This window comes from Thalia democratica, chromosome 4 (genome assembly GCF_965202585.1).
Source record: "Thalia democratica chromosome 4, ktThaDemo2.hap1.1, whole genome shotgun sequence".
Classification (NCBI taxonomy): domain Eukaryota; kingdom Metazoa; phylum Chordata; class Thaliacea; order Salpida; family Salpidae; genus Thalia; species Thalia democratica.
This window is the reverse complement of record NC_139168.1, coordinates 62,105,255-62,177,343: the sequence shown is the minus strand read 5'-3', so window position 1 is coordinate 62,177,343 and position 72,089 is coordinate 62,105,255. Positions and strand designations below refer to the sequence as shown.

Sequence of the window (72,089 nt, the reverse complement as noted above, 5' to 3'; positions counted from 1 at the left end):
AATATGGAAATTGTTTAAGGTTACAGGTATTTAAATAAACGTAAATTGTAAGTAGTTAGTCAAAGTTAAGTTTTCATTTTGAAAACTAGACTTTATGATTCTAGACTAACATAGTGACACTTCTTTAGTTTTTACAAATAACTACTTTTAAAATTTTATAAAATCAAAATTCTGAGTAAAAATAACTGTTCCCCTTCCTTATTCGTAGAGTTTGTTTAATATTAGTAGAGTTGAATTATTAACTAATAAAGACCTCCATAAAATTATTGCATTTTAACGCTTAATAAGGCGTATTAATTATTACTTCAATGTCTTTGCAGAACACATTGTCGTGACAACTTTTATACAAGCGGTAACCACGATAAACTTAATCTGTCTTAGATTTGTTGGTGTAACCAACAAAATCCGTAAAAAAATACTCATCTTTTTTAATCTTATAGCAGAGTATTGTGGTTTTTTTTTTCGGTTATAAGCTAGTTTAATCACTTAATTTTCTTAGATCACAGGTTTTAAAGAACAAACCGTTTATTAATCATAATTTAAATGTTGTAAATAATTAATACCGTAATAAACTTCAACTAAATCGAAGTAATAACTGTAAGTAAAACATAACGTTTTAGATATTTTATTCAGTTAAGTTTTAAAATAAGATTATAAACTTAATAACGAATATTTACTATCTTTATTTAGTTTTGATAACGAAAAGCTAAAAAAAACATTTTATTTTTAGAGTACTAAACAGTTTTTTTTATGGTTTTCAATTCAAATACTGTGAATCTAAAATAAAATCAGCACCTTAAAAAATATTCTAATAGTGATTATTTTCAGTTAATTAAATATCAATAAAATTTGTAAAACTTTTTTTAATTAACATTAATTTTCAAAAACTTATATGACTCTTAAAAACTTTTTAAATTTTAAAGTTATTTGTTTATGTATTCTAAAAGTATTGTTCTATACTTATTTAAATTTAGAAAAATTACAATGTTCTGTTTAAACGTTAAGTTTTAATAATGTTGTTAATGATAAGATTTTATTATTTACTAAATAAAATTTTTGTTACTATCGTTCTTATTTGATTTTATAAACTATAGTTTTTACCTTAAATTGACTTTTTAATTAAACTTGTTTTATTTATATGCCTAACGATACCACTTAAGTTGATAAATTTTTAATAATAATATGTTATACAAGAAATATTATTATAACTTTTTTTTTAACATTTATTGTAAAATATTAAAAACATTCTAAGTTTAATTTAAATTACCATACAAAAACAAAACTAGAACTATTTTTAGTTTTTTAATACTTTTGAAGCTTCCTTTGTATGAGATTTTGTGTTACTTATATGTATTGTATATAGTTTATGATGTTGTAATAATATACATGGACCTACTAGAAACTGTCAATTGTAACTAAATCAACTTTAAATACTACTATAGTTTTATTACATTTGTTATATTTTTCAATGAATGAAAATCTAATTGAATAAACTGCTCAACACTTGTAAAGATAAGAGAGAAAAATATCAAAGTATTCACTTCAGACCAGATTTTCAGTCTTTCATCTGTATTCTGAAGAGCTCTTTTCATAGTGAACATTGCAGATTGTTGTTATGTATTTTATTGAATGACATAAGAAAAGCGTTCAAAAAGTTCGGTCTAAGGATCTGGAGTACGAAAGTGGATTCGCAACCCTTCTGCTTTTACTATATATAACGAGCTAATAAAAATAAAAATCCAAAAAATTAAAGATTTAAACTTCAACAAATAAAGTAACGAAAAAAAGGAAAATAAAACAAAAGTAAACGATAATTGATGACAAATTTTTTTTAAAAAAATTATATATAATTTGATTTAAATTCTTTTGATTTTAAGTTTAAATTTAAAAATGATTTTTTTTTTCATTTAACAAAAGCGTGTTTTGATATAACACAAAATATATCTAAATAGTTTAGTAACAAAGACTCTAGAGTTTAGACACAAAAACGAATGATTTTTATAATTGAGGATTAATTTAAATGTTTTGGATATACTTTAATTACAAGTAATACTTAATGTCTTTTATAAAAAAACTGAATTTTATTAAAGTTTTAAAGCAAAAACAACCTCGTTTAATTTGATACGGTTGCAAAATAAAATTTAGTAATCAATAAAGCGTAAAGAAAGAAGGCTGCGTGTCACTATTAGAATTAAAAGTGGTCATGCAAAAGTACTAAACTTTCAAAACAACAAGTACAAATAAGTTCATTTTTAGATGCAGTTTTGTTTCACTTTGACTTTTTATTAATATCGTATTTACTTGATTTTTTAACAAAGCTTTTAAAAGCACTTTTTTATAACAGGGCTTTTATAAATTTTTAGTTAGTTTGTAACTGCCCTATTCTTATTAATTTATGTTTGATACTTGTTTGTTCTAAACAACAAAACACAGTTTTTTAATTGCTAATTATTTACTCTTTAAAAATATTCATTGTTTGTTGAAGGTACTAAAAGTGTTACAAAATTTTCAAAGCATAATCACTGTATATAACATATTTTAACTTTATGCTTTTTTTAATTACATTTTTACTTTTTGACTTTTAATTTGAGTATTTCCGTATAAATAATAGTTGAAAATACTTCGTTACCTTTTTTCAACTACTTTGAAGTAAAAACTAAAATTTCTAACTCATAAACTTTAAAAGTTTATAGTTCTTAACGAAAAAAAGTTTTCGTGACACTGAATATCAAACTAGATATTTAATGAATTTTTCAAACAGTAGTTTAGTTCTTAGGAGTAATTTGGAAAGAAAGGTTGTGTTCCAAACAAGCATCATTATCTTGCTACCATGTAAAAATGTAGATCTTTTTCGCATTTTAACAACATTAGATAAAAAAACGCTGTTTAACCCTTTTTGTTTGAAAAAATATAATTTTAAACTTTTACACGAGAAAAAACTTACAAAATCTATTAGGCAAACAAGTTTACTTTTTTCTCCATAAAATGATAAAGAATGTTTAATTTGAAGCTGAAAAATTACATACTTCTTGTTTAATATGCAAAAATTGTTTAATATCGAAATCAAAAACACAGCTGCACTGTGCTTTTTATGTAAAACTTTTATTTTTAGAAAGTAATTAGTTATGAACTTTAGTGATCAATTTTAAGAACTAGCTATACATATCAAATTATTAAAAGTCGCATAAAATGTTTTATAACAGTTGGAATAAAAAAGAAACGAGTTATAGTATTCAGTAAAAGAAACTATAATTTAAACCATTAAAATTATTCAATTAATTTAAATATACTTTTAGTTTATACTAGGGTTTCACAACCTCATTTTCATAATCGCCCTATTGGAAGAAAATTAATAAATAATTGCTTTATGTATTAGATATCGCTTCTCTACTAGTTAATTACCCATTTACTAGTTCGTTTCTTACTATTTTTTGCCTATTTATATAAAGGTGTGATATTGGTCATTTTTGTATTCCTGGTTTATACTAAACTAAAGACTATTAGCAGTGTAAAACATATCAACATTCAGTATGTCTTCATCAACCTTTACTATTTATTTATTTAAGATTATTATAATTAGGTAATTAGGATATGTTGCAAAAATAAAAAACCTTACATAATTATGTCAAAATGCAAAAAAGAAAAAATACTAAAGCAAATCATTACCTTGGAAAGTAATATTTTTAAAATTCTTATTTTTTAGTTTTGTTGTTTTGTTATAAAAATATTTTTTTTACTCACAGCTTAATCAAAATCTGTAAGTGTAGCTAAAACAGATACTTTGTAAAATCTAAAACTAGCTGAAATGGGTAGCTGTCAAATTTGCACGAGCGTACAAAATTGCACGAGGGGACAAAATTTCTCGAAGATACTTTTGCACGAGCATACAATTTTTCACGGATATTTGTTTTTCTTTTTTTTAGTTTTTTTTTACTATCACTGTTACCCCTAACCCTTACCCACGGTCAGTAACTTATTTATTTTTATTTATTTTTATTTTTTAATGTGTTTTTTACTCTCGTGCAAAAATATAACTCGTGAAAATTGACCCTTGGTGCAAAATCGTCTTCGTGCAATTTTGTGCCCTCGTGCAATTTGGCTTCATACAATTTTGTGCACTTGTGCAATTGAGTACCCTCGTGCAATTTAGTACCTTGTGCAATTTTGTCTTCGTGCAATTTAGACCTGTTCCCAGCTGAAATAGCTAGGTATTTTCCACATTTACATTATTTAGTTCGGCTAAAATCTTTTAAAACTTGATATGCGACTAAGTATTTTTACTTAATTATCTATATATTAGCTGATATTTAAGCATCTACTTGAGCTTATTGCCTCTAGCAGTTAGTTCAAGCACCAGTTGTTGTAAAAACAAAATAATTCGAAACCGGCTGCCAGTATTAAATACGAGGAAAAAACATTTTATCAGAATTTACATGTTTGCTTCTAAAGTTAGGCCGTTAATAAAACATACGACGCAAAGATAGATATGAAAAAACTAAAAATTAAATTAAATAAAATAATACGTTTCATTATTGAAAGTTTAGATTTAAACTATTTTAGTATAAAAAATATAGTTTATTCCAAACTGTTTATTTTTTCAAACTTAAAATAAAGTTTTTTAATTAAACGTTTTGTTTTCAGTAAAACAAATAAAAATTCTAAACTCTATTTTGAAATTTAGCTGATATCGCTAGTATATATGTGTAATATATTTTATTTTTTCAACAAAAATGAGTTTGGTATTTAAATTGAATATACTATGTTGTGGTTTACTACCATTTACATATGAAATATAGTCTACAAAATAGTTTAAATATCTATTCTGAAAAAATTAAAAAAAAATAATATTGTCTAACATTTCTTTGTTAAAAGTATAAAATTAAGCTTATAACAAATTAAGTTCATAAACAGTCATACACAAAATTTTGGGAATCTATAAAAAGGGGATATTTCTTTGTAAATGAATTAGTTGCTATCAATATAGTAAAAGTTTTGTTTAAATAAGAAATGTTATGTAAACAAAAGTCTATTTTTGTTTTAATTTAAAAAATAAAACAATCTATTAAGTTTTGACAGCTATAATGCAGTGTAAATCTGTCAATAACAGTAAAAAAAGTTTATGTAACAGCTTGTTTTATATAAAAAATAATATTTTTTAATATAAATTATAACATATTCCCAACTAACACAGTTATTTTAGAATTATTAACATTGTTGAAGTTGTAACTCATTTTTTAATAATTTTAGACTATTTATATAATTAAAGATTTTCAAAACTGTTCTTGAGCTTGTTAAAAACAACTCAATCTTAATGTTTATATGTTAAGTAAGGTTGTTTCCTTTACACTAGCTTTTTTTTTTGAAGTTTAGTCGTTCGAAGTATTTTTACCAAATTGTAACTTAACCTATAATATAAAACGTGTTAAATTAAGGTTTTTAATAGTTATTTAAATGCTGACGTTTTGTTTGCAAAATAGATCTCAAATTATTGGCACTTTTTTATAACGTCGTCAAAGCATGCAACAGTTTTAAAGTAATTTAAAGTACTACAGCTTAACAGTTTAAGTTTTTAAAATCTATTGAGGAGTTTCGTCATAAAACTTATTTTCAAAAATCTGTCTGCATTGCAATTGCAGCAAACAAAGTAAGAGTACTCTGCACAAGATAACTTTCATATTTTCAGGTCTAAAGGGAAAAACAAGAAAATAGTCTTTAGTAGAAATTAATCTGTTTAAGATACCACAGACTACGTTTTATGGTCACAAAATTTTAGAACGTGCAGATTTAATCGTGTCGTTTTGACTTAATTATATTTTACGTGACAAAATTTTGACCAAAATTTTCACGTAAAAACTTATGATAAATTTATTTAAAAATTTTTTTTTTAATTAAAAAGTCTCTTTTTTCTATAATAAAATAAGCTACTATAATATATTAACTGAAATTAAAATCTAATGTGACTATATGTATCTTTAAAGTTAGTTGAGTTAACTTTGTTCTGGATAACTCGTTAAAAGGTATTCGTAGTGTTCAAATCGATAAACGAAAGGCTTTTTCGTACCCCCGGTTCCAGGGCCAAATATTTTTAGTTCTTTTTTTGTCGTTCAACAGACTATACTTGTTTGAACGTATTAACATTTTCAAATTCTCAAGTTAGTTAAGGTCTAAATGTTGTTTTTGAAATAAAATTAAATACCTCTTTTTATTTCATTTCTTCTGCAGGAAAGCTCTTTATATCGTAAAGACTATTTTGAATGAAGTAGTTAGTAATTATAATAATACAAATTGATCATTATCATTGTGTAAATATACTAATATTACACTACTAATTTAAAGGTTAAAAACTTAAGTACTGATAAATATGTTTGCTTGATTAAATAATACTTAATTGTTTTGTCACCGTTAAAAATATAAAAAGCCAAGAATGCATTTAAATTAAAAGTTTCATTAAAAAGATTATGATTAGAATTTATAGTTATGATGATTATGTTTTAAAGTGTAAGTACTATCTGCATTTTATCAGAATGACTTGTTTGAGTTGAAGTAGAAATTTAAAAACTAACTTAGCCTTAAATATTTCAGTTTATCTATGATTTAAAATTTGGTTATTAAAAAAATCAGTTTTTTACTTTTAAACTAATTTTAAGTAAACTAGGGTTATAGATTACAAAATAAAAAGTATTAAAACTTAAGTTTGTTAAGCTTTATACAATTTATAAAAAAACTATAAAATTTAATTTAGGTTATAAAAGTTTAAGTTAGCATTACAAAAAGAGTATTTGAGTATAAAGTTGTGTTGTTGTATTGCTACTCGTAGCAAATTACTATAATTTGTAAAATTTGTACTTGAGTTCATAGAGTTTTTCAAATTTTTGATTAGAGCCGTTTATTGAAGAACCTTTAAAAACTGTGATTTATTTCAAACTATTTTTATTTTTTATGCATAGTCTGTCTTTGAGTCAAAAGTAAGTTTAAACAGGTGTTAGTTAGAAACTTTTGCCTAAATAGGGATTGCAGTGTTTATATTTTCTTGACTTTGTTTGTTTAATTATATCTTTTTAAGATTAAATACTTATTTATGCGTTCAGCTAAATCGGATTTTGTTGAATATTTTCAGGTTTTCTAAAAAGTTCAGAACGTGATTAATAAATAAATTTTTACTCGTTTTTTCATTTGACATGAATTTTAATATTAAACCAAATATACTTTGTCAATATAAAATATTTTGACATTAAGTATGAAATAAGTATTGTAAAACATATTGGTACACAAACAACGTTTTAAATTTTTCAAATATCCGTAAATTTTATTTATTTGATTTGTTAACCGTATTTAAACAATCTATTTAACTTTTTGTTATAAACTTCGGAAACTAACAAAATAATTTTATCAAAACCTTATAAACTGCTAATCTTCTCACATTAAGGAGGTTTTAAGTGATGAGGGTAAACTTGTTATTACGTTTATTTAATGTTTTTTTTTTTTTGTGTGTATAAAATTCTAAAATAGTAACTTTAAATTTATAAAACGATTTATTTAAAGTTAAAATAAAAGATTAAAATTAAAGTTTTTCATCATAATTTTTTTTTTTGTATAATTTCAATGTATTTTAGTTAATGGTTAATTTATTTTTACTTGGTTTTTTTATATCGAATTTTAAAAAAAAAAGCGATATTGTTATACGAGTAAAGCTAATGATTTTATTCGGCTTTTATACGTTTTTAATATAAAATCAAGTAATCAAGTAATTAATGCTTGATTTTTCTTTGACTATAGGTATAGATTACATTGTCTGATTTAGTTTTCACTAGTGGTTTAATTTATAAACTTTTTAACTGATGTTTAACTCCATTAAAATATTTTTTAATTAAATACTATTGTTTATAAACTTAGTTAACTTAACATTGTATTACAAGTAATAAATTTTTAAATATTATCTTAAAGTATATTAGAAAACTACATTCCAAGAATAAACTTATTAAAAGTTATACAGATTAAAACGACTTAAAATTTCAGAACGTGAATAACAAACCAAATTTAAGTCATATTTTCATTTGACAAGAATAATATTATAAAACTAAAAATACTTTGTCTATTTCAAATATTTTGAAATTAAATATAAAAAAATTAATAAACGTGTTTTTATTAAAATAACATTATTTGCAATTCTTCAAAACTTAAAACGACCCATAAATTTTATTTGTTGGAGTCATTAATCGTATTCAAACAAGCTATCAACATACTTTTGTAATCCTTACTTACCAGCTTTAAAATAACGTATGTATAAAACTATAAAATATTTTGACAAATGTTTATTATAAATGTTTGATACAAACATAAATAGTTTAATTTTTCCTAAAAATAGCTAACTGTCTCATAAGCTAATATACTTATATTAGAAAGTTTTAACTAAACAACAGAAAAAATTATAATCGTATTAAACTTATTAAGATTGTTATGTTTTTGTTTTTTGTCTGCGTAATTTTAGAAATGTAGCTTAAACTTTATTTTACAATTTATTCAAAACTTAAGTTTAAGGTTATCAAAATTTTTCAATACATAATAACTTTTCTCTTTATAACTTCCATTTGATTTAATTAACAGCTAAATGAATTAGACAAGTTTTTTGTACCTAGTTAAATAAAACAACTACGTTATACAAGTAATTATAATGATTTAAAAAAATAAAGCTTTTAAACAATTGCATTTTAACAGTAGTATATAAGTTTTAAAGTTTTAGGTATGAATTAACTATTTTTTATTTACATTAAATACTAAACACCTTGACTAAATGACCGATAATAGAAATAGTAACTTATTTTCTTAACTTCAAGTTAAAGTGTAATTGTATGAAACGAAATAAACCAGAATGCTAAAATGATTTAATAGCATAAATAAGATTTTTAATGCCTTAAAATTACCATAAATTAAAGAACTACACATTTATATTAAACTACTGTGGTAAAATTTCTAGTTTTAATAGATAGCAAAAGTATTTACCTTTGCTTTTCAATATGTTTTTAATGTATTTTATTATCATTATTTTAAAAACATCTGTATTTTCACGGTTCATTAGCGACAAGTTTTCCATAGCAATCAAGTCAGGTGTCGCTAATGACGTTTTCTTGACACAAAGAAAACCATTGGTTATGACTGATGCCTAAATTGACCGTAAAAGGTTTGGCCAATTTCATCAGTATGGAAAGGTCATTAGTCATCTTAAGTTACACTGCTTGTTGTACTATTTTTTTAATGCTTATATTTACAAAAGTATATTGAAGCACGAAACTACATACTGTTTAAAGGTTGTTTTTAGTCTTAAAAAAGAAGTTAAACTATCCTTTTAGTATATTTTTAAAATATTATTATATTGTTGTTGAAGCAATTATAAAGGTGTTTTAGGATTTATAGATGCTACGCTTTAAAAAGGCTGCATTGAATTATTACTTTTTGTCATAGATTATTGTATAAATACTTACTTCGTGCATTTATATTTATATTGCTCAATAAATGAGAATATCGATGTAACTTAATCAGCATTCTTTTTCAATTCACAGTTGTTAAATTTAAAGTGTGTCTTAAACAAAACTAGTTTAATGTGAATAAACTACAGTTTTTGAAAATAGTTTGTTAATTTAATCAAAACTAGTGTTGATAAAAAGCTGAGATTTTTAAAAAATCCGCTTTCGATGTACACGGTCATGAGCAATCAAGCGTAAACTTTAAGTTTTCTTCTTTTTACTATTCTTTTGCGCGAATAAATAATAGTTTCTGATTTTTATGACTATCTTGAGCAACTTTATAGAAATTTTGTGAAAACTTAGTTTTTTAAAATACTTTGATCTCAAACGAAATAACCCGTGAAAAATTCCGGTTAAATAAAATACTTGAACAACTTACTTTACAATTTTCAATACTTTTTACTGCTAAATATAACCTTTTTAAAATATTTACATATACTAACTTTCAAATTTACTATAGAAAATAAAAATTATTAAAAATAATACAATGTTTCACTGTTTTAGTAATTCTTAAGAGATCTTCAGTTGTTTAACATAATAACCGAAGATCTTCTATAGTTACTACAGGAGTGAAAGATAATGTTTTTGTTTAATAGCCAAAATTAAACCTAGTTCGTCTCCTTATATGCACATAACTTAAAATCTTTTTATTGTTCAATTTAAAGTAAATTAAAATATCATAGAACATTTCAGCTTGAAATATGCTAGTTTTGATTAGTTATTTCTTTAATTCCGTTTTAAGGCTACTAAACAATACACCAAGCTGCATCGAGCTTTAATTGCTTTTATCTGATCATTATAAGTTTTAAAACATTGCTATTTTAAATATTAACAATTACTAAAAGTTTATTGTATTTACTTTTTTATACAAGTTAGTTTGTTTTTTCATAAAGTTAGAAAGTGTTAGTAAAGTTCTTCATTTGTGTATGTTAACTGACTAAGATTCTTATCATTGGATCATTAGGTCATGTTGCAAGAGTAAACAACCTTACGTAATTATGTAAGTGTTCTAAATTAGAAAAAAAAGATTTTAACTAAATCAAAACACTATCTTGGAAAATAACATTTTAAAATGTTTGTTTAACTTAGTCGTTGTTATTTTACTTAAATGAAGTTTTTTTTTTTCTGAAACAGATATTTGCTATACATGTTTGCTTCTAAATTTGATAGTTAATGAAATATAAGATGCAAAGATAGACAATAAGTCACTGAAAAAATTTAACTAGTCTAAAATCACGTGCAACTTTTGATTTTAGAAAGATTAATATCAAAAATTAGTGCTTAAACTTTAGTACAAATACAACTTTAGGACAGATAAAATTTATTCAATTTTTTTTTTTAAGCAAAGTTTTTTTTTCTATGATTTTGTCTTCGGTGAAACAAATAAAAAATCCTTACCTCACTTTTAAGTAAATCCTAAATTGATTAAACATGGCTGGTATATATGTGAAATAGTTTTCCTGACTTTTTTTCAACAAAATTGTGTTCAGTATTTTAATTAAACATACTATGTTGTGGTTTACTACCATCTTGATGAGTAAGCTAGCCTTTAGAAATAGTTTAAATATAAAGCCTGAAAGTAAGTAAAAACTAAACTTTAATTTATTTTAATTCATCTTTATGCTTCGAACAAGGTTTAGCTTATAAAAACAAAGTTTATAAACAGTCGTATATCAAATTGTCGCATCTATAAAAGTGTATGTAAATTTGTTTGTTATAATCAATAAAGTGAAAATTGTAAAATTAAGAAATGCAATTTAAATTACAGTTTATTTTAGTTATAATTTGATAAGAAAAACAATTTAATATAAGTATATCAATCTATTAATTTATGACAGCTATAATAAAGTGTATAATTATCGATAACAGCTAAAAAACTTTATATAGCAACCTACTCAAAATAAATATTAAACAAGTATTTGTTATAAAGTCTAACGTACTCCAAACTAACATGATTATTTTATGGATATTAAAATAATTTCGTTTATAATTTTTGTCTTTTATCAATCTTAGAGTCTAATAATATTTAAAATGATTGGTTTTAATACTTAATATTTATAGACCATAGAGGATTTTAAAAAATGTTTATGAGCTTGTTTAATTTAAATCAATCTAACTTTTTGTATGGTTGCGAGGGTGTTTCTTTCACAAGCTTATTACTTTATTATAGTTTATTGAACGACAAAAAAAAGACGCTCAAAATATTTGTTCCTGGGACCTGGTGCACAAAGAACCTTTCGGTAATCGAGTCGCACATCAATGGATACATTTAAACATCTTGTCCAGGACTTTATTTGTATTTTGTAATTTAAAAAGCAGCCGTTCGAGTTGCTATTAACGAAGATGATAACTTAACTTTTTGTATAAGTTTACTAAAAGTGATTTTTTTCATATTCATTTAAATGCTGTCAGTTTGCTTGCGAATGATACATAAAATAACTGAACTATTTTACATCATCGTCAAAATATGCAATGATTGCAAAAAAAATTGCATTACAGCTAAACAGTTTAAATTTTCATCATCTATTGAGGAAATTCGTCATAAAATTTATTTGCAAAATCTTGTCTGCAACGACATCGCAGCAAACGAAGTAAGAATAGCTTACACAAGATAATTATTAAAATCTAATTTGAACTAAATAAAAGAGTAGGAAAATTGTCTTAAATATAAATTAATCTGTTTAAGATACCACAGACTACGTTTTCTGGTTACAAACTTGTAGAACGTGCGGACTTAATCGTGTTGTTTTTACATATTTATATTTTACGTGACGAAGTTTTAACCAAAAGTTTACCGTCAAAACTTTTTTATTAGTTTTTTTTACTTTATAATAAAGATTACGAAAATTAAAATATTTATGAACTAAAGTAACTAATAGTTGAAGCCAATATATAAATCTTATTGTCACTAACTTATAAATTAATCAAATTAACAAGGTTTGAATCACAGAACAATGTATAAACAAAATATTTTTTTAAATAGTTACACTTCAACAGTTTTTTATGAATATTAAAGTTTGTAAATCTACTTTTTGGTAATTTTTTATTTTCACTTTAAATACCATACTACCGTTAAAAAATTACTAATTTTTTTTAAATATCTAATATCTAGTATAATTTTATAAAACTAAGCTAGCCAGAATACGAAAACGATTTTTAAGCATTGAAATTTAGTAAAACAGAATGCCTACTATTGATGATTATAGAAAACGATTTAAATTAAGTAGTATTTTAAAAACTTCTTAGTTTTAATGAAAAGCAAAATCATGTTCACCCTTGCTTTTTGTTATTTCATTAACAAAACTTTTCGTCATCATTTTACAAATGTTTGTATTTTCACGGTTCATTAGCGACAAGTTTTCCATAGCAATCAAGTCAGGTGTCGCTAATGACGTTTTTTTGACACAAAGAAAACTATTGGTTATGACTGATGCCTAAATTGACCGTTAAAGGTTTGGTTAATTTCATTTGTATGGAAAGGTCATTAGTCATCTTAAATTTTACTACTTGTATTTTTTCATTTTCCATACTTGTATTTACAAAAAGGAGTTTTACTGTATGAAACTAAATATTGTTCAATAGTTGTTTTTTGATAAAAGACGTTGACCTTTGGTTTTAATATTATATGTTACATAATGTTTTATTGTTGTCAATGCAAAAATAAAAGTGTTTGCGGATTTTTTAGGTTGTAATTTTTATTTAAAAATATCTTCAAAACAATGTTTACCATACATACGCTGAATTTAATTAATAAGTTTGATCTTACCTTTTGTAAAAAACTGTTTTATAAATGTTTATTTTGTGAAGCTTTTATTTGTGTCTTTTATTAAATTAAATTATCGATTTTCAGCAGTTTTTTTTTTAATATATAGTTAATTATTTCAACATGTGTCTTTAATAAAACTGCTTCAATATGAATGAACAACCTTTTTTAGCAGTAAGTTTATTAATCCAATCAAAAACAGTATTGATGAAAAATAATACCTCAATATTCTTAACGTTGTGATTTTTGCAGTATGATACTACATATAAACTAGTTATGTTCTCTTTTCATACTGCTGATAAAAATATTTGTTTTTGATTGCAACAAACTTGCTTTAAAAAAAATTTTTTGAGCCTCAAATGTTTTTATTTGGTGCATTAAAAATTTATCATCATTAAAGATTTTTTTTGTAAAAACAGCCTTCTTTAAAGTATTGTTTTCCAAATTTAAAGTAAAAACTTAAAAAAATACTTGAAGACACAATACACTCAATTTTTATGTTCAAAGTATAAAATCGTATAATTTTAGTAATCAAAAATACAACTTGAGTTCTCAACTTGATCTTTAACCAAGGAAAAAAATAAAAAGTTTGTCTTTATTAGGTTCGTCAATTATAATACTTCTTATTCAAAAAGAAGATCTATTTGTTTGATTTCGTTTTGTTTGAGACGTATAATAACTGAAAATCTCAGTACGGAGAAACATTGCATTGTAATACACTATATCAAAATAAAGTCTGGAAAATTTGTAAATTAGTGCTAGAAAATGTTACATCAACAAATAAGAAACCTGGACTTAATTTTTTAGAAAATGTTAATGAAGGAATACCGAAGCAAAAACTAAAGTCATAAAGAATTAGATAACAGCAGTTATTTTAAAACTATGTAAACAAAAGTTTTTACTAATTTTTAAAAAATAATTACCGAGCTGTTAAGACATTGAAGTTGTACAGTAATTAATATGATAAAACTTGTATTGATAAACCTGCTGAATAAGTTTCGATAGAATATTAAACAGAATAAGGTCAAAATGATTTAAATCAAATATCAAGTTCACAATTAACAAAGTTCAATTTAGTTAGTTTTTCTTTTAGTACTTAGCATAAATTAAGAAAATAAATATTTTCTGAAACCCTTACCTAAATCACAAAAAAATTAAGAAAATTAATTATTAAATGCAACAAAATAATTGCTGTTTTATTGTAGTGAATCATAGTCGAAAAGTTAACTAACAAGTGTGATGTACCTATTGGAATTTTTAATATGTAAAAAACTTGTTAAATAGTCAAGGTTATACATTTCAAATAAGTAAAAGCAATAGATTAGTTTTGAAAGTGTTTTTTTTAGTAAATGCCAAAATGATAAAGGGTAATAATTAGTAATAATTAGCTACAGAAGACTAAAGGTAAATTTAAAAATATGAAAGTTCTTAATAACAATGACATTAGTTTCTTTACGTAAATATTAAGGCTAATATGACAAATACAGAATTTCTAGATCTAGATGCTAGTTTTCATCTAAATTACAAAGCTGTATAAGTCGTACAAAAAATCAAATTTTTGCAGCATATTACTTGAAAGCCTCGATTTAGAATGACATTTTCCCAACCTTTCTTGATTCGCGCCCAGTTGAGCTTATAACCAGATAAATGTAGCCTCGAAGTTTAGTTGTAACGGTGTTGCTTACCATTAATAGATTTTTTTTTAATTATTTAGTTAGGTAGGGCTACTAGAAAATACTATTAGGATTTGAGTTGTCTGAGCTTGAATTGTGATGTACCTGCTACAGTCATATTATTTAAGTTTGAAAATTTTCTAGCACTTGTACTGACATATCATAAACAAATCAAAAGCCTATTTAGAAAAAAAAATTAATTTAAATAGATATTCGAAACTAAATTATAATCAATTCCTTCAAGAAATTTAGAAACGTTTCAAGCAATTGTCGGACAAATTGTGACATTTTGCCTTAGTTTTAGATAAATTAATAGTACAAAAACAAAGTGCTTATTTCACAGAATGACACATTAACACGGAGTACCACCTTAGCACGTAGCTTCACTCTAACACCGTCAATTTTTTAATTGATATGTTTAATACTAATAACGATTAAACAGCTAAAAAAAATTAAACAAACATTCGCTTTGAAGATGGTGCATCTGCTGTATTTAAAACTTCAACTTAGGTATAAGTGAGCAACTAAAAAATTTTATGTCTTCAGTCGTCTCAAATATTTCTTCTGTCTACTCTCCCGTTTCGACGTCATAACACAAACCTTTTGAATATTTATTTCCCAGAATAACAAGTTTACTTCCGTCAAAAAACTAAAGGCGAGACAGTTCAACTTAAGCGTCACAGAGGATGATTTGAGGAGTACAATTTTTTCAAAAGCAGAGTCAAACACTTCGCACGACTCTCTTTCAATCGACACGTAATTTCCCAAAACAAACAGCTTGTTTCTGATGGCAACAGAGCTGTGTTCGAATCTTCTTACGACCATGCTTGGCATTGACGACCACGCATCAGCCACATGGTCGTAAGCCTCAACGGTTCTCAGTTGAACGTTGTCGTCATTGCAGCCACCGGAAACAACTGTTCTCCCTTCAAAAGGCGCGCAAGCCGCAATCTCGGCCTCTTTCGTTCCGGCGACTTCTTTCCAAGTGTTGTCAACAGTGTCAAATTTTCTGCAAGAGCGTAAAGAACTGCTCAAAGTTTGACCGGTTATTGCTGTTTGGCGTCCTCCAATGTAATAAACTGCACCCGCGAACGCGCACAAGCAAAAGTTCCTGCGGTAATCAGTCACGTCAGCTACGTTCTGCCAAGTTTTAGTTATTAGAGAATATCTCTCGACAGATTTTACAAATTGATGGCTCGAGTCCCTGTCTCCAACACGAAGACCGCTCCCCTGCAAAACTTAGACCATCTTCGAGCGAATTTCATTGCGATGAGATCCTTTACCTTGTTGAAGTTACTACCGTCGACTAGTTTGTTGCTGTTAAGCACTTTCTTTTTGAGGTAGGAACCACCAGTAACTATACGTCAAACTTATTACTGCAGTATCTTCTTTTGTATAAGTCACTTTCTTTTGTTCTTTTGCTTTGTAAAACATCTCTAAAAATTTTCGCAGAATCGTTGTTTTTACTAAAGTATAAATTTCCATTTAAAATACTGTTTAAAGCATGATCAGAGAAAAGATTGTAACGAATTTTCATTAGAAGCCCTTTCAAAAATTTGCTTCTGTTTTCATAATCGTAACTTACCTAACTGTCAACTGCAGTTAGTATTTTTATTTAAGAATCAGTGTCGACAATTAGACATCATCTTTTCTATTAAGATGATGTCTAATTCTAAAATTTTAATACTTTCACTTATTAATGGAAAGCAATGTTGGATATAGCGAAAAGCGAAATGCGAAAGTTTTTTAAAATTGAAAGCAATTGCAATTTGGTAAAATGTACCTGCATTTCTTACATTTATTTGCTGTGTGATGTAGTGAAAATTCTTAAATGTCCTTTGATCTTCATATAACAATAGACTGTTGAGTTTTAAAAACGCTAAAATATTTTTTCTACTAAGCTGCTTCCTACCTAAAATTTAGTTTAGATTAAGTTTTGCTGTCTTATTAACAAATAAAAAAAAAATTAAAAGATAATCATCAAGTCAGTTAATAAAAATTTCAATAAATTACGTTTAAAACATATCCTTTTAAATTGCCAACAATAAAAAAAATACATAAACGTAATACTTTATTCTTTTTTATTCTTCTGAGTCGTATAAATTTAAAATTAAATTGTAAACTCTATATAGTTAACTTATTAAGTTCTGTTTGCCTAGTATTTTTATGTTACTTTAAATTTTGCAATATAAATATAAACTAATTTAATTTAAATTGTTTTTCTTTTAACATGTAACAAAGTAAACTAAGTTTTTTGAAATATAATAAGTGATTACTCAATTAACAAGTAGTAACTGAGTTATAATTAATAAATACTTAATTTAATCTCTCTAAAACAATAAAGTAACAATTTTTTTTTCTTTTTTAGCGTCTTGAAACATTTTAAAATTCAAACCTTTTAAAGTGACATCAGTATATAATTGCAAATCTTTTTCATCGTTTATAGCTGCCTTTTTGTTCAAAAAGACAAAAGCTTCATCTTCATTGCTCTGACAACAGCTGAGTAGGTTTTGATTGATGCTTTCGAGCTTCATCATCTTTGAAAAACTGCTACTATGGTCATTTTTGAAGTGAAATACTGTATTGCTTTTGAAAGGTGGTTTGCTCATAGTTTTTTTTTTGTATTGCTGTAAAATTTTGAGTAGTATTAAATGGTGTTTTGAATAAAGTAAAGAGGGCCCATAGCTGCCAACTCTTTGCTTATAACAAAGAAATCAAAATTAAGATTTGGATGTCTATAAAAAACAGTAAATTTTATTGATTTTTTTTTATTAAAAATAAACATTGATAATTTTTTTTTTTTTAATTTCAAAACTTACGCAAGCAAATATGGTTTTAATTTTTTTCCTACAAAGTAAAGTTTATTTATTTACAGATAAAAAAGGGCTGAAGACCGTCAAAATAATTCAGTAGTAATAATTATAGTAAACAAATCTTTATTAAGTACTAAAAGTTACACAAAATTCCAATCAAAGTACTTAATGACTATAGCTAATTCAGTACAAACATAAAAACACCAAAAAATGAATTAAGTAAATAAATCAACACTATAACAAACTTATTTTGCCTACAAAGGGTACGTTTTTCATTTAAATAGAATCTGTACTTTTGATAAAAAGCTACGCTTAGTAGGTAAAATAAATTTGTTTTAGTATTTACTTTATTTTTGGAGTTTATAGCTTGTATCAGGGGCGTCACTTGCACCACCTTTAAATTTTGTAAGAAAAAACAAAGTATCTATAATTTTTTTTGTTTTTTAAAGTAAAATCTCTTATAAAACTCCAACGACCATTTTTCTTGTTACTTTGCCGCAAATGAAATCAAAAAAGCAAAATTTCCTGAAGAATTACGATAAAATCAATATCTTGCGGTAAGTAAGCTAAGTTGAATTTTTTTTAATCAGTACAGTTTTAAGTTGTTTCATTCCACAAGCTATTGTAAACAAAAATAAAAACTAAGCTGAGCAGAGCAGAGGCAACACAAGCAGGGACAATTCGAGCAGAGGCGACTCGGATGATTTTTTTTTTAATTTTCTGCACCACCTAAGAAAAATACCACGCAACGCCACTGGTTTGTACTACAATAATTTAAGTCTTGTTTAATAACTACTATAACTGTTTAGTAAACTTAAATCAGGGTTAAAAATTTTGTAAATTTAGCCTGACTTTTACCTATCTCTTAAGTACACGCTTAAGTACGCACTTTAAGTCAAATAAGCACTCTGAGTTATTTTATTAAGCACTTCTTATTCAGTACACATTTTTTAACCGAGATTAAAAATATTCTGTGAGTTTCTTTTTTATTCAGACTTGTAATTCTTAGCTACAAACTTTCTATTAGGTAGCTGCTGTGTTCAGAATGTTTACTTCAGCAAAAAATAACTGTAATAATAAGTTATTGGAATGTAAAAACAAGTTATATAAACTTGTTTTAAAAACTTGCAATGAACTAGGTATACGTTTTTCTAACTGCTTACCTCTTTGCTAATAATCTCTAACTGCCACAAATGTGAAGTAAACTACTGGCAAAGAATTTTCAGTGAAATTATTCAAATTAAATATCATTAATACTGCAAAACAAAAAATTGTAATAAAATTTAAAAAAAATTGTATCAGGATTCATACTAAAAAAATACTAATGATTTTACATAAAATAACTAAATAAACTTTACAGAAAATAAATAAGAAAACACATGTAATGAAATAGTTACTATGATTAATAAACAAGCGTAACGCTCTTTCTAAAAACTTTTTAAAAGTGTAAGGTTTAAACTAATGTTCTATTTATGAAATCAACATGCATAAAAATTAAAACTCTAACTAAGAAACAGTTTAGTGTATAAATATCCCTACAACAATTTAAGTAGTATAAACTATAAACTAAATAAGTAAACTATAAGTAAAATTTCTAGAAAAAGTTTGCAATTTTAGTCTGACTTTAAAGGATTTTTTGTTAATTTTTACCATTTTAAGGCTTTATAAATTGAGGAATTTTGTAAATAAAAAATGTGAAATTCTGACATTTTGACCTTAAAAAATGACAAATGACTTTTTGCCATTTTGACCCCAAAAAACTGACTTAGCCTGACTTTTTCCTGTTTTTTAAAACAATAACTTAGCCTGATTTAGTCTGAATAAGCCAGGCCCGTGACAACTCTGTTAAACTTTTCAATGTTTACTTTTTAGACTTAACAGATTATTTTGTATTAATAAAACCTGTTTTATATTTTCAAAAGTTATGAAATTAGTACCATTGAGAAGATAAAATCACTTTAAATGAAAACATAAATTACAGTCTTAGCTGCTTTATAACCATCCAGCTTTACACTTTGTATTTAATTTTAACAAGCTTTAAATATCTTCTGTTGAATTAAGACATTTTATTTTAAAATAGCAAAACTTGTATTTTAGCTTGCAACTGAATTTTTATGTGCATAAAACAAGTTTGCTTTCTATAATTTTGAAAAAATTAATATAGTTTAGGTAAACTTTGAAATTTTACAGCTTTCTAAACGAAATCAAAAGAGTTGTTGCCTTTTTTTTACAGTAAGCACAAAATTTTAATTGTCTTGCAACATACTACCTTTTAACAACAGTATTTACATTATTTCTTAAGTATACTCTAAAAATACTTTCTTAAAGTGTGTTTTAAATTAAAAAGTTGTTTTTACAAAGTGTTAAGTCAAGTTTACTTAAACATAAGTTTTAAGTTACATTATAGTATGATTATGTCATTTAGTTACTATTATGAAAACCCAGGTATCATTAACAAAATTATACACTTTTAATAATTAAAATTAAATATATTAGCTTTAAAAAAATTAACTTCCGTTTAAACGACAATCTAGTACTCATAATTATTTGATTGTGCACTCAAAATTTGTAGTTGTAAGAACTATTCAAAATATAAATTTAAGCGTTTGTTAACAAAAGATCTCAGCGAAACAAGTTCACTGGAATATATAATAATAATAAGTTATCGGTATCCTTCTTTTATATATGTTACTGTGTGTTAAACGAGTCAACACACTTCAACTGAGCTATGAAAATGTACTACATATGTCAGTGTAATAAAAACAGGATACTGTATAATTTGTTATTAATAGTTGTAAGAACAGTATTTATTAAAAAAAGTTCATATAAGTTAATGTTAAAATTCAAAGCTACATATTAAAAAAAATCAAAAACACTTTATACTACATAAACTTAAAAGAAAGTTATAGCTTTACAAACGTATTTTTTGTAAATAAATTGAAAATAAATAATAGAAAAACTACAAAAATAAGAAATCGATTTGTTTGTTTTATGTTTTCAAACTCTATATTTTCTGTTAGTGAATTGTCTCAAGCAATAATTAAATGAATTAATAGTTCCTGTGTAAACTCGCTTTTCAAATTTACTGTTTAGAAATTACCTATACTTAGAGCCTAAACTGTTTTTCTTATTTGAAATACATTTTAATAGATAGATAAAAGGCTATATAAATATTTTATTAACAATTTTGCTTAATTTTGTAACAAGTCTAAATAGTATTTGACAATTTTGTTAGTAGAAAATTTTAAGAAACTTTTTCTTAGCAGAAAAATTTGCAAGTCATAAGTTTGTAAAACACAAACTGGTTGTAAGAGTTTGACTAAATTCTAACAGTCTAACACAGGGTTTCCCAAACTTTTTTTTCAAATTGCACCTCCTTTGAAAAAATTTAAAAAGCTTTTGCCCCCTCTAACAAGACTACCATTTAAAACACCTAAGACATTTTTTCTTTTTTCTCCTCATCTGCAACTCAAGAATATATATCTAGTGTAAGTTTAAAAATTTTAAAATGCCCCTTTTGCCCCTTTACTAGTTATTGCCCCCCAACTTACTAAATCCCCCCCAGGGGGACGGTACCGCCCACTTTTGGAAACCCTGATCTAACACAAGAAAGTTTAGTTTAACCATTTGCTCCCATGTTTTTTTTTGGTTCTATTTTCACATAAATTTAAGTTTTTTTTTAATTTATTTAAGGTTAACGCAGGGCTGTTATAACTCTAAACTTTTTAGCAGTTTTAAAATGGCTTTTACAACTAGAACCTCTGTCCTGACATGCTTAAACGCATGTTTTCCGATAAGGCGATAGCGAATAATTAAAAGCTCTCGAGCATGATGTTATAAGTTAAAACAAACAAACACATGCGCAACGTACAGATTTATTTATTTAAGATAACCTGCCTAGTAGCCAAAATTCCATTCGGCTTCTTAGCCAAACGTAAACATATTTCCCCAGCTGAACCGTAACAAATAAAACTTCCCTAAGTCTAGCGGTATTAAGACTTAAACTTTATGACTATGCTTTTTATCGATAAAAAGTGAATTGAGTACGCATAGCATTTAAAACAGCTAGTTTTACGAAAAAAAAATATAGCAACTATGCTAAAGGCAGTACAATGTAGTGCGAATGCGAAAATATGTAAGCTTTAGAACCGGTAGATTTAAAAAGCTTTATTTTTGTTAAAGGTTGGCAACATTTCTAGTCGACAAACAATACTTGAAAGAAAATTTGCGCTGAAAGTGTTAAAAAATAAGTTATTGCTGGCTGATGAATTTAAAAATATATAAACTATATAAGTATAAAATCAAAGTTTTAAAAAAGTGGTAGTTTTATTGATAAGTATTGAAATAAAATTAGGAAAATATTAGAAATTGAAAACAATTAACACTATGTGTATTTTAATTTAAGGATTCAGTTAGTAAGAAACATTCTAGGACGAATTCTTTTTAGTGTTCGTTGTTTGTAACTAAATTTTGAGCTAGAATAGTTTTAGCAATACGAACTAAGATATTAAAGATTTTCATGTCGCAATTAAATATAGTTTAATACAAAATTTATACAAAAACTGTATAAATTAGAGTGCTCAATACATAAGAGCTTAACTATCAAAATTTTATTCAAAGATTGTTACTTTAGCTGACACTGTTTCTCCTAAAAGGATCTTAAGAGCTTTCAGAGTAACAATGATAACAATTATACAAAACTTATACAGAGCTTAGAACAGAACTAATGTAAACTTACTTTACATCAATGTTTTCTAAGTTTTTTATTAAAAAACAGACATAAAATTTTAAAAGTAATCGTCCCTTTTCATTAAAGTAAATAACTTTGGCTTTTAAAAATAAATATACGCTAATGTCATACAATTATTAAGATGGTTTGCTAAATGCTTTTTGAAAGTTTTTGCAACGTTTTCGAAATTTCTTCTTTGTTTTTGAAAAAACATGCTTTTTGGTCTACTTTTAGCATAAAATAAGTTTTTGGTAAAAAACTGTATTGATTGGTATAGCCACATTGAAAAGGTACTTAAAACTACTTTATAAATACAATTTCCTTTCAACCAACAACTTGTCTTTAACTACACAGAAAAACAAAAACCTTTCTTTCTAATATAAAAAAGGTGTTGAGAGAAGAACTAAAACTCTATAAGTAGTGTAAATCAGGTAAGCCGGAGATAAAAAAACACAAAAGTTTATCGAATAAATATCATAAAGCATTGAAAATGTTCACTATAGAACATGAAAAAAGTTTTTACTAGAACAAAAATACAATTATTTTACTGCTTTGTAAAATCAAAGCTTAATTTAGCACCTTCTTTCCCTGTATTATATTACGAAACGATTTTCAATAGTATTTGAACTTTAAAAAATTTCTAGTTTTAGCAAGTCCTTTCAAAAGGAGTTTAATAAAGATAATGAAGACAAAAACTTTAAGAATAGTAATAAAAGAAAATAAAGACTTTCTAGAAGTGCAAAAGTTCTTTATAAGCAATGATCAAATAATAAAAAATTTTAAACATTTGAAAGATAAAATATTAAGAAGATCGAAAAATATTCCTTCATGTTTTATAAAAGGTACTACTTATTCTTTAATTATTCAAATTTTACAAATTATTAATTGTTTTCTAGCTATATCTTTTGTGGCAAACGAACGGAAATTCTCATATGTTATACCAGTATACAAAAAGGTAGCAAATACAACCCTTCAACTAACAGACCAATTTCTTTGACAAGTAGCTTTTTCAGAACTTTAAACAAAATTTCTTTAAAGATACATGAGAATCTTTTTTTAATTGCCTTATTTCACCTAAAAAATTTGGTTTTTTCCCTAACCAAATATCCTGTTTTACACTCATGGTTGGTGTCTTTTTTATGCGAATAGTCTTCTAAAGTAATTTTTACAGATACCCAAACACCTTTAGTCACTGTATCTTATTTTAGTTAATTCTCAAGTTTTAAGTTCTTCTATGTTTTTTTACACTAAAGTTGTCAAGTTTTAGGTTTTTTAGGAACCCTGTATTAAGCCTAATATAGTAGAAAAATACAAAAGCTATCTTACATTTTATCTGTGATTTAAGTAACTGTCACAGTTCTACGGTTATTTTATGCAAGATACAACATTATATTGTTAACATTTATTACTTTACAATGTAACAAACATATATAACTATTATTGCCAAAACAAAGTTAGGAAAAGTATTATATTTTCTGTACCTACATGGAATAAGAAACAAATTAACCTTTTAAACATAATATAATAATTATTAATTTAATCTTGTTAAAACGTTCAAAATCCACCCGCGATCATAATCCACCCAGTCAAATTCGAGAACCGTTTACCGATCGAGGGTAAGGGGTATCAGTGATAGTGGAAAATAAATAAACAAATTGCAAAAATGTATATAACAAATTAATGAGAAAAGTGTATAAAAAAATCGATTGGATTTTGAACGCGGGTGGATTTTGATAGTATACCTGTTAAACTGACTGGTCCTTTTAATTAGATAAATAAATTAAAAAGATATTTGCTTGAACTATCTAAAAGATTACCTAGTAAAACACGTCTAAAATTAGTGTTATTCTACTTTTAGAAAAATTTAAATCTTTTAGAGACGTTAAACAGTGAAGAAAAAATAGTTTACCGACACTTGATTAATATATAAAAAAAATCTTTAGGTTTTATTGTTCTATAAATATTAATATAAAAACGTTTGTATATTTAAGCTCAATTAATAATCACTAGAAATGTATTGTATAACATACTTGAAATGATTTTTTGAAAAGGTTATTAATTAAACAGAGGTTTACTATAATGCAGGGGTCGGCAAACTGCGGCTCGCAGGCCAAATGCGGCCCTCAAAGTTAAAATCCGTGGCCCGCGAGCTCCTTTTCAGCCAAAAATATGCATTTTAAAAACAATAAAGGTTAGATATTTTGTAATAAAAAGTTTAGGTTAGGCTCTTATTTTCATAATTACTCTTTATTAGTGCTCTAATATTGTTTAATTTGTCATAATTTTGATCTAGTATAATATTTTTATACTTGTTACTTGAACTTTTTTTAAAAAAATGCGGCCCTCAAAGATGTTTTTCTAAATAGTGCGGCCCGCGAGCAACTTTTCTTATGAAGATTGGCCCGCGAGTTACATAAGGCTGCCGACCCCTGCTATAATGTTTACTCAGATACAGACAAAAAAAAGATTGTATTTTAAGTTATAACCTTCTAAACTACATAACCGCATTATTTATTTTTTTGTTTTTTTAACACCAAAAAATAACTTTTTTTAAGGCATTTGTTATATTTTAAAAGATAAAATAAGAATATATTACAAAAAAAAATTGACTACTGCTTAACCAGTTTTTAAAGGTTATCAGTAAATGATAAACTCAAAAGCTTAGTTAAACTATTTAAATAATAATTTAACTTTATTGAACATACTTCAGTATGCACAATTTGTAAATACTTAACATCTGTAACTGATGTTATTTAACCTTACTTTTAACTTTGAAACTTATCCTAAATTAAAACCAAGATTCTTAAGACATTCAATCAGTTTCAGCTGTATTAACTTATTTACATTGTAAAAATATAAAATGTTTTTAAACTCAATCAATATTTTTTACCAAGTAAATTAATAAATAATTTTTTGAAATATAAGTCTTTTTTTAATTTTCATCAAGTTGAAATTTCAACCTTTTTATTTTACTTTTTTTTTTCTGTTTAACGCAGGGTTTCCCAAAGTGAGCTAAGTAGCCCCCTTGGGGGCCATGATAGCAAAAAGGGGGGGCATGAACAGTAAAGGGGCCACAAGGGGCCAAGGAGGTCATAATTTGAAACTTACACTAGGTATTCTGGAGTTTATGATGAATAGCAAAAAAAAAAGGTTTTAAGCAATTTTAATGGTAATTTTTTGAGAAATCTTGTTAGAGGGGGCTATAGCTTTTTTAATTTCTTTAAGGGGCCTTTTAAACAAAAGTTTGGGAAACCCTGGTTAAACAAATCTAAATTTAGATTACAAAACTAGAACTAAAATTATAACAAAATACTTTAAATCCTATCGAACATTCTATAAATAAATACAAGTTATATTGAAATATTAATTATAAATTATTGATGGCTGTTACTGATATAAAAAGCCAATACTTGAGACATTAAACTCTTTTTTTTCTTAACATCGGAAATATATTAAAATATATAACAATGCAGAAGAAATATTTTAAAAGTTAGATTAAATATTTAATCATCACATTAAAAGAGCTATAGCAAATGTTTTAAATTTGCCTTTATTTTGATTGCTTTAATGATTTTGTTAACAACAGTAATAAACTGTACACATATTTTTGTGGTAGGCAGTAAAAATTTTTTTACTCAGATTAGGTGTAGTTTATAGATTCTGAAAATACTGATTTAAAATCGACTAACAATCAACTAAACTTTTTCAATAAACTCAATGAACTTTCTTTTTAGCACACTGAAACGTTTATGAAATCACAAATTTTATTCTTAAAATTTCTAAAAAGGCGATAAAAAAACAACATTTTTATAAACATTCTCTAAACTAAAATGTTTTATGCAAAATATTTTTAATAGAATTGTCTTTAATCTTGTTTAATATAAGTTAAACAATGTTGTTACTAAGTTTAATAGAAATTTTGCATGTAAAAATCAGTATCATAAAACATAAAAGCAAATTTCCTATAAATTACTAAATATACTTTCAGAAACATAAGCTTAAAAAATAAAATTAGTAAATTAAATAAAAGCTAAAGGCATAACTTTTAAATATAATATATCTACTATTACCTATGCACACAGTTAGCACTCTTAGCATTTCTTAGCATTTGATCCTTTTCACAAGTCCTGAAATCAAAAACAAACAAAAAATAAGTGAGCCATTTAATAAAACACTAGTCTTTAAGGGTATTTATATTTATAGTGTAATACCTATACATAAATAACACAATAATTTTGATAATAAAATTAATCTTTTAAATTTTTTAGGAATGTTAGAAGAATCTTATTTTTTATTTAGAAAGAGTATTTAAAAAATAGACTATTTGGCTGGCTTTTTACCCTTTAATTTAGAAATAAATTGTTAAAAAGAATTGACTATATATTAAAGTTTATTTTATACTTAATTAGTTCTAAGTAAATGCTAAAAGAACTTTATTTAAGCAATTTATTTCAACATTACATTTTTTAAATCTTCCATATCTAATAGCAATCATAAAAAACGACAAAAACTTTATTTCAAAAATATTTAAAAGAACTTTTCATATTTTATATAATTTAAAACCAGTAAAATTTAATACGTTTTATTTTTTTAGGTAAAAATTTACAATCAAATAAAATCTTAATTAGATTGTTAGCCATACAAGTTCTCTAAACTCTACACACTAAAACTAAAAAACTATTACAGACTTCAAACTGAATTGTTGTTTTTAACTTTAGTAAAATGAAATCAAAAAACACTAGCATCTAAATAATATTTGAAAAATAAATTAACTTACTTGCAAACTTTTTCTTATTCTTTTGCTGTTGGTGAGTCATTCTCTTTGTCTTTTCGTTGTTATATTTTGAAAATTTTGACGCCAAGTTTTTAACAGACTTGCAAGACTTTCTCACGTCTTTCACTGTTGTTGTTTTCTTTTGCGTTTCGTAGCTGGGTAAAATAAAGTAGTGAAAAACTGTAAACGCTGTTTGACTTATTTATCATTAATTAGTGATCATTAATAAATATATCTATTTAACTTTAACTACTTCGATTATGGAAATGTTACTTGAAATGCATAAAATAACTATACACTGCGTTAGAATAAAAACTAAAAAGGTGAAACCATAGTAAAAGTAATAATTATCTTTTAAATAAAAATTAACACCTTCTCAGGGTTGCCACTCATTTTTTCAAAACTTTTTCCAGGTTTTCCAAATTTTTTCCAGGCTTTTAAAAGTACACATTTTTGGGTTTATTTTTGGTTCAAGGTAAGAAACGGTGTCAAATAGTAAAAAAACATTATAAAGATACTGTAAATCTACTTTAAATATGTTTTAATTAAATTAAAGAAAAGTTTGATGATGAAATAATTTTTTTACTCATATGATAGATTTTTTAAGTCAAATCGAAATTTCACTACTAAACACGTGAAAATTGTTAAAATTCTAGGTTTTTCTTGCCTAAATTTTCGAATTTTAGGTTTTTCCAGGTTTTCATGTAAAATGGCAACCCTGCCTTCTACTGTTAAATACAGCCTTTATATTACAAAGCAAAAAAAACTTTTAAAAATTTAACAAATGTTTTTTCAAGGGACATTATTAATGAAAACAATTTTTATTTATCAATCATTTTCAAAAATATCACAATTAAATATTACAGTCACAACTTTTTAAAGTTTTTTACCACTTTTAGTAATAACCAAGACAAACAACAGTTTTTTTTAATTTGAATGCTGTAAATTTAAATTTTTGTAGATAATCTTTACAGCTTTGTTGAATAAACATGTGATATTTAACCGAAAGGTACCTTCGTGCATCACCTTCTAGAACTAAATATTTTAGTGTTTTTTTTTGGCGCTCATTAAACAATACTTATATAGTCATTTTTTTAAATTACTGGTTTTTATCAAAGACTTTTCAAAAAAAAGTTTCCTTTTTTTTGGTTTCAAGCTTTAAGAAAATAAAAATTAAAATAGAAATAGTTTTGTTGTTTTAGTTTAAATCTAATGTTTAACTTAAACATTCATTATATTTTGTAGCACAAAACGATACGTTTATATAGCGTTTGTAGCCTTACAATACAATAAGTATGCTTCCTTTTTTTACGTATGTCAATTAATGCTTTAACGAATAATTTTAAATTTATTACTACTCCTATAACTTAAGTAAAATTATAAAATTGTTATCAAGAGATGTGATTTAAAGTTTTTGAAATGTGGATTAAGAGGTTTGGTGCTGAAGATATGCAACAGCCTACTCACCAATCTAAAAGTGCATACAACTCTCAAAATTATTTGAAATGATGAAATAAAAACAGAAAAGTTAAAAAAGTAATTCTTTTTGGGCTATTTTTAATGTTTAAAACTGAAACGGTAGCAAACAAACGTGTAGTGTTCTTGATTGTTGTTCGATCCAATTACAAAAACTTCGCAGGTAAAAATTATTTAAAGCTAATTACCAAAATATCAATATGTAAAAAACTAACTCATCATCTTCTTCATCACTCAGTTCTTCAGAGTCACTTTCGTCATCGTTCTGCTGCTTTCGCTTCCTTGCTCGTTCCTTGACATTGTTCAGCGAAGTCGCCTCCTCAATCACATCCATCGACAGCAGCTTCCTTTTCTGTTATAAAATGTAAGAATAAAAATCATTCACTAATAGTTAATGTTATGAAAATTAATCATTTTTCTGCAAATGCATTTCATAGTAAAAAGAAACTGATTGTAAACGTAGATGACATTTTAGTAACATTATTAATTTGTTATTTAAGACGATACATCATAAATATATTTAAGATAAATATACTAGTAGTAGTAATAAGTAGTACAAATACAAAACATACTAACCTCGGCTGTACTTTGAGACACCTTAGTACTCTTCTTATTTTCCAACTGAGATCTAAAAGTTTTAAATGAACCATTAATAATATAATTCTCATAAGTCGAACTTTAAAAAACAACTTAATGGTTCATTGCATTGTTATTTTATTAGATCGCAATATTTATAAGTATCAAAATAAACTTTAAAGACATTTGTTAAAAATAAGGAGCTTAAAACATTTGTACCTAATATGAAATACTTTTTTTTTTACTTAAAAAATAAAACAAGTCTTACTTTATATTTAATGCTATAAAATATTTTATTATATTGAACTGAAAAGGAGACAAAATTTCAGCTTTTAAAACAAAAAACATAAAAGAAAGCTTTAAAAACTTTTATAACTCTTAACAAAAAGTATTTAAAACTAATTTTTGTATAGTTACATAAAACATTATTTGTGTAATTAAAACAATTTGATAATGCAGCTAACAGTAACACGACTTTTAAAATGCTGAGAAATTAAATAAATGTATTAAGCAAACTAAAGTACTGATCAGTAAATTCTATTATCAGAAAAAAAACTTGTCTACAAGAGTGTTGACTATCTATAACAGGGGTCGGCAAACTGCGGCCCGCGGGCCACATTAAAAATTTTATTCAACTAGTTTAATATACTTATATTTTCAAAAACACAAAAATAAAGTTTTAGATTTATATTTAAAGGATATTCTATCGCCTAAATTTTTTTGTTCAAAATAATTTTCTTTAAATATGTTTTTTAAAGCACATAAAAAAGCATTCCTTTTTGACCTGCCGACCCCTGATCTATAACTAAAATGTGGATATTGACAGTAACAAATACAAGCAATGTCTAAAAATTACAAATTATATGTACTGACTATAAATACTTATATACTTTATTACTTAAAACTGTAAAATGTTAAGTTTATTTTTAGTTTAAAAGTAAGTTAGTGTATTAAGAAAAAAACTTAATGAAAATTTCTAAGTTATTTGAAAGAAATAACATTTTAAAAACAAAACAAAAATACTATAATTTATTTTAAAATTTATAGTAAAGTACTACTTATCAATTTAATTGATTAGATAAAAGCAGTAACTAACTAGAAAAAACACTGGGCAATTTATTTCTAAAAAAAAGTTTAGTTCAGTTTTGTAAAGTTATGTAAGTTATAATAAATATAATAAAAGAAAAATTATTTATTTTTATGTTTAAAAAGCTTATAAACTTGGTGTTACTTAGAACAGTGTTTCTCAAACATTGCACAATACATTTTCATAAAAACTAATTCAGAAAATACTTAAACTTGTTTTATTTCATTATATGAAGAAAACACTATGTTTTTTGTTATGGAAAAGTAAATTAAGGAATTAAAATAATGGTGAATTAAAAAACATGGATAAACTACCATACTAAGATTCTCCATTTTAGAATTAATTGTTTTACCCAAAAAAATAATTAGTTAGAAGTTTAAATTATTATCTAACTTATTTTTATATATCAATTTTTTTTTTACTTTTATTACTGTTGTTATATTTATCATTTTTAAATGTTTGCTAGTACAAAACAAAAAAAGTAATGTTTATCTTAGTTTAAAAGAGTATGCAGATAAGATTACAACTGCACAAGTAAAATACTTATTAAAAAAATTTAAATACTAACTACCTTTTCTTATTGTTTTCTGATTTTTTATTTGAAAAATCAAAAGGTGAGTCATCCTCACTTTCATCTGACGAAAAAAAGTTATCCATCTTCTTTTGCAAAATTTATTTCAAAAACACTCTGTAAAACATTTAAAAAATTTTAGACATTAAGCGTATATATATATAAATTTCAGGGTTGCCAGTCCTTGAATCAAAAAAAAATCATTGAAAAAAATCTTGAAAAAAATCTTGAAAAAAATCAAAAAAATGCCCAGAGTGCCACAACCTGCCCTGAATCATCCAAGTTTTTTTTTTCAAATCCTTAAAAAAAATTTGCCTGTGGCGCAAACTACTTATACCCCATGTTTATTTTTCTTCTAAATAATTAAAAAAGGGAGGTATGTGTATGCTTCTGCATTAGATGTACACTAAACTCAAGAGAAATACTGTTTTTAAAGATTCAATGTTAAAAGCTTTAATAAATTGAGATTGAAAATTAAAATGTGCATATTTTGATATAACCATGTTAGTTAACTTTATATATTGTAGAAATGGACTAGAAAAAAATCAAAAAAATGCCCAGAGTGCCACAACCTGCCCTGAGTCATCCAAGTTTTTTTTTCAAATCCTTAAAAAAAATTTGCCTGTGGCGCAAACTACTTATACCCCACGTTTATTTTTCTTCTAAATAATTAAAAAAGGGAGGTATGTGTATGCTTCTGCATTAGATGTACACTAAACTCAAGAGAAATACTGTTTTTAAAGATTCAATGTTAAAAGCTTTAATAAATTGAGATTGAAAATTAAAATGTGCATATTTTGATATAACCATGTTAGTTAACTTTATATATTGTAGAAATGGACTAGAAAAAAATCAAAAAAATGCCCAGAGTGCCACAACCTGCCCTGAGTCATCCAAGTTTTTTTTTCAAATCCTTAAAAAAAATTTGCCTGTGGCGCAAACTACTTATACCCCATGTTAATTTTTCTTCTAAATAATTAAAAAAGGGAGGTATGTGTATGCTTCTGCATTAGATGTACACTAAACTCAAGAGAAATACTGTTTTTAAAGATTCAATGTTAAAAGCTTTAATAAATTGAGATTGAAAATTAAAATGTGCATATTTTGATATAACCATGTTAGTTAACTTTATATATTGTAGAAATGGACTTGATTTTTTGACATAATAATTGAACGGCTTTAATCTTTCAACACAATTAATGACTTGCATAAATAACTTCAATTCATGATTATTATAAATTTCAAACTTAAAACAAAAATTACTGTGTTATTTCTAAGGATAATGAAGAATTAACTGCAAAGCTAAAAAAATTTTGAATAAGCATTTCAAAATCAATTAAAATCATGTTCTTGTACAAAATTGGGTATATAAAAAAACAAAATATTGAAAATTGATCAACTAAATCTAATTCTAGATCTAGCAAAAAACTTGTCTTGAGATTTGAAAAAAAATTTAAACTACCCTGAGATTTTTTATAAAAAATTAAAACTGCCTGAGTCATGTTGAGTTTTTTTAAAAAGTCAAAATATCCCAAGTTACCCTGAGTCTCCCTCAGATTTTCTAGAATTTCAAAATATTTTGAGTTTCCCAAAGTACATTGAGTGGGTGGCAACCCTAGTATTTATTTTCTAATAAAAAGTTTTGATCAATATTTGTAGATACTTGTCATAATTACTTTATATAAGTAAACTGTTTATCAACACATGTTGTAAATAATAATTATTAACATTAATGACACATTTTTTTTTAATTCAGTGTCATTTTCAATATTCATAGTTACGCTACCAGTTGTTTTTACAAGTTTTTTCAACTCTATGCAACTTTTATAAAATATAGGCAATTAAATTTAGAGAATTAACACGTTTCTAACAGAAGGTAACAATTCAAAAGACAAAAACATTAGACCTAAAAACTGTCTACTCCTTCAACTTGTGAGCAATTCTTTTTTAAATATTCAGTCTAATCTTTATATAACACAAATAACTTCCAGGAATTAAGATACTTTTAACTTGAAAATAAAATTAACTATTTTTTAAAAACAAAAGAATGTAATTTCTGTTTTTTTTATACATCTACAACCTACATGTTGTTTGTAATACTGCAAAGTCATTTCCTGAATACTCAACATTGATTGCTTTAAAAACAAAGAAGTGAAAAATTTTAGTTAACTTTTCAAATTTCTGAAAATAAAAAGCTTTGGAAAATTTATGTTTTAAATGTTTGTAACAAAAAGCATTTAAGAGAACTGATTATATCTCAAAAACTAATTGAAGTTTTTTGTTTTATCAAATGTATCTAATACCTTTAATTTTAACATAAGATCAAATATTAATTTTCTAAGAATTGTTTGAACATCTACCAGATGGCTGTAATTTATCTACTTATAAATAAAGTCTATATAAGTCTGTATTTACAATTATCACAAAACACATTTTCAACAATTAAGACTTTCAACAATCTGAGTCAGTCTAATTTTTTCAAATCACCTAAAAAAATACTTTAAAACAAGCTGAGTTGGCCAGAGACTGTCTTAAAATCTTAACAGGAGTATTTGGTATACCTATTAAATACATAATTACTAACAACAAGCAAAAACAAATTCAATAATACTATAACTTTAATGAAAACATTTTATCATTCATTACAACTTCAAAAACCTTAGTGAAGGCAGGGTAACTACTAGTTTTTATAAATTTATTTCAGATATTTTAAGCATAATTTCAAATGTCTATTTTAAGTAGAAAACTAAAAATAAGCAGGATGGCCACTGATTTTTTTGGAAATTTTTTCTAGATTTTCTAATTTTCTTCAAATACTTTAAAATCACAATATTTTTTGTCCTTTTTTAATTACAAAACAAAATTAAGGTGAAAAAAGTATTTAGTAGTGTAAAATTACTGTAAAGATACTGCAATGTACTTTAAATGTGGTTTACTTATGATAATTACAGGGTTGCAAAATATTTTTGGCAAGTTTTTTTCCATGTTTTTAAATATTTTTTCAGGTTTTTAAAACTACACCTTTAAGGGTCTGATTTTTGTTAAAATTAGTTTTAAAGTAAAAACTGTGTTTAATAGTATAACAACATTAAAAAGATATCTTAAAGCTTCTTTAATTGTGTTTTTTGATAAAAAGAAAAATTGACTATGACAAAAAAAATTATCTATACAATAAATTTTTTGTGTCAAATTGAAATTTTACTACTTAAAATGTAAAAGTTGTTTAAAACTGCAGGTTTTTTAGTGTTTTTTGTTCAAATTTCCAGGTTTTACAGTTTTTTTTAGCCTAGATTGTCAAATTCCAGGTTTTTCCAGGATTCCAGGTTTTTTGGAAACCCTGTAAATAGAAGTTATATATGATTTTAAACAGTATTAAATATTTATTTTTATCTAATCTATTTTAATTTTTTACTTTTCTTTTTACAAAATAACATGGTTTTCAGATTTCTATTTAAATTATAAAATTCAAGCCCATTTTTACATAAACTTTTAATTCAAGGTCTTTTTAGGGTTTCCAGATAAAATAGCTACTCCTGGAAATGTAAAACTAAAATTGAGCTTTTTAATAAAAAAATCTAAGAGTTAGCTTCTTCTATTGCTTATTAAATGATTATAACATTGCAATTTAACTTTTAATAGTCAAATTTTTTTAAATAATGTGACTAACTCATGTGGCTACTATATTCTTTTTTCAGGTTTCTTCCACATTTTTAAAACTGTGATCATAGTTGGCATAAGTTTAAATACGTGAAGATTTTAAAAAACATTTAATATTCAGCACCCTGTACAGTCAATATGGAAATGTAATGTTTCTATATCAAAATACAGCTATGATTGTATTGTGAGTAACTGTTTTGGTATAACAAGAAAATCACTATACAATTAATTAAAACTATTATTAATGGGAACTAATTTATGAATAGTAAAGCAACTTTTTATGTTTTACTATTTATTATATTTTCAAAGGGGCCTTGCCACAACTAAAATTTCCAATATGTTTTAACTTTTAGATGTTATTTTGTTTTAATTTATTTTGGTATATAATGCTCTATACGTTATAAATAAAGGACAAAATTGGTCTAATTTATATGGTGTGGGATACAACTTAAGTGATCAATACTTTTTGGCAGAGATCTTTCCATGCAGAACAAAATATACTTGTAGTATAAACAAAACAATAATTTACATATATTATGTTTATAACATAAGTTTCTGTTGACTTTTATTTGTTTTAAAGACAATGTAGGTTCTTTTAAAAAAATTAAAAATATTTCTGTATTTAGACTTTATGTTGAAGTTTGGCAATTGAAATAGATTGGTTCATAGAAATTTTATTATTTATTTTAAGAGCGTACTACTTCACACATTAGGATAATCAACATTCAAACATTAAATTAATTATTAAAAAATCAAAGTCATAAACCAAAAAAACAACAAAATTTTTTAAAGAGCACAAGTATTTAGACTTATTTATATATTAGACATAAAAGGGTAGCTTCAAATTTCCACTACTATTTTTGAATTGTTGAAAATCATGCAAATAATGTGCATATTTGCTGAGTCAGTAAAATAATTTTTAATTTTTTTTTTTTACCCCACCTTACCCAAACATAAAAAAATAAACCACAAAATAAAAATTACTATTAAATTATAAAAAATATGAAAAAAACTGCTGACTCGGCAAGTATGCAAATTATTTGCATGGTTTTCAATCAATTCAAAAAAGTAGTGGAAATCTGAAGCCACCCACCACAAAAAAAGATAGAAAAAAACACCGTTTATAGTCAAAATTGCACCTGTCCTTGACTTGCTTTTTAATTGTTATTGTTCCATTTATATATATTGTTTATTGAACAAAAATAAAGCGCTAATAAGTTTGGTCCAAGTGTACGAAAAAACATTTCGGTTATCGCGTCATACACCACGGCACGGATACAGTTTATTGTCTTTTCAAGGACAGTATAAATACAAATTGCTTCTCATCTAAGGTCGTCATGAATCTGAAGAATCGTATTAAAGTCTAACAGTTGAAGAAAAATATGCAGTTTTGTTTAATCGGTTTTACTGGATATTTTTTCTTGGTTCTAACCTCTTTTAAAACTTACAAGCGGTACGTTTGTAATCTTTCTTTTTCCAACATTCATAACAAATATTATCCACATTGTTTTCAACAATAATCATCAATTAAAACGAATTGGCATATATCATATTTTATTTTTTCGGAGTTATGCATTAATTTTCTACGCTAAAAATGTTCAGCTCGATTTTTTTCCGCTTAGAATTTTTATATTTTCACCATAGTATTGTGCATTCGTTTAAAGTTTAGTGTTTTTATGAGGATTTGCATACATAGATTTCTACAGTAAAATTGCCACATAAATACCGGAGCATGACATTTTTAATAAACGAACAAACTTTTTTTCATTCTTGTCTTTTTTTTACTTAAATTCTTGCAACTCGGCTTCACAGTATTTAAAATACTAGCACTAGAGTAATACTACTAACGCATGTCGTTTGCCTCTTTCAAGTTTATTAATTGTTTAGTAGTTTTCAATACTTTAGTTACGTATAAAATATTTTTTTATTAAAACTAGACTGTTTGAAAAAATACAATGCGTGGGCCGGATCCGGCTCGTCAATATAGATTAAGTTTAATAAATAAAACTTGTTTTGGACTTAGTGAACGTTTTTATTAAATAAAAAAAGACACCCGTTTTCACCAAACTAAATTATATTTTATAAAGATATAACCAAGTATAAACTGTCAGTACCAAAATCTAAAAGCCACAGAGTGAATTAATTCCAAAAACTATGCATAACTTGTTAAACTACTGTTAAAACAAAAAAGAATTTATATACAACTTAACAATTACGAATTTGATCGGTTAACTTAAGAATAAATAAAGTTGACACTAGAAATCAGTTTTTATTCTATGTCCATCAGTGAATAAAGTCTGCTAGTCTATTTGGTTTTTAAATTGTTGTTAATTTATACAAAACTATTATTTATATTGTGGTTATGTGAAAATAGTTTTTATAAAAAAAATAATTCTAAGCATAGTTTATTTTTTGATACAGCTTTTTTTTTTGTTTAATAATGCAACTTTATTTAGTTTTTTTTGAATGTTATAGCTTTATTATATTATAATATATTTTTTGGTAAGTTAAAATATGTTCATAACAGAAATCAAATTCATTATTCAAGTATTTTTTGAACTTTAATTTTTTTTGTGTTCAGGTCCTTAAACCAATAGTGTTTGATCAATTTTTCCTTTTTTTTCGTTTGTTCAATAAACTATTAATCTATTAAAAAAAAACATATTAGCTAAATTAAAAAAGCTAAAAATATAGAGCTTAATCTATACAAGTATAATTAAATTGCAGTGAAAAAATTTAACTTGCAGTAAAAAATACACGAAACGTTTTCAAAATAAATAAATAAATGTTCGTAAGTTTACTTAAAGCAACACCATTATAAATAAAAATTCTCTGAAAACTTTATTTTTGCCTTTCTTCTTATAGCTACAATAAAAATAAGTCCATCCCTTATACTTTAATTTAAAGTGAACGAAAGCTTATTAAATTTTACTATTAACCCTCATTAACCAGTTACGTTAAGGTTGAACTGATTTAGTTGATACAAGTGACAAAACTTCATTGATAATAAGAATCTTAGTATATTAATGAAACTTTTTAACAATTAACCTCGCGTAAAAAAAACTAACAACGGATTTTTAAAATCTATTTTTATTGTAACTTTATTGACTTAAGTGGTTTACTAATAATTAAGTTAAGCTTTGTAAAAATTTCACTATTGCAAATTCCTGTTTGAATTTAATTCAAACCAACAACTTTTATTAAATTTCGTTACAACTTGAATTAGAACTTAACTTGTAAATGGACTTAATAATTTTTAGTTAATTTTTTATTAAAATTAAAAACTTAGGTTACAAAGTATTCCTACCATTAACAAAACTTCTTTATCAAGTGATTAACTATAACTAGTAATAATACATATAAATTATCTGTAATACTATTCAAACAAACATGACAGTTTATTGAAACATGAAAACAAAAAACACGTCAACTAAATTCCACACTGTCAATAACACATTTATAAGTCATATCAGATCAACTAAAACAACAAAAAAAATTTACCGAGGCAACTCAGTTACATTTCAAACACAATACAGACTCGTTCCGTCACCAACCTGGCACTGGAAGAGATTTGAAACGTCAGCCAACGAGTTCCCGCCGATGTTGCGAGACAACCGGAAACTGCTCACCGGCAGCCTCGTCACTGCGGAAATCCGACGCTTGATGTCGGCGATCGACGCGAACCTGTGAGAGTTGACCCTGATAACGTCCCGTTCACCACTGGCCGGCGGTAGAGTGACGTAAAAGTGCGCCCAGGTGGACACTCGGTCGAGCGTGAGCACGTAATGAACTTGTGACGTGTTTCCATCAGGGACGCCTGAATGCGAGCTAGAAGTTTGATGTGGTGTTTCAGAAAAGTCGTGCAGATGCTGGATTTCCACGGGTATGCCGAACCTGTCGCGGATCAACTGCTTCACCTGAAGCACGGTGATTGGTAGTTTGACGCCGATGACGTATTCTCCGCCTTCTAGGTTTATGATAACTTGCATTTTAAAAAGTCTACATAAAATATAGTGTTTATTGACACAATGTAAACTTTTGCAGTTAGCTTATTTCACACTGAATTTGATGCTTTTATTTTGTTAGTTTTCTTAAAAAAATAATATTAAATTACATTACTTATATTACATGTTTAAGTGTTAGCTTTAGGAAATTTGATAATTAAAGGTTTTCAATTTTGAAAAGTATTGATTGATGAAAATTTAACACTACATAAAAATATATTACTTTATTGTCTATACTAAAGTTGCTATTAACTTTTCCTTTGTTTTAAATTAGTATATGAATAAACTATTTGCTTTTAAAAGTTTTGTTCTATGTTTAGTTCTACATAGATAAAAACTAGTAGTTAACTAACTTTTTATAATGAATGAAAAAAATAATCAGTTCTTCGATTTAATAAATTTGAAATAAGTCATAGATGTTATACACTTATTAAAATGACTTACAATCATTTATTAAATGTTTTGTTTTAATTATTTTCTTGATTTAAAAAATTAAATTTGGTTATCAAATGTAATCACAACGTTCAATATTGTCGCTAAACTATCAGACTTCACTATAAAAATAAACTTCACTATAAAAATAATGACTTAACAACTTTAATTTTCTGTAAACGTTAATACATTAAATGTATCTTAAATGTATTATTAAACTTAATCAAATTTAAACAAATTAGACGTATAAAAAATGAAATAAAATCATTAACATTTACTTAGTTTTTAGAACTATAATACAAAATTAATTAGCTATGAAATATTTTTTTATTAAACGACACAAAAATATTTCAAAATTTGATAAAAATACATTGCTTATTTAAAAAATGAACTGAATCAAAAATCTATTAAGCCTGACTCATCCCACATAAAATACTTTTTGTTAATCAACTAAGCCTAAAATTTAAAGCTTAAACTTTAAGTATGTTAATTTTTTTACGTTTCAGCAAAATGTCTTGACTTACTCTTGAGTATAGTCCATATGCTTTGTCTATCGTGTATTTATTTTTATAACAAAAGGTTCTTTTATTTGCTGTCAAACTTTAAACTTAAACCTACCTTGTAATGGTATTCAAGTTTAAAAAAACAATACATAAACATAATAACTTCTTTTCTTTTATTACTTTTTTTGCTTGTAGAAACTTGAAGAACTTTTATGTACTTGAACGGTTTTACATAGCCTATATATTAACTTAATGTATCCAAATACAATAGTAGTATTAAAATTTATAAGGGATGAACTTACAAGGTACTACCTTTAAAATAGTTATCAAAAATTTCGTTCGACCAGGGGAGAGTGTTTTTAAATCTTTAAGTTGGCAATTTTATCGATGAGCTTGGTAAACTCTAGTTTAGTTTATTATTTTTTTAACTTAACTAATGCTAAAAAGTTTTAACTTTAAAACAAAGTATATTATATAAAAAAGTATAAATAGTTTTAAAACACTTTTTCCAGTTTGTAACGTTTAAAATATCTTATTTTTTAGTAAAACAAACTTGTTACTTACTTGATCTGGTATTTTAAACTTTACAAATGATGAGCATATTTATATTATTATGCCACAATAAAGTGAAACTTAATATGTTAAAAGAAAAAAAAAACATTAAGGTTTTCAATAAAAATTGCATTTGTTTTATTAAATTTGTTTTCTTAAAGAACTTTCTAGAACCTAACCTTAACACTCCAAACATCCTCTACTTTAGAGATAAGTTTCTTAAACTTAATGATTTTAAGTGCACAAATATATTTGTCATAAAAAAAAGTTTTGTTGTATACTAAGTTCAAAAAGGTATAACTGTTTTTAAAATTATTAAGTTTTTATATAAGGTAATTTAAAATTAAAATTTGTATCTATAAGATAAAGCAATATATTATTAATTTATAAATCATAAAGTTTTAACTGTTTTTCTTTTACAATATTCCTTATTTTTCGTAGTGAATGTTTTAGATACTTTATTTGATAAAAATAAGTTATGAATGTTGTCACTTTTAGTTATACTAACAAATAACTTTTAACGCGTGTCAAAATAACTTTTAAATCTCTTTATTTCAAACTAACCGCACAAAATTTTTTATCAAAAGTTTTCTATCAGCTCGAATCGTATAGTACTCTGCAATTAAAGCTTAAGGGAAAAAGTTATCTTATACACAAAACAAAAAACTGTAAAACAATGTTATACTTTTTTTTTTTGCTATTTTCTGTATATTATTCTCTTTTCTACCTCTTGTTATTTCTCGTAATACAGCGACTCTGCAACTCGCACCGACAGTCGAAATCACTAAAATATTCTGCGCGTACTTGATGAAGAGCTCACGACACTCGTAAGATCATCATCGTCGTAGTCTGCTAAAGCTTGCTCGGTCCTGCAGTCAAGCCGCGCTTCAACCTTGTGCGGTTGCTCCTTGGCGTCAATCGCCATCTTGACGCACGAAGAAGTGGATTTATCTAGGTTCATCAATCCTTCCCCTCCTGCGCCGCTCCGAGTTGGTGATGACTCTCCTACTTTCGTGTCTGAAAATGATCCAGTGGTCCGTTCAAGCGTGTATTGTGTGCGTGTTACACAGTTGCGCTGTCAATTTGTCTGTCGAATTTTGAACTGTGATGCGAAACAAACAAGTATATAAAACAACAAGTTAGATTGAAACAAACTTTCTGGGATGTCGTGCAAACAGCCCGTGACATATCGGGCTGTCGAGCTTCATCAAGTAGAAGTGCCTTCCGGGATCTTCGAGGTATCGCTAACGGGGAGCTCTACTTATACAATGTCAGGGAACTGGTTTATAACGCAACGTGCGCTTTGACTTGTATAATAGATGTCCCCAAGATAACGAGCTAACTATAGTTGATAAATAGACTAATATAACTTACTTACTATTTACTAAAGGTTTAACATATTATTTATACTACTCTTAAACGTAATTTGAGTCTATGGTAATGAATTGTATTTACAATGAAGTTGCGAAACAAAATGGTGATAAAATACTATACAACATAAAGCCAATAAATCGAATTATCAATTCTTTTAAAAGACTAACATCATGAATCAAAGAAGTTGAAAACTAAATAATGGTTTAAACTCAACTCGTAAAGCAATATAAAAGCGAACTAAACTTGCGTAAACAAGATCGAAACCATTCATAAGCTAGGTGTAGCAAAAAGCCGCTTAAAAAGCTCACTGCGAGACAGTAAAACTCTAAAAGCCTGTTTTTAGCGTAGCTTTACTTTAAATACAAGATAGCTCTCTCGAAAAGAATAAAATGCCAATAGCATTACAGAGGAAGTCCTGGTTGAGTCTCTCATAGTCCTCCAACCTGATAAAATTGTCATTCGTTTCCCACATGTTGACCGCAGTGTCCCGTCTGAGCACGAGGCTTAGTCTGAGCGGGTTAGTAAGGTAGAAGGGATCTAAAATGTCGTCCGGTACTTCCCCTACTCTTTTGTTCAAATCAAATTCCCCCTCGTTGGCGGCAGCTTGACCAAAAGAGGAGCCAATTTTTTTAGCGTCTCCCGTCTGACACTTTTTCTGGCAGTCTGTCTCCTAACTTGCTTTCTGGTCGTTTTTCTGCCAATTTGCTGTCATTATTTTGCTCAGACAACCATAATGAATTCGATTGTTTTTCGAGCGGCTTGTTACTTAGACATAAAAAAAAACAAAAATTTAACCAAATTTAGAGTTCTTAAAATTCTAATACGACATAGAGGATTTTATGGTCTGTTTTTGGGAAAAAGTTAAAACGAAAAGTAGAACCATAAAAAAATATTTTCTTGCATCTTAGATACAGTTTTTTAGAGCCATAGTTTTTATTTATAAGATTATATTATTGTAGCTTTTTTTAAATTAAACAATTAAAAGTTCTCGACTTAATGTCTTTAAGTTTTGCTTTTAATAATAAACTTTAATTTTATTAAAATAAATAACAGATAAATATTATATTTATTTGATTAAAACAATTACTTAATGAAAAAACAGTACAAAGTTTACTTAAATCGTGTTATTATTCAAATAAGTCTGTATTGTCTGTTATTTTGAACGAAAAGGGTAAAATTTCTCTCAAAATTGTAAAATACGCATTTAAAAAAAGTTACATACTTTTGCCTTGGTTAAAAGGAGGTAAATTATCGATGTCTTCATTTCAAATGTACTATACAAGTTTAAGGTTTATTCAAATTGATTGAATAAAGAGCACTTCTTTTTTGAAACTTATTTGTTTTAATAGCTAAATTTTCTTATTAAAAAATATAGTTGTATTAAAAACGGCTTAAAACGGATTAAGTGTGTTCACGGATTCACAAAATAACAAAATGTTTAAAAGTTATTGTTTAAGTGGAGGCAGTTTTTATATTCTTTTAAAATCTGATGTTTGAACGACTTGATTTAAAAGAAGCTCAAAAAAGTATTTGTTATTAACAATCTTGCACAACTGGATTTCTTTTTGACATTTTTTCTGATGAGATGTTTTCCGGATTTTTTAAGTGATTATCTGCATACACTATCCGTCTCCTTATTTGACTTTTGGTGAGATTTTTATTGGCTTACAATTCGGTTACAAATACTTTTGTCAAAAATAAATTTAGGGATACAATTGAATTTTTGGCAAAATGTAAAGTTTCTACAAGTTATTTTTATTTTAGTTTAAGGTAAATTTTAAAAGCTAAGGTGACTGTCATAACCATACATTCAACTTACTAAAGTTCTTATGTCCAGCAAATAGAATACGATAACCTCTCGAATCTTTACGCACTCGTGACGTTACGCACTCTCGTTTAGTTACGCATTTAAGAATTCTAAAAAAATCAAAAATAAAAATTTTTATTTCAATTTCTCAAAATTCTTATGGCATGAAATTTCATTTCTACCAAAAAAATTCATTAATATATCTTTAATACAATGCAAGACAATTTTGTCCTTATGTGGGCAAAGGTCAAATTAAAAAAGTTGTAGTAACATCAACAATTATTAGACATTTCTCTTGTATTTATATATTTTTGTTCAAAAAAAGAAATCCATTACAGCACCAAATGGAGATTTTTGTAAAAGCCTATAGAAACAAGTTTTAATATAGATAGAACATTTCTTAATTGTAAACAAATGCTGAACTATAAATAGAATTTGCTAAGTAGAATAGAATATAAATATGAAGTATCAAATAAGTCGCATATATATAAATTAAAGATAAAATCTTCTTATTTTTTAAGTTAGTATAATTTATCTACAAGTATTACTGTTTTATAAAAATTTTTATCGTCTTTTTTTAATAGATGTATAGTTTTATCTTTTGTTTTAATAATTATAAATAAAGTAAACAGAGTGTTAACAGTTAGAAAGTACTCAGTCTGCTTTTAACTAGAGGCAATATCAAAAAACAGCCATTATAGTAAGTATACTTAGTACCTCTCGTATCTTTACGATCTCTCGTATCTTTACGCACTTTTTCTGAGGACACAATGTGCGTAATTAAGTGAGAGGTTACTGTACACATTTATAGTAACATTTAATGTTTGTGAATTGTTTTAAAAAATATTTCAGGTTGTATTCTAGCATTAGGATTATTTAAAAAACAAAAAAAACAACCTTTTTCCGGATAGGAATGGTTCCACTTAAAACTGGGTGCAGGACTATCAAAATACAATTAATGCAATATTTTAACTTAAAACGTAATAAGTATTTGAAAAAGTGCAGAGGTAGATTTAATTAATACCTACACTTTTTTTTTAATTTAAAATTTTTTTTTTGAGATAGGGATAAATTAAGTTTAAAAATATAGAATTTTTTAAAGTTTTCTAAATTCCATTTTTATATTTTTCCAAAAACAATTGTGAAGAAAGTTTAGAACTTTACGTTTTCAAATATGAACGATAAACTCATTTACCTTAAAACCACATTGAAATAAGGATATACAGATATTTCTAATGAAGTTTGTTTTTTAACTATACAATGTTGTAAGTTCTCATACGCAATGCTTAATGCTAGTTATGAAAACTACTTATAAACATTATTAACAAAATTAAATTCAAACTGTATATTTTATTCATAAATACTAAACATTAACACTATAATAAGTTATAAAACTATAAAAACAGTACTAGTAGACTACAAAAACTAAGTGTCTATGTAAAAAACGTAATTAAACAAAAGATCATAACGGCTTTTAGAAATAATTCCAACACAGTAAAAAAGCTTAAAACTTAAAAAAAACAGGATGTTGAGTATCTTTTGAAGTATAACAATGTTTATTCTGATCCAGGAGTTTTCACGGCAAATTTCTCGTAAACTTCTTTTCGGTCTGTCTTTGTGTAGAACAACATGTAAGCTTCATCGCTTTCTTCGAACCACAAATTGCAGTTGTACTTTAATTTTTCTCTGTACCAATTTTTGTCACTGTACACGTACCAATGATTGTCTTGTATGTTCTTGCACTTCGCTGTGTACTTTCCGCTGTTCAGATCATCTCCTTTGTGGTTGCAAACGGCGTACAAATTGTAGTTACCTTTTTTCGACCACTTAATGGTCTTTTTACATGCAAGACTTTGCGGAAAATCCACTCGGTTCGTAATTTTTCCACCTCCCTCTTTTTCTCGAGAAATTATAACAATTAACACGGGAGGTAATTGAAAAATAGTTTTGGCAACTTTGTTCTTGTTACACTCACTGCATTCTGTTTTCTGAAAGTAGTTATCTAGCATTTCATTTAGTTTATAATGTTCACCTTGGGTTTTTGAATTTCGAATGTTCTTTGGTACAAGTTTCAGAAAATTAAATTTTTCATATACGTCTGCTTTACAGCTACAGCTACAGATATGAGTTATTTGAAGCACTCCGCCAAAAATTTGATTTATCTTAGATGTTTCGCTGGAGTCCAGCTGTTCCACTGATCCATGAAAAATGTTTGTGTTTAAATCTTTATGTAGACCTGTGTTCAGTAAAAATTCACAAAACTTTAGAGCATCGTTGTAAACAGCAGTAAGCAGTTCTTGCCTTGTCTTTTCTAACACGCCTTTGAACTCATCTAAAGTCAAATGACTGTACTTAGCGCTCCAAAAACGTTCAAACAAAACTGCAACGCCTTTTGCAAGCTCGCCTCTACCAGGGGTTAAGTTCTGTTTGTAGTCTCCGCTGATAAAGTATTGCGCCAGTTCAACAGTTTTGAACAAGCACTGGAGTATTGAGTTGATGCAAGACATGCTGCCAAGCTTTTCCAAACCGCAAACACCTTTTTGGAGACCGACACCCTTCAAGGTTTTGACGAGCTTTCTTTCATATTCGTCGTCTGAGAAAACTTTTTCTTCCGAACTTTTTTTTGAACAATTAGACGTTTCGTTTTCTTTGCAAGGAACGTTGGTATTTTTATCATCATTTTTTTCAGTAACACTTTTAGGACTACCATTTTTGATTTCACCCATGCTCTCCAAACCATTATCACATCTGCCAACTTTCTCAGGACTTTTACTAGTAGTTCTGTCAATAACTACTTCTATGTCTGCATCATCAACTTTATCAACTACAGAAAAACCTACTTCTTGTGTGCTACTAGAGTCTTTATTTTTTTCTGGTGAGTAAAAAGCATCATCGAAACTCTTCCATTTTTCATCAGAAGCGTTAGCACGTTCAGAATTTTCATCGTTGCTTTTTCCATTCATCTGAGTTTCAGCTTCGGTTGTACTTTCAATTGACAGTATTTGGTCCTTTTCGGACAAAAATAGAAGGTTTTTAGGTATGCTATCAATTACCGACTGTTTTGAGTATACGCGCAGCTGCATGATAATCTCTTCGATGGCGTAAGTAACATCGGAATAATTAAATTTTGCAGTATATTCACACAAGCTATAAACCGCGTTCTGCAACGTTTTAATGTTTTCATTTTGAGGCAGTTTCACTAACATTTCGCAAGTAGAGTTACGACTAAAAAAATTGTACTTGTCTTTCAAATCTTTCGTGAACTCAAGTAATGCGTCTATTGCAGCAGCAGTACTAGCGTAGTTGCTGCAAAAAGAACCGAACCTTTCAATGACTTGTTTTGGGGCGTGTCCTAAGTTTAAAGTGTCTTCGGAGCAAAAACAGGTTTTGTTGAATAAAACTGAAGATCGTGGGACACCAGCGCTCATTTTCAAGTAGTTAATTATTTATCAAAAGCTGTAAGTTTATCACAAAATTATGTATCAATTTTAAGTGCTAGTTAACAAATGGAACTAATTATAACTAATTTAGATAAATAGATATAAACTAGTTAACTACAGTATATTTTTAAATGCAAATTTGGAAAAGAATTAGTCTAATTTAAACAAAAAACTACTTAAGTTAATAGTTTTTATATAATATTTTTTCATTAACAACCAACTTTTATCTTAAAGTGAGAAGAAAAATATAGAAAAATGGCACTTGTTCTTATATGACGGAAATAATTATCAAGTCTAGTTATACAAAACTTTGGTAGCTTAATCAAGTAAGGTGATGAAAATATTAATATGAAGTGTTTTTTGTAGAATTGTTGACATAGATTTTTGTTTTAAAAGACTTTAAAATCTAGCAAAAACTAAAAGCACATATTATTTTAGCTTAATTTTTGTCATTTGTATTTTACTTTAACTAACGAAACATATGTTCTGTTACATGACGATTCAATTATGGCAAATTTAAATTCCGACTATTCTATAGCAAAATCATGTAATATTTATTTAAATAAAATATAACTTTTTGTAGGACTATTTAATAATATTATGATAGTAAAAAAATACATATACAGTATCTATAAAATAAAAAATTTCAAAATTACCTAAAAATACTATATTTTAAAACTTATATCAGGTATATTTAAAACAAATATTAAAAATATTGAAAAAAGGTTTGATTAGACTAAAATACAAATTTGTATTTTTCAAATACTTTGTTCCTTTAAACAATAATTGTGATATATCGAGTTTCTAGACGTTGCGATACTAATAAAAACAATTTAAAAAAATTAATTTACTTAGATATTTCATTTTTATTTTGCATTGCAAGTTAAGTTGAAATATAACTACTAAATGTGTTTTTTGAATTATAAATTTTATCGATTTTTCTCTTACATATACTATAAATCAATAAAAATATTAGAACCAGTTTAGTTAGTGACATTTTTATTTCCTTTTACTGGCAAATTCTTTGTTTGTGTTATGTGTTATAGAACACAAAAATTATTTTAAGCAATAACATAATCTTCTAAAAAAAAACTATGGCCAGCCCCATTACTACTTTTTAAAAGTACAGTACATTAAATTTTAAAAATTTATAATCATTTATTGTAACTAATGTCATAGAAGATTTACACTGAGTATGTTACATGAAAAGGCTCTAAATTAAAGTTTCAAAAACAGTCTACAATTCTTTAATGATTTAAAATAGGAGATTTTACGTTAAAATTAAAAACTTTAACTCTGGTTTCTGAATGTGAAAACATAAAAGTTGCTAAAGTTTAGCCATTATTAAATTCAAGTATCTTTACATTGTATCTGTTTATTTTTAAAAAATTTGCTTTGTTTCAATTTTTACTATATTTTTTTTTAATTTGCACTTAGACCTGTTGAAAATTTTTTTCTTTTAAAAACATTAACATATTAATTTATTTTATTTAATAACATAGATGATGCCTAGATCGGGGGCAACTTTACTGCATAAAAACTTATTTAAGATTTTATAGATTCTAATCAACTTTTTTGATTTATTTAACTTTCATTAATATAAACTAGTTTTTTAAAAAGAACTGTCGTAATAAACTTTTTATGCTTTTGGTACATAAGCATGCATAAAAAATAATAAATCAGCTCTAGTTACATGCACTATTTTAAAAACATTTTAATAATGAATCGCTTTTTTTTTAATTCAAGCTTGCTTGTTTTAGTTTTTAACATAATTTTGAAATTATATAAATGTACATATAGAATATATCAAAAAGTATTTGTACAATTTTAGTATTATTTCTAAAGTGCAACTGACTTTTAACTACTGAATAATTAAGTATAACATGTTTAACTTCCATAGTACTTTTCATATTGTTAACAAATTATTTATACACTTACAAAAATGGCGTTATAAGAAAGTTCGTAACTTCAAATCACAATCTGAAATAAAATTCATCATAGCAGTCGGTTGAAATAAAAAAAAGTTAATGTATCTACTTAAACTTTAAGTGGTTAAAATTTAATTTTCAAAAAAAAAATCAGAACGCTTCCAAAATATTACAAAGACAGTTTTTAAAGTTAGGATCAGTAGTATACCTAAGTTAAAAAGTTTCACAAATATTTTGTCGTGATAATAATAAACTTTGTAAAAGTATATTTATAATTGGATGTTGTCTATTACATAAATTTAAAAAAGAAGCTTCTTGTTTACTTTTTCCCCAATTGTGAAATGAGTTATTTTAATCAATATTATACATATTCTAGCACAACTTTCAAAAGTATTATTTTTCATTAACAACGTACCATTAGCCCAAAAAATATTTTTATACGAAATTGTTTTAGCTAGGTAATTCATGATATATTTCTAAATAAGAAAATTGTAATTTCAATCAAATTGTTAAATAAAAATGACATCTTTTTTATTTTTATTTTCAAAAGGTATTGATAATCAAAAACAAAACTTTATAAATAATGTTTTGAATAAGTTTTAAATATTTGTTATATATCCAAAACTAACTTTTACCACACAACAACAAAAAAAAGTTAATCGAAGCAAGGAAAACATCAAGATAATTGCAGATATACTGCGAGTGATGTAATTGCTGATACGAGTTAACAAGTGGTGTTTGATGTTTGCCCACTGTTCCTTTGAAGTTAAACCGAACTCACTTTCTCGTAAGTCGTCCGCCTCTTAAAAACATATTTGATCGCTCAACCGAAAACTTCCAAGGAAAGTTCGCTTCAAAGTTTGTATTGGTGTTTTTAATTATGTTTACGTTTTCAACGCTCAAACTATTAAGTGTATATTTTTAAGTTTAATAACTTTTAACAGTGTAACCTAGCGCTTTGCGTTAATAAGTGCAGGTTTCAATGAAAAGTTGTGCGAAGAATACTTCTATTGGGTTGTTGAAGTTAAACCTTAGTCTTTCACTATTAATTGACGCTAGTATCAACAATTAATCTTTTTATAATGCTTAGAGCTAAATCGATTGGGAAAACTCTATTGAGAATGAGTTATAATTTAATTATGTAGATTTTGAAATGGTAATTTAAAAATTTTAACTAAGTATGTTGCTTATTAAGTATTAAAAAAACCTTCGAGTAAACTTAGTAAATAAATGTTTGTATGTACAAACTTATAACAATAAGACTTTTTCTAGCCTTATATCTGGCTATAATTAACAAACATTATATCAAAAAGGTGATTTTGTTGTTACAGTCATAATAAAAGCCACTTTACGTAAACGAGATTTAACCAAATAACACTAGTTAGTGGTCGACAGCCTTTATAAAAAATAAACAAAGTTTTTAGGCTCCAATGTTTTGGTAATAATGAATATAATAACATTTTCACTTTATTATTAAGTCATTATAAAACAATCATTAGATCATTATGTGGCTTCTTAATAACTACCTACAAGTTAAAACTATTGTCTAATTATTTTTTACCACTTTTAATTAACATTTGTGTAAGTCAAAAAAGATATTTTTATAGAGCTAAAACTTACACAAATGTTAAATAAAAGTATTTTAAAAAATTATAAAACAATTTTAAAGTTTAAAAAAATACTACTTTTTAGATTCTTTTGACTTGTCTTAAAGTATTTAAAAACTCAGCATTAGTTCTTTTTATAATTGTTCTAACAAATTTATTTTCAAATTTAAGTCAAAAAAGCTTTTTTTTTAATATAGCTAAAACTTAAAGTTGAAAAAAATTTTGTTAGAAAAATTATAAAAAAAACTAATACTGAGTTTTTAAATACTTTAAGACAAGTCAAAAGAGTTTGAAAAATAGAATTTGTTTTGATTTAAAAAATGAAAATGTTTCTCCTTGATGATTGAGTAATTTAAGAATATAAAACTAACTTTCTGATTCTAAAAGTTAATGACGAACCACCTGAGGATCTAGTATACGGTGTTAATAAGTTTTACTTCTAAAATTAGTATAAGTTGTACTTTTATTCTGTGCGGGTACAATCCCTTTTTATATTAATACTATAATATTATTTTATTTAATCGCTGCAGCCCAAAGTTTCTGACTTCTGACATAAGAGATCATAGATGTGTCAAAATAATTTTTACAAGTTACTGTAAGTTTCATTTTTACTTTTGTTTGAGACTACACTAAACTTACAAAACATGGAACAAAATAGAAACAAGTTTTTTGTTTAAACATTTTATAGAACTATTTTTACTAAAAAGCATTATACTTAATAGAATGATTTAAATTATTTCATTCAACTCAAAACGCATATTTTTTAAAGTAAATGTAAGGACAGAAAACATAACAAACTATTCTAAATTTGCACCTTTAGTAGTGTGAAATATATTAAATTTCAAACAAGACCACTTCAAATCTGTGATGATGACTAAATGTACTCCTTATATATATCTTTTTTTTAATTCTAGATTTTAGTTAATCATGTTTACTTAAGAAAAAAAAACTTTGTTTGTATAGTCATTTGTTAATTCAAAAACTTTTTTACTATTTTCTATAAAAAGTCAAGTTTTTTTCGTAACAATAATTTAATTTTTTAACAGTGTTAGAATTTAAAGTCGGCAGGCAAGCTAATTTTAGAATTATTTAAAAAGTTTTTACTTGAAGCATTGATAAATAACTTTTTTTTAATACTTTTGTAGCTTAACCACTGCCAACTTGTTTTTGTTCCAGTTGCTCAAATTAAACTTTTTAAATATAGTTGTAAATAACAATTTTTTACTTTTTTTTATTTGAGCTTAAAACATTATGTTTTAATATTCAAAGTAGGAAGTATAGCTTACAATGTATAGAAAAGCATAAAAACAAGTAAGCAGCAGGCTAAAAACAAATTGAATCATTTGCATATCTAAAGCTAAATAAACGCTCAACAGATTTCGATTTTCAAACAAACGCTGTATTTTTAGATTTATAACATAAGGTTTGTAAATATTTCAAACTGTACTAATTCTAGTATTAAAAAACTACCTGACTATTTAAGTTAAGAAGAAAACAATTTTATTGATGTAGGTTAAATTTAAATAAGATTTTGTATGAACAAAAACAAACCAAATTATTATTTTTTATTTACCTAAAATCAAAACCAATTAAAAACTGGCTGATTTAGTTTTTGATTGTGTTGTACAATACTTAGTAATTATTTAACTAGTTTTTGTTGAAACTAGTACAGTAACTTTATAGGATATTATCAGTTTTTTTTTTTCGATAACTGGAGTTACAACTTAGGAGCCAACTTATTATAATTAATTTATAAACAGGACCACAAATAAATAATTTCGTAACACTAAACAACCTTATATCAATTTTTTGTTTAATTACTAACAAATGTACTATGATTGCAAACTTCAAAGCTTCTAATATATTTAAAATAACAGAAATACTTGACAAAACTCAAAAAGCTTTTAACAAAAACATTAAATAGTTTACGTAAAGTACTAGCAAAAGGCAACTTATAGTACATATGCTTAGAAATTATAAGTAACTAGCTAAAATAAACTTTTTTGAAGTTTAAAATAAATCACTAGCTTTACTTTTTCATCGATGCTTAAGTTTGCCATAATAAAATAAAATTTAATAAAAAAAATTCAAAAAAAATTTTTTAGAATTTTTTCTTTATAAAACAATGAAAAATGTTAGACAATGTTTTAACAAAATTTCAAACTAACAGCAGCTTTAAAAATAGACGAATTAAAAAATTTCAAATTTTCTTTTTTATAGTTATAAGGTCATTTTGTTTGCATTTATTGTAATTATCCGCTTTAAAAATTTATAAATTTTGTGTAAAGTGAAAAGTTTCGATTTTTTTGTATAAAAAATGGTAATTTTAAAATACTTTGAGTTGTGAACAACACTGTACTTAGTTAAAGTTATTAAAGCACCTATACAAGGTAAACAAAAATATTTTATCTAGGTTCGTGTATGAAAAAATGTGTTCAGTTGTTCTCTCCGGAAGATCTGGATTCACCAACTGAATTGAGAGCTTGCCTTTTCACAGAGTTTGTTTTCACTGGTGTTTTCTTGGACTTTCTGTTCTGTGTTAAACGTTTTATGTTACAGCTAAATTCAATTTTTTTTAAGGTGTTTACTTTCAGCTAACCATTTTAGTAAAAGTAGTTTCTATTTGCATCGGCGATTCTTCCTCCAGCGAAGATGAAACTGGAGTAACTTGTTTTTGAGCGTGCTTTGAGATTACTTTGACGTTTGGTTGCAAAGTACTGAACCCTATGTTGAAACTTGAGTTCTTGTTTTGTGATTCAACGTTACTTACGTAAGGATTCTCTATAATCGGGTAGTTTATAAGAGAAGATTTTGGCTTGCTTTCATTTGGTGTTCTTCTACACTCGCTATAGTATCTTCTTCTCTTGTTTATATCTGTAAGTTTAAAATTTATAATACAAGTAAAGCTTAAGTAAAATCTTTTAATCTAGTTTTAAAAAATTACCATTCATATTTTGGTATAGTTGAAAGTCACGCTGTAAACTATGATACGATTTTTTTCTGTTGCTGTCCAAGCTGTAAGCCATTCCTTTTGCTGACTTTTTCACTCCTCTAATCGGTAAAGTCATTTGAGTGATCGGGCCTCTTACATTACCATTGACAGCAACAGGAGTTGTCGAGTAAAATTTTAACCCGTCCGTGATCCCAACCGAGGGTCTCCTTGGAATTTGAACAGAATGTTGGCGTCCCACCTGGTTGTATTTGTTGTTGGGTTGCTGGTTGCTATGGGAACGGTGCAGTCTTGGGGCTGAAAAAGGATGGGAAAGAGTGTTTTGTTTCGGAGCCATGTTTGCTCTGTCGCTTTCGTTTGAAATTTGTCTAATGTAAGCTGGGTTGACCATACAGCCCTAAAATGTTTATATATTGTATTTTTTGTTTTTTGTTAATAAAGTCTGTAAGTATTTGAAATCACGAATGTTTTTTAAATAAGTGTGTCTAGGTATTCTATTAGAAATTAGAAGAATCTTAATTTAATTTAGTTTTTTTTAAGCATTTCAGAGTTAAGTTACTAGGTCTGTATTTTATTCATAACAAAAGTATTGTAAGATTTATAATAAAAAAATTTAAGAAAAGAAATACTTAAAAAATATTAAATATGAACAATTTAAATCAACTTATAATTACATATATATTTAATTTTTTTTATATTCTAACTTATGGTTTGAACAGCTAGTTTATATTATTTACATATTTCTATAGACTAACTTCTATAGTTGCGTAGAACTCAAGTTTTACGACTGCGGAAAAAAAAAACAAAAAGACAAACTTTACTTAAACATTTTTTTAAGAACTACTAAAGTCAAAATTTAAAATAGACTGTCAGTTTTTGCGACTTTCGACGTTTGCGCCTTTTCAAAACTAACCAAATTATTTTCTCTCGTGGGATTTCGGGCAGAGCTGTGACGACTTCGCTCACCACCAGAAGCGCTGCTGCTCGCTTGACTCGATTTCCCGCCCTTTGCCACGTCATCGTTGTAGCTGTGCCGCACGTTCGTGAAATTGGTCCTGAGATGAAAAAAGTTACAAAGTAACAAATGAAGTTTTTAATGAAAGCAAAAAAATAATTGCTAACTTTGTAAAAAGAATAAAACAGCTGACGAAAACACGAATAAAGTTTATAACATTTGCAACATGCTTACTTTATGCTTGTTTCGCTTGCATGTCTGTTTCTATGCAAGGAACTTTGTCTTTTAAGCGAACTCGAGTCGTAGGAAACTTCCTGCTGGCGTTTGCTGTTCGACTGTGGTGGAATGATAACAAATTGTTTTTTGTGGCTTTTTTGTTGAAAAAGAACGTAGGTTTTTATAAAAGCATGTCTCTTCTTAAATAGTTTATTCGCTCTTACTATAATACTTATTGGAAAAAGGTAATACATACTTAAGTAGCTTATAAATTATGATTTATTTTAATATTATATACAGCAAAAAATAATGTAACTTTTATCTAAAATATAAACTTTTTTTAAGTCTGAATATACTATTTTTGTAAAAATTTTCATACAATAGAAAAAGCTTACAATTTGTGAGTAATAACGCTTTCGTTTCTTTTTTAGTTTTTCGCAGGGATTGCAGCACAAAAATATGAAACTGGTCATCAAAATGCCGATAAAACAGCCAATACAAGCGGTCAGCACTGCAATGGAACCGTCGTAATTTACACTAGATGTTTTTGTTTTTTCAATTTTAGATAAATTATTTTTATTTCTTGAATTTGTATCGAAGGTATTAATGGTTTCATCTAAGCCATCAACTGAAGCTGTTAAGACATGTTATGAAAATTTTTTTGTAATTATTTTGTTAAGTAATTGCAATTTTATTTTTTATGTTTTTTATTGAAACTTAAAAGTATTAAATATACTGTTGAACATAACTTTGTGCATATAATCAAGTTATAGACAACGTATTGTTGAAACATCTAATACTTTTATCTTACATGTAGCAGGACATTCTGCGAGTCTTTCGCTACTGTCAAGATCCTGGTCCCTTGAAATATCGTGGACAGTAGTACCCTGACACAAGTTTCCGTCCCATGTACAATACGGGTCCTTCTTTTCTTTGCATCCCTTCTCACAATCAATACCAATGTGAGGGCATAGAGGTACAGCGATGACGCAATCACTAAACGTCACAAAAAGATTCCCTGATTCTTTGTTGACCATCATTGATGTAACTTCAGACCTAAAAATTTTGTTTACATAACAGTCCTATAACACATTTTAAAATATAAAAAATATTTTCTTCTCAATTGGCTTTTTTAATCGAAAATGTTAACAATGAGCATAAATAGTTACGCAGATTACAACACCTTTTCTTAATTAATTCAGTTTGATTAGTTTAAAAAAAAGCAAAAGTCTTAAAACATTTTTTATAGCAGTATAACTATTACTAAAATATTGTAAAACAAAAATGAGTATGACAAAGTTTATTACTTCTGATACTAGTTTAGTTTGTCGACAAATGACAGCTTAAAAATACTTAAAAAGCCACATACCTAAGTTAAGTAATCACGCATACGATAAAAAAAATAATGCTCTTTTGTCAGGTCTTCTGATTAGAATTTTTTTTAAGTTATATTATCACCATGATAAACATTTTTTCACACATTTTAAGGTCAAACAAACTCAAAGTAATATTTCTCAGCAAACTTAACATATTGTCTATTCAAATTTTTAACATTGAAAATGGCTTGAAAGTCAATAAAATACAATTGAAAAAGTACGTGCATTATTAATTGTTTAAAATTTTACACGTAACCTATTAACTAAACATCATTAAAGTTTCTATTAGCAATAAATATTATTTCTTTTTAAAGTATTAAATAAGGTATGCTCTTCAATATTATACAATAAATATAAATATAACAAAACTTTTGCAGAAAATTTAAAACAATACATACTAGGTTTTTTTACAAATAACTTTAAGAAATAAATTTATTTTCAAAGTTAGCTGCTTTTATTTGTTAAAATACTTACTTTTTTCCACATTTTTCTGGCTCAAAAACTTTTCTTTTCTCAAGTACAATCTTCTCATCAGTACCGTTCAAAAACAAAGTTTTCACCACAAATCCACCTTTAGTTCCCAACCACATGACTGTGTAGTGGAGTTTTTCTGATGAAATTGATACCTCACTTTCTTCTATCGTTTCTATTGAGATTGCAGTGTATTCATCTCTGTTTTTGTAAAAGTTGTCGTCGTTGATAGTTTTCGGTACTTTTTGTATGTTTTTAACTAAATCAACCATTTATTTTAAATTAAACTTATTTTTACCAAGTAAATTGTTTCTGAACTATTACCTGCTAGCCATATTCGGCCCATTTCACAGAATTATGCGACCTGCGACTTATCTTTTAGTTTTAAAAACGTATGCAAGAACAATTATCATTTTCTTATCTTTATAAATTGTATATAATGACATAAATTAATTGTGAGTGTAAAATACTTTTTTTCTAAACATAAATTTCAAAAAATTAATCAACAATTTTTGGAAGATTTTTTTTATTAAATCCGACCCGTTACCTATAAAATTCTGTCTCCCCTTATCTAATTTGTGATAGTTTTAAATTTAAATTTAAAACAAAATTTAAGTAGACTCGACTGCTTTTAAACGTCAGCTCAAAAATAATAAAGCTTAGTTTTAGTTTACTCTTAATAAGTCTTAACACTTACACCAACCAGAAGTACTTTTATTACTTGTCAGCTCAATGCTACCTGTGTTTACACCACGTTTCAGTGACTATCATTTTACTGCAGAATTTGCATCATATATCGTTGTTAAGAGCATTTAATGTTTAGGATTGATTTAAAAACAAGTATTGCTAAATAGAAAAAAAAATTATAAATTTCATATCGTCTTGAAATAAAAATCGAAACAAACATTAGATAAATAACTTTGAATGTGCCAAAAACAATTAAATGACTAGATCCTTTATACGCCAGGTCCTTAGACCAAACTTTTTGAGCGCTTTTTTAAATTTTAAAATAAACAACACTAGATTCAAAGTAGTTCATCAATGTCTAAATATGAGTAATACGGTAAAAATGAAGCTATTGCAATATATTCAAATAAGCCTGAAATTTCAAGAGTTGGTTTTCTGTTGATATTGATCGTTTAAGTATGATTGATTATCGTACATATAGATGATAATATTAGCTCTAAAATAGTTTTGCTGAAGCTTTTAATGGTGAGTTTTCTAACAGTGAGCATTTATAATGTGACTGTAAGTTATATCAGTATAAGAATTAGTCAATTTCATGGGTAACTGAAAAAACTAAGATTATTGAAAAAGTTATTGAAACGTGAAACAAATCTAATTAAGCAATGTCGGTTGAATGCAATAAAAACAAGAAAACATAAAAATTCGTTATAACAGACTTAATGTCAGGGTTTTAATCTTATTTCTACAGTTTTGTTGTTTTTGAAGCATTTCTCAAACTTTGTTCTTTTTGAACAGTAGTTTTAAAAAAAATAAATTTTATATTTTTCTTTATTACTACGGTTCATAACTTGAGTTTTAAAGTGTTATTGAGCACCTTAACAAAAGCATTTTTTTATTTAGATGACAATACAATAGTCTATCTTGAGTAGTTTTCGAATATGCAATAATTACTTGTTTGTTTAACTTTTTTTGGATTGTAGATAAAAGACTTTGAACTTCATTTTTGTTGCTACTTGTAAAAATAGCTACAAAAAATTATCTTAGACCAGCATTACCATTTTTTGATAAAAAATTCCAAATAAGATAATATACATTGCCTATTTAAATCTCTAGATAGTTTTTAAAATATAATTACGATAAACTTAAACAAAATTTCAAACAAACTAAGTATAAATTCTTAACCTACTAGTAGAAAACTAACTTTTGAGAAGTCATAATCGGTCCTGGTTTTTGAAAATTCCAAGGTTTGACTTGGTCTCTGGCCATAAAATGAGACTTTATAAACTCATCAGAAGATGAATTCATAGTTCTGTCTCCACTTTCGTTTATGTTGTAATCACATCTGCATGTTTATTTCTCGTAAGTATCATATTTTCTTTAACTAGAAAAAAATGTAACAAAAACTAAAAAATAAAGTTAAAGTCATAACTTTAACTTTGTATAGTGCTAATTTCAACAGATTTCAAGTATTTTTTTACAAGCAAATATTTTTCCGTTTACAATATAGTTTATTTATTTTAAGTCTCATAAAAACATCATAAGTATACTAAAACCCGACAAAACTGAAACTTGGTTTATATAAATAAAACTAAGAAGTCTTAATTTATCAACTAATCAATGTTTTAGTTATGTTTTTATAAACTTTTACAAAATGATATTTTACAATTTTACCTTGAAATATTAGGATACGGATTGTTTTTGATTGGATAAATAAATCCATCAACTTCTTCCATCAATGGACTTTCAAGTGCGTTGTTTATATCATCTGCTTTGAATATGCACACTGCAGATGCTTTTATAAATAAGCTGCAAGAATTTTAATATCATTTTACTATTAAAAGGCGAACAGTTTAATCTAATTTTAAAAGTATTGAACTTTAAGAAATAAATTTTAAATGAATTTTGATTATAGGAAAAGTACTTTTCAAAAAAGTAGAAAGTTATAAAAAGCTAAGTAATAAAGTCTATAAAAAATACAACGAACTTGGAACTGTTCATTACAGCAAACACAACTCTTTGTTTTCCTTCAGTTGCAGTTTCCAAAGTAAAAATCTCAGAAACTGAAACAACTTCATCAAAGTACAAAGGAGGATTTGACTGAGTTGAGCAAGTGAGACGAACTTTGATGAATGAACTGAAAACATATTGAAAGCGATGACTGGAACCAACGTCTTTGTAAACATCGTTTTTGCAAATTTGTGCTACTGTAGCCATGTATCTCTGTTTTGAAAAAAAGTTTTATAATATTTCCTAACTGAGAAGGCTAGCAGTGAAAGCTTTTGAAATAGTTTATGTAAAAAAATATTTTAGTCGGCATTACAGTGATTTATCTTCATAATGTTTTTTTTGACAAATCGCCTTTTACACTAAGAAAGTTATTATTTGAGTATGAAAACACTATTTCACAAGATAAGTTTAAAATTACTTAAAAGCACAACCAAATGCTCGTTAAATAAGTTCATTAAAACTCACATTATCTCTAGTCTCCATAGCTGGTTCATTGAAAAACGTCAATATTTTACCGCTTTCCGGTGTTCCCTCGATAATACGAACAAACTTTGATTTGTCTGATGTTAAAAAATAATGTGTTTTTACGTAAACTAATTAGAAAAGTTAAGGATCCTAAAAGTGTTAATGTATTTTAAAACTTTTTAAAATAATTTCTTTTTTTTTCTAAAATCTTTAAAAAATGGGGTTTAAAGCTATCTTATTGCTAGAAACTAAAACATCTATTACAAAACTGTCTATACAATTCATATAAAAAAAGATTAACTAAAAGTCATACTTTTAATAAAGCTTTTCGCCGAATCTTTAGAAAAAGTTTTAAGATTTCTCTCGACATCGTCTACATTGATCTTAAAAAGTTCAGATTTAATATGCTGGTTCGTGTATCCATGATATATTGCACCGTCTGTTAAAAACATACACGTACTTATTTAAAATTATATGCGTACATCTAGAACAGTATAATCAATTATTCTAACTTACAAAATAGCATACTTAATAATATAAGATAACTAACATGATGAAAACGAGCTAGTCTTGTGTTTAGGAAAAGCTGAACAAAGTTTTATTTTTCTGGTGTTAAAACGTGTGATTGTTTTTTCATCGTGTTCGTTCAGTGTTCCGTTTTCACTAATCTATAAATAATAATTAATGTTTTTATTTACTAATAATATATAACTAATAAAAAATGGGAAAAATATGAGCTAACAAGCATTTGAAATTTCGGATAAAACAGTATGTTCAATAAATTTTTTTTACAAAACAATAAAGTTAGGTAATTTAAATATAAAATATTTTAACTTCCAATTCATTTATTTTTATTTTTGTGCTATCAAACGTCATGCAACAAAATTGTATTTAAACAAACTTTCAGAGACTTCATTACTGGTTGAGCTCCGTTGGAAGAGCACACGAGAACCTTGTTGATCGGCGTGTTAGTGTCATTGGTCGTGTATTGGACCATAGTAGTCACGTGGTTGTAACAATCACTTTCTCTTAAGGAGCCAGATTCTATTAGATTCTTGTTTCGATTGATACAAGTGTCAGTTTGTTTTTTGTCCGTCTCGAAATTCAGTTTCTGGTGTAACAGTATAAAATTTACATGCTTACTCTTATCAAACTAGATTTAAAGTTTGTTGATTACAAAGCATTTTTGCTACTAACATTAATTTAAAAGTTTATAATTTTACAACTACATATACTTAATAAAAAGTGTTTAGTTGCTAAAAAAGTGTCAAAAAGTATTTAACGAGAGTTAGGTAGCATTTTAATTAAAACTACTTGTCAGCACTTCTTAGTTTTTTAGCTAAAAGTTGAATAGTGTTTAAATTTGGCTTACTTCTATTCGATAGAAACTTCTGTCGCTGTTTTTGTCAATAATTGTTTTTGGTACGTCTAATGTAAATATTCTTTCTCTGTACCAAAAACCAAAGTCAAATGATAAAAGCACTATATCATTTATAAGTTACAAATAAAGCTTAGTTTGAAAAGTGAAAAAATTTTACACCACTATCCAAAACGTTTATACTATTATTATTGCTACCTTGAGTATGCGTAGAAAACATTGTTGATTTTTTTCAAGCCATGTAAATCAAATAGCTGATGATCCGAAGGGTTACTTGAATTCGCTCCAATAAACACTGAATACTTCTTTGATGCTGTTTATTTTTTTGTTATTTTTTGTTATGAAATTAAGTAACTGAACTTATCTTAAAAAATTTTTTTTTTAAGTCAAGCCAAAAAGTCAGTTCTAATACTTAGAATTTTAGTTGAAAATGTTAAAAACTAAAATGAATATTCAACATTAATGATGCACGTGCTACATCAAAAATAATTTTACAAAAAGTAGAAACTTTGTTAATTTTTAAATTAACTTTAAACCATGTTAAGCGTTGAAGTTTTAATAGAAGTGCTTTAAATTTATAAACATACGCACTTAAATGTGGTAAATTGTATTATACATATTTTAGTTACAACTGTTACTTTTACAGTATGTTGCTCTTCTTTTACTTTTTCACAAAATATAACTTGAAACTTAGTATGCAAACAATGTTTTCAGTATTTTAATATTTTAGCAAAGTATTTTTAGTTTTTAAACAATTTTTAATAGGAGTACTGTTGTTATTTTGTACTTAGTTGTTTATTTATAGTTGCTTATTTTTGAAACTTAAGAAGTATCGTGTGTCTCAGCATAAAAATTACATTAAGTAAATAAAAAGAAACTTTAATATATGAAAAATATCAAAATTTTAAAAGCTGTTAGTGTGAGTTTCGCCACAGATTATAGAAAACTTATAATAAATACAATATACCTTAAAATTATGTTTTCAAAAATTTAGGATAGTTAAATATGTAAGGATATTAACCGGATTAAATTAAGAGAAACTATTCGTTGCTTTTTTCTATAAAAATTATTTAGATACAACATTACAGTTTTAGGTTACCAAGCAATTTTAGGTAAAGCTACACGATTCAGTTTTTATTTCAAACATGTAAGACTAGTTTCTTTTCTCAACAATGAAATTTTACTAACTGATAGCGTTCGTGTTGCTAATTGGATTTTCTTCTGGGAGAAAAGCTGATTCTATTGTCGATAAGCACAAAGCAGACAGCATGAAAGTTCGCAAGATCATTGTTAGTTTTTCTCGACAAACCATAACTCATTTCAAGTAAACTTGTTTATCAAAAAAGCTGTAAGTAGTTAAGGCAAAGCTAAGTTTTTTTTTAAGCAACTAAAAAATCAAACCATAACTTATCAGGTTTTTTGTACTAAACGTTATTTCTATCTTTAAATACTTCATTATTTCACTTGCAATTTTTCGAACTTGACAAATATGTAATGCATATAGATGCAATTCGCATTATAAATCTGATAACTTTTTAAAGTATTTAAAAAAGTTAAAATGTACTATTAAAAACAAAATAAATTTGCTATAAATTTTTTAATTTTCATAACTTAGTTTTAGTCTCGAATTTATTATAATTGACTTGTTTTTTTCTGGCTGAAATACCATTAAACTTTTGTTCATAGTATAAAGGTTATATCATAAAGAGCAAACAACTTATTTTATATGAAAAGCTTAATTCATGACAGATTATTCTTTCTTAGACGCTTAATAGATCTTAAATACACAAAGTACGACATAACTTAGTCTACAACATTCGTCCATAAAAGATTAATTGCAGTCTGATGCAAATTATGACATAAATTTGAATTTATTAGCTTCGTTTTTTTTCAGAAGCTGTATTTACTGTACATGAAAAAAGATAATTAGATTTTAACGTGTTATCTAGTTTTTAAAAAGCTTCAAAGGTTTTTATACCTTTTCATAACTTTGGAAAAAAAATTAAACATTAAAAAAAAAAATCTGTACAACAAAAATGTTTTTATTATTTTACAAAACTATTTTTATAAGTAATAAAAAACTTTAAAGTTATTATGTTTTTTTAAATTTATAATAGACATTTGTAACTAACTTACTTTTTTACATTAAGAGCATTCTTTTTGTAGATGTATTTTAGTTAAAAGTTAAATTTTCATATAAACATAAAAATGTTAAACAAAGATTTTTTATTCAAATTCTTTTTAAAAGTCATAAAGTGTAAACAAAAACTAGTAAACTTAAGAAGTTTCGAGTATTTGAATGTAGTTATAAGTAGTTCAGACTATACAGACTTTTTGATATTACTGAGTTTCTTACTAAGAATACAAGGGTTTAAACCTACCTACATATGTTTTATGATTTTGTCTTCATAAACATAAACTGTCTGATGTGAAATTTTTAAATGACTACTTGTTTAAACACCTTGCTAAGAGTTTTATAATTCATGTCATAAAATACTTTATTTTTATTATGGTTATAATTTTAAAAAGTTTTATATAAAAATTTGATATATAGTTATTTACTTTTTAATACAATTTGACATTTAAAATTAAAACTAGTTGTTTAAATTTGAAAGCTAGTTAATGGAATATCAACTAACAAACATACTTGAAAAAAACTTTAAGAATAGTTTAAGTGTTTTAACACATTTATTTTATTTATAAAAATTCTTTAAATATTTAAAACATTCATTTTTGCTAATTAAAGATATAAACGAAACAATTTCGACAGGTTTTATCAACAAAAATAGTTTTAAGTTTGAATTTTTTTATAACTAGCGATGTTTCTGAGTGATATAAACTATAAATAGTACGTTTCAAGTTATTTATAAAAAACACAGTTGAATTGTGTTAAATATAGCGTAGAGAAATATCGTTAACTTTATAAACAGAGTACTATTTAAAGTTTTTGTAAAGTTTTCAAAAGGTATTTTATTAAATGGTATAAAATCATCATTTTAACTGTTTATGTTTTGTTGAATTAAATTTAATATATATAAACTAGTAATCTATATTAAGTAAAATTAAATTAGAATAAAAAATATATAAACTAATTTAAAGTATAAAAAAGCTTGCCTAATAAAACATTTAGTAAGATATATAATAATAGTCTATTTAAAGTCCTTAAACAAAAATAAAAACTTTTACTTTTCATGTTTTTACAGTTGTTTTAGATAGCTCAAACATATTTATTTATTAGTATTTATTTACTAGTATTGTAATGCAAGTGTTGGTCAAACAAGCAACTAAGAATGAATTTAACACTGAAAAACTTATTAAACTAATGATCAATGCTTAACAAATTAACTCTCTAGTATGCTAAGTTTCAATATTTTACAAATTACCATCTAATGGACCGTAACATAACTAATTTAAGCAATATTTAAAATATTATAACTTATTCTTTAATTCGTTTGGATAAAAAAGTATAAATGTATAAACACAACGTTTGTTAGATAGTTGTGTTTATACATTTATACTTTTTTATCTTCTAATTCTTCTAATTTTGAAAAACTGCTTGTTCTGTCAATAAAAGTTGTATTCTCTGTCCAATTTTAAGTGAAACTTACAGTATAAAGCTTGTAAGAAATGTCTTTACAAAGCGTAACGGATTTGTTAGATTAAATCAGAGTGGTTGTTTTCGCAAAATCATTTGAAAGAGCTTCAACGCTCACAAACATCGGATAGCAGTCTTAAGTTACAAGTTTATTTAATAATTATAAGCAAACATAATTTTTCTGACTGTTTTTTCTAGTATTAATAAATAAAATATGCTAGTAATATTGAAATAATTTCAGCATACTTTACATACAAAAAAGTTCGTTAATCTCGATTATTTATACCTAATTAATTTTTAAACTTACAAATGTTTTTTTTTTAAGTCTAAGACCAGCTCAATTTGAAAGATTAAGTTTAAAAAAAATCATAGTTTAAAAAAAAAAGTTTTAATTTAATAGTTAAATACTTATTTACTTTTCTCTGCATTACAAAACTTTTTTCATTTTACATCATTTTAACAAAGTTGGTTTTTAGTTTTAGAAAAACCCTCAAGTAAACGTTCACAACAAAATAGTTTGAAAATAGTTAAAAAAAAGTTTATTGAGAAAACGTTACTTGTTTCTGAAGCCAAAAAAAAAACTATAATGCTGGAGCTACCAGTTAATTCAAAAAGCAAACTTTAAGACTAATCATCTTACTAGTCTTCCAAAAAATTTAGTGGGCCAAAGACTTTTTGTGATTTTTAAATAGATTACACGCACAAGTGCACACGACTGTCTACGAAACTACGTTTAATGTTAAAATCATCTTTTCCACCAACCAAACTTCTTCTGATTGTCAGTTTTTGTTTACCTTCGGAGCTCAACTGTAGCACGTACGTGCTTCCTTGTAAGGGTCAGTTCGATTTGAGCTAGCTTATCGTCAGTCAACAAAATTTTGGTTCATTTTTTTATGGGACAGTAACTTTTATTTTAAGTTATTTTCAAACAGAAGGTTTAACTTTTGACAGTAGGTTTAATAAAAATACCAACTGCATTTGATGGAAACTAATTAAAACCAAATAAGCAATAAAAAAAATGCTTTTATACAATACTTATTTTTTACTAAGCATGACTAAAATAACTGATAACAAAAAAATAGCTGCTTGTAATTGCAAAGTAAGTTACTTTAAAAAATCAAATTCAACATAAAAATATTTCAACTACCTTCTTAAACTTGCAAAATGTAAGAGTTAAGGTTTTCTGTCGCCAATGTCAAATAAATCACTTTTACTTATGCAGCCTTATGTTCAGTGAGTTGTGGTTAGTCAAACGGAAAGTTTCAACTTTTTCTCTACTCTTGTCTCTTCTGTAAAACTAAGTATTTCATTGGCGGATGCTGCATAAACTCTTTTTAGTATTTTTTTAAAAAGTTTACAGAATACACTACTACTGGTAATTAAAAACCCACAGGTAATTATAAAATCTAATTAGAATATTTTATACTGTTTTTTTAAAGCGTCCTTTATTGAAACATAAATAATATCTTTGTGCCATATAAATCAAACAAAAACATATAACTGATTAAAAATTATTCATTTATATAAAATAAAAACTAAACCTTGTAAAAACAGCTGTTGGTATATAAGTAAGTTATAAGTTTAAATCTTTCATTTAATGTAAATTTGTTTTAAAAGTTTACAATTTATTGAAGGGTAATTGTTTTGAATACTTATATATTTTGTCATGTGTTGAAAAATCGTGAAAAATAACTCCAGCAATTGTTGAAACAAAGTTTGGAACAGACTTTAACTAATAAATTATATTTACTTTTGAAAACAAGTATTTCAAACATTCCTAAAGTCACAAGTGTTTATATATATTTTGTTTACTTTTAACTGTGTTATAACAAAAGTTGTTTTTATTTTCAAATATTTTATTTTAATTCAAATAATTTGTACAACTTAAAATTGTATACAACTATTCTAAATCAACTTCCAGTGCGACTAAACTTATAATTTATGTTTAAGTGTATCCGATATTTTATTAGCTAAAATTCGTGAACATTTTTTTTTCTATTTTTCTACTGAAAACACTTACTTTTTACCAAATAAGTTCAACAGAATAACATATATTGCGTTTATACCTAAATCAAATTAACTATTTATTTTTTCTCCGTCATTGTCAAAAATAGAAAGTATGTTTTTTTTTTAAACAAACTTTTTTTAACCAAATGTGTTTAGTATAACATATTTTAAACTTTGATTACGAAAGCTATAAAAAAATACTTTTGATTTGTAAACATTATCTTCGATAAAAATGTAAGCATGAAATTCTACTCGATGCTACTTTAAAATTTACTTTCAAAAGGTTAGGTGTAAATGTTTGCTTATTTAGTTTCCAAATATAAGTTATAAAATCTAATACATGATTCTGGTAAGATGTTTTATTTTGAATTAATTGTTTATGTATGCCCACTGTCATTAGTATTTCAAAACTATCATGTTTGTATAACAAATTACAAATCAAAATACCATTCTTGACACTTTAACACTTTAGATACCAAACAGTCACAGAATATCAGCTTTAAAAGTTTTTTATTTTTAATTAAAAGTTTATATTTAGATTTTTTTTCTATTTTATTAAAATTTTTAGCTTAATTTAATTTCCTATTCTAAAATTTGTGTTGTGAAGATTTTTTTTTTATTGCTAAAACAAAGCATCTACAAAAGTAAAAAGCATAAATAGAAAACTTATAAAAAGTATAAAAACTTTCTATATTCTACAGCAGTCTGTCTTGTTTAATTTAAAAGTTATGTACCTTAATTTAAAAAAAAACTAGTAATTAAAACCAAAAAACTCTATAAGTTTCAATTTATTCAGTTGGTGAAAACCAAATCTAGTCTTTTTATACATTCTAAAAATATATATCTTTACAATAATTCACTTTTAAACGCTATTTAGTTTTTACAAATAAACTTTAAAATTTTAATATTGTGTCTTAAAAACATTTGTAATTGTTCTTAATTAGTCAAAAATTGTGTTAGTGGTTTAAAAATAACCTACTAATTATACTTTACTTTAAATGCTACTTTAGAAAAACTACCTTAGACTACTTTAAGTATAAAGTCTTTAACATTCTACTGAAGCTTTTTTTGTATAAAATCAATTCTTCTAGCAAGCAAATTAGTGTTTAAATTTTATGTAGCGTATTTACGTATTAAATACCTGTTTTTTTTTTTCTTATTTTTTTTTGTAAAGCGAAGAAAACTTGAACTGATTAGAAACACGAGAAATGCAAAACAATAAACAACAAAAGTTATTTTTCCGATTTTATTGATTTGCTACCAGACGCTGAGCAGAACATAAACTTCATTATATATTTCACGTTTTTTACTTCAAAAATAAACTCGATACTAATCATATTTGTTAATCACCTTATGCTTGACTTTTACTATACGTTTTGTTTATAACTCCAACAAAGTTCAAAATGGTAAGCTATTAGATTCCAAGAATCTTCACTTAAGAATTTTTTTTTTTTAATTTTGTATTTGAACACGTACATAACCTTTAAACTATACTCTGAGTTTATTTAAACGAAATCAATATTTTTTTTTCTTTTATTTACGCGTAGTAGTATATCTGTTAGAGTTATAAATCAATAAACCAACTTTATAAGCAACTTCAGCTTATTCTTAAACTTTCTTTTTTTTTTGTGGAAGAGTAAAAAAATTAAACATTTTTCGGTACTTTTTTTTACAAAGTTATAAAACTAAAAAGTGATTTTAATATCGATGAATATAACAATACTTTTAAGTATTACTTGCACTACAAAGCTTAAGCTTATAGTTCATTACCAATATTCTTGCTAAACAATAGAAACTTTTTTATTAAAAAATTATGATTTATACTTTTTATTTTAATAGTTTTTTCAAATAATTGCTTAGTTTTTTACTAATCACTAAAACATAATTTCTAAATAATAAATAAAATCAGAAAAAATAAATTGTAAAAACTTGCAATTTAGCACCTTTTACCATTAGTTAGGTTAAAAACTAGTTTTTATGAGTAACAAAATTATTTTGTGCTTTTTTTTTGCGCTAGTTTAACTAAAACCTTTTTCACTGTAAAGTTGTGTTTTACTTTTAAATAACTAAATTTTCGAAATGATGTATTAACTAGTATATGATTGCAGAGTTACTTTTTGTACTTAGTTTGTTTTACTAGGTGTAAATTATTAAGGTATATTTACTATTATAATCTCTTAGTAAACATAAATAAAGCCGTAAAGCTCGCTAAAAGATAAAATATAACAGTGAAATGTGTTAAACAACAACTAAAACAAAACTATATGAACACCAAATGTTAAATTTTTGTCTTGTTTGTCATTAGCCGCTAAGTCGCATCGACAGAAACGCAACAAAACTTCTGCCGCCAATATCTGCGACAATTTTGCCGCCTTGCACTCGAGGGCCTGTGTGCAGTCAGGCGTGAAACTGGCGTCTAATTAGTGTTTACTTTTTTAAGAATAACGCTAACAATTTAGTTTTAACGGTGAAAAGTTTTTCTTTTTGTATGTTCAGCCTTCGAATATATATTACACATATTAAACTAATACTTAACAAAAAAAATCATTTAGAACTTACTATAGCTAAATTCTGTATATTACTGTTAGTATTTTACAATCAACGTTTGTAAAACAACTTCAGTATTAAACATACAAAATATAAATTTTCCAGATATATAGACTTTACCTATATATTACAATAAGATTTAAATAAAAAGTGTTTATGTCTATGTCTTGCTACGTAAATACAGTAACAAGCTGTCTAAGTTTTGCAAAAAGTTCGAATTCTTAAAATACTGCATAACAAATGTTTTCTTTTTTTATCAAATAAAAAACTTAATCATCACTGTTTTACACGTCCAATTAACTTTGTTAGATAAATTTTTTTTGAAAACAGAACTAATAAAGAATCATAAACCTAAGTATTTTTGTTTTAATTCTTTAACGAAATTTTTTTGATAGTCTGGTATAAAATACTTTAATAATGAAACTGAAATTTTGTTTTCTTTCTGAACTTTGTATTCAAATTTTAAAACTTATTTTTAGAAGTTAACAATTTTTTCTGTAAGTAGTTGTAACAAGTATTTTTGAATATTCTGTTCACGATTTATTAATTCTTAATTACTAGCTTTATTTAGTTTCTCTGACTAGCTGATTTGTTATTGTATTATATGAAATATTAAAAGTACACAACTTCTGACATAATTTTTTTGACTGAGGTGGGCAGTTATGGCTTGCAGCCGTATACGGTCTGACTGCAGAAATCTCGTATCCGAAACGTATTTACTAGAATAAAAACAAACTGTATAAAACAAATAAAATTTGTCTTTTAGGTAACAAAAACTGTAAAATACGCTGTTCAGTTTTTCGGTACAGGGTATTGTTTACTAAACGATCATTTATTTACAATTTTTCTTTCTAAGAATGAACTAATTTCTATAGTTTTTTTTTGTTATGCAACCCGCAAAAAACTTTTTTGTAAATATGGCCCGCCGACCAAATTTGTTGCCCACCCCTAGTCTAGACTTTGTATTTTTTTGTATAAGTTAATACAAGCTTTAATACAATTGTACAATAAAACACTGTTATACATTTTTAACTATCCAAGGACTTTACAATCCAAAAATAAAAAAATAACTTAAGACTTTAAGAGTATAAATACTCTTTTGAAAATATAAAAAGTATAATACTTTAGAACAGTAAACCAAACTAAACTACTATTTGATTTTATTCTTTAAATACTTAGGTAATTATTAGTTGAAAAAGAAATTTTAATTTATGCTGGTAGTTAGTATGTGTTTAAGCAACACCGTTTAATGATCTTCAGCTGCTGCAAATTTTTTACACAGGTTTTAGTTTACTTTATAAAGTGATATAACGGATCTGGATCCTAAATGTTACCATTAATACCATTTATTAGTAAAAAATGTTTAATACAAATATTTTGTTAAAAAACACAAACATTGTGTAAACATTTTATTTGAACACTAGGAAAAAGAACGTTGTAAAACAAAAAAAATCTACGTACACAAAATCTCAGTTTTAATGTAAAATTTTAAGCTATTTATACGACTAAACTTAAACCTTGTACTTTGTATGACGTAAAAAAAAAAATTAAATGTTAAAATGCGTTAAAAGATAACAATTTTATGTATTTTTTGTAATAATCGTTACAATATACTTTTATTTACAAAAATTCGAAGTATAAGATGAACAATAACTTCTTTAGCAACTGTTTGCACATATAAAAGTAAATAATTTAGTAAATAACATTTACTCATATAAGCGCCATTAAGCTACAAAGAAACATATTCTTGTTTTTTCACGTTGTGATGAAAAAAAAAAAGTTTTTTGCCGGTTTTTGGAAGCAATTTCGCTTTTGTTCGTACAAGTTACCAGCTTCTGAAAATAATCTTTCAGAACAATCAAAAGATGGTGGTACCAAAAGTTACCTTCTTGCAAACCTGGTAAGATGTGAGTATTTTTTTCTTGTTTGAGTTCCACCAAGACAAGACTTCAGCGTCTTTAGCAGATAAATTTTCTTCAGCCAAAAAAATAGTTTATGTTATAATCTTTTGATGAACTGAATCTTGTTGCTTACTTTCGTGAATACTGCACTTGTTCCCGATTTAAATGTAGAATAGAACGAAAAGCTTTTGGGAACATCATTTTGAGGTAGTTGAGCTTAAGGTTTATTAGCCAGTACTGGATGAACTTGACCACTTTGACCAGTCTCACGACAACTATGATTTTTACTTCTGATTTCAGTAGCCTTACAACTTTCTGTTTGAGATTAGCAAGGAAAAATTCAAGTCAATACCGTGGATCAACAGCTGTTGTGAATAAAAACAAGTCGTTATCATAAAGGTTTATTCGTGTGCTGTTATTAGTAGTATAAAACCATCTTTCGAAAGCCTCTTCTATATTTGCTACCAAGGTTGCTTGGGTTGTAGAATTACTTTGACCTGATGGACTATTTGCTTTAAGATTAAAAACGTATCTAGTACTGTTACCTGTCGGATTACACTTTACAGCAATGCGTGGTTTTTATTACACTGCTGCGTTACTATGTAAAAGAATTCGAGCAGTTAGTTAAGGAGGCTAACAAGTTTCCAGTCATCAGCTGTTAGAATATTTTCTGGTTTAAATTTGTAGTTAGCCATGAGGTTCTAGACACTTGTTTTTAATTTTTCTAGTCTTTTCAGCATAAGGTAGATTAAATTCCAACTTGTTTCAACATCTTGCGCAAGTAGCAAGGCTTTTTGAATTGACACTGATGAACCTAAAATGACCTGGATTTTTTTTTTTTTTTGCTTTCTCGCTAGCTGTAGAAGAATAATTAAAGAGGCCAACAGTTTGACGGGCCTTGGCTATTAACACACTTATGTAGTTTTCTGAAAACAATGAGTCTTTAATTATCAGTTGAAGCGTGTGAATGAAACAGGGTGCTGAAAAGGACTCTAACAACAACATACCAGCATTCATTTTAAATGCATTGTCGCGCAGAAAAACGTGAATGCGATTCATATTAAAACGTAATTTCTAAGTTAAATTTTAAAATATAAATATATGTTTTATATAAAAAAGAAAAAAACATTTTAGGTTTATAAATATAACTAAATTATAGAGTCAGTAGAAGAGTCTAATCTGCAAGAAACTTTAAATTAACAATTCACTGTTTTTACTAAAAGGATTTATAGACCTGTATGTTTACA

General features: G+C 26.0%; 4 protein-coding genes across 4 annotated transcripts; all 4 read right to left on the bottom strand.

The window, feature by feature from the left end:
* Positions 1 to 15,491: 15,491 nt before the first annotated feature.
* Positions 15,492 to 17,494, bottom strand: LOC145833516 (kelch domain-containing protein 8A-like). The gene is made up of 3 exons (XM_082940688.1): positions 17,353 to 17,494; positions 16,241 to 16,314; positions 15,492 to 16,187 (listed from the first exon to the last, which is right to left on the bottom strand). Exons 1-3 carry the CDS (start codon positions 17,492 to 17,494, stop codon positions 15,492 to 15,494), a joined length of 912 nt encoding a protein of 303 aa, XP_082796814.1.
* Positions 17,495 to 26,077: 8,583 nt separating this feature from the next.
* LOC145834978 (uncharacterized) lies at positions 26,078 to 31,102 on the bottom strand. Its single transcript, XM_082942508.1, has 5 exons — positions 30,984 to 31,102; positions 29,326 to 29,377; positions 28,965 to 29,101; positions 27,277 to 27,428; positions 26,078 to 26,626 (listed from the first exon to the last, which is right to left on the bottom strand). The coding sequence occupies exons 1-5, from the start codon at positions 31,067 to 31,069 to the stop codon at positions 26,601 to 26,603; spliced, it is 453 nt and encodes a 150-aa protein (XP_082798634.1). The 5' UTR covers positions 31,070 to 31,102; the 3' UTR covers positions 26,078 to 26,600.
* A 21,594-nt stretch (positions 31,103 to 52,696) lies between these two features.
* LOC145835161 (uncharacterized) lies at positions 52,697 to 53,421 on the bottom strand. The gene is made up of 3 exons (XM_082942714.1): positions 53,232 to 53,421; positions 52,887 to 53,161; positions 52,697 to 52,821 (listed from the first exon to the last, which is right to left on the bottom strand). Exons 1-3 carry the CDS (start codon positions 53,353 to 53,355, stop codon positions 52,723 to 52,725), a joined length of 498 nt encoding a protein of 165 aa, XP_082798840.1. The 5' UTR covers positions 53,356 to 53,421; the 3' UTR covers positions 52,697 to 52,722.
* On the bottom strand, positions 53,415 to 62,094 carry LOC145833515 (semaphorin-6A-like). Its single transcript, XM_082940687.1, has 16 exons — positions 61,981 to 62,094; positions 60,991 to 61,105; positions 60,787 to 60,862; positions 60,316 to 60,525; positions 59,965 to 60,082; positions 59,728 to 59,853; positions 59,415 to 59,509; positions 58,927 to 59,162; positions 58,614 to 58,748; positions 58,144 to 58,284; positions 56,259 to 56,456; positions 55,220 to 55,464; positions 54,804 to 55,042; positions 54,427 to 54,527; positions 54,151 to 54,292; positions 53,415 to 53,534 (listed from the first exon to the last, which is right to left on the bottom strand). Exons 1-16 carry the CDS (start codon positions 62,078 to 62,080, stop codon positions 53,415 to 53,417), a joined length of 2,397 nt encoding a protein of 798 aa, XP_082796813.1. The 5' UTR covers positions 62,081 to 62,094.
* Between the last annotated feature and the right edge of the window lie 9,995 nt (positions 62,095 to 72,089).

Excerpts from the sequence above, each read along its gene's own strand:
- LOC145833516 (XM_082940688.1), bottom strand. The coding sequence starts at position 17,494 with ATGATGAAGCTCGAAAGCATCAATCAAAACCTACTCAGCTGTTGTCAG. Across the intron at positions 16,315-17,352 it reads TACTGATGTCACTTTAAAAG|TTACTGGTGGTTCCTACCTC; the intron begins GTTTGAATTTTA and ends TTTGACGTATAG. Across the intron at positions 16,188-16,240 it reads ACGGTAGTAACTTCAACAAG|GGGAGCGGTCTTCGTGTTGG; the intron begins GTAAAGGATCTC and ends TAAGTTTTGCAG.
- LOC145834978 (XM_082942508.1), bottom strand. The coding sequence starts at position 31,069 with ATGGATAACTTTTTTTCGTCAGATGAAAGTGAGGATGACTCACCTTTT. Across the intron at positions 29,378-30,983 it reads TCAGAAAACAATAAGAAAAG|ATCTCAGTTGGAAAATAAGA; the intron begins GTAGTTAGTATT and ends TAAAACTTTTAG. Across the intron at positions 26,627-27,276 it reads GAATAAGAAAAAGTTTGCAA|GACTTGTGAAAAGGATCAAA; the intron begins GTAAGTTAATTT and ends TTTTGATTTCAG.
- LOC145835161 (XM_082942714.1), bottom strand. The coding sequence starts at position 53,355 with ATGACTTTACCGATTAGAGGAGTGAAAAAGTCAGCAAAAGGAATGGCT. Across the intron at positions 53,162-53,231 it reads ACTATACCAAAATATGAATG|ATATAAACAAGAGAAGAAGA; the intron begins GTAATTTTTTAA and ends TTAAACTTACAG. Across the intron at positions 52,822-52,886 it reads AAACTACTTTTACTAAAATG|AACAGAAAGTCCAAGAAAAC; the intron begins GTTAGCTGAAAG and ends CGTTTAACACAG.
- LOC145833515 (XM_082940687.1), bottom strand. The coding sequence starts at position 62,080 with ATGATCTTGCGAACTTTCATGCTGTCTGCTTTGTGCTTATCGACAATA. Across the intron at positions 58,285-58,613 it reads CCGTATCCTAATATTTCAAG|ATGTGATTACAACATAAACG; the intron begins GTAAAATTGTAA and ends ATAAACATGCAG. Across the intron at positions 55,043-55,219 it reads CGCAGAATGTCCTGCTACAT|CTTCAGTTGATGGCTTAGAT; the intron begins GTAAGATAAAAG and ends ATGTCTTAACAG.